The sequence below is a fragment of the Haemaphysalis longicornis genome, unplaced genomic scaffold (assembly GCF_048455015.1).
Source record: "Haemaphysalis longicornis isolate Haplotype H1 unplaced genomic scaffold, Haemaphysalis longicornis Haplotype H1 scaffold_4, whole genome shotgun sequence".
In the NCBI taxonomy this organism is placed as follows: Eukaryota; Metazoa; Arthropoda; class Arachnida; order Ixodida; family Ixodidae; genus Haemaphysalis; species Haemaphysalis longicornis.
Genome location: NW_027526361.1, coordinates 204,618,582 through 204,690,426, shown reverse-complemented (window position 1 = coordinate 204,690,426; position 71,845 = coordinate 204,618,582). Strand labels below are relative to the sequence as shown.

At 48.0% G+C, this 71,845-nt stretch overlaps 1 protein-coding gene across 2 annotated transcripts; it reads left to right on the top strand.

Annotated features, from left to right (window-relative positions):
* Positions 1-30,376: 30,376 nt before the first annotated feature.
* LOC144179612 (sulfotransferase 1C2A-like) lies at positions 30,377-54,444 on the top strand. Of its 2 annotated transcripts, XM_077708031.1 has the most exons (5): positions 30,377-30,526; positions 44,632-44,722; positions 46,808-46,872; positions 52,229-52,650; positions 53,782-54,444. In XM_077708031.1, the coding sequence occupies exons 3-5, from the start codon at positions 46,837-46,839 to the stop codon at positions 54,338-54,340; spliced, it is 1,017 nt and encodes a 338-aa protein (XP_077564157.1). In that variant the 5' UTR covers positions 30,377-30,526; positions 44,632-44,722; positions 46,808-46,836; the 3' UTR covers positions 54,341-54,444. The 2 variants fall into 2 exon arrangements, with proteins under 2 accessions (XP_077564157.1, XP_077564158.1); XM_077708032.1 differs by lacking the exon at positions 44,632-44,722 and having other exon boundaries at positions 30,401-30,526.
* Positions 54,445-71,845: the final 17,401 nt, after the last annotated feature.

The following is a 71,845-nucleotide window of genomic DNA, read 5'->3' as shown; positions in this document are numbered from 1 at the left end:
TCGGCCTGAACTCTTTTTGGCCGTCTTTCGGCCCCTGCGCACCTCGTCGTGCGACGAACTCGTCGGCTAGCTGAGCTTCCTGATCCACAGTACTTTCCCCTGGCCTATCTTGCACCCAGAGTCTAAGGTTTTCTAGTATACGGCGATAAAACTGCTCAAGACCGAAGCACTCAACTACCTTGTCGTGCTCTCCGAAAGCCTTTGCCTCTTTGAGCCACTCTTCCATGTTTGCCCTCAGCTTATAGGCAAACTCCGAGTACGACTCGCCCTTAGCTTTCTCGGCTTCACAGAATTCTTCTGGCGAAACGCCTCTGCTGACAGCCTGTACCTACGCAGGAGGCTCGACTTGACTTTCTCGTAGTCCTCCGCCTCTAAGCGGTCCATCACGTCGGATGTTTCACCTGGCAAAAGCGTAAGCAGCTTTTGCGGCCATGAGTCTCGGCTAAACTGGGCCCTCGCACGTACGCTCGAAGTTGACCAAAAAAAAGAACGATGTCTTCTCCTACTTTTTAGGGTCGCATTAGGTCACTCATTCGCAACGTAGGTCGCTCAGTCGCCGCAGACTGCACGCTTGGCGCGCTGCTGTCAATCTCACGCCTAGGTCGAGACGCCTCGACGTCTAGACGCTTCTTTTCTAGCTCACGCTGTAGCTCCCGTTCACTTTCCTGTTTCTTCTCCTCGCGTTCCTCACGTTGGCGCTCAGCCTCTGCAGCCTGACGTTTAGCGGTCTCCCTGTCATTGATCAGTTCAATGCACTCACACAGCTCGTCATCGTCAGCCCCAACAGCGGGTATGGCCTGTATCAGCTCTGGCATTCTCATCCAAGCGCAACTCTCATCCAAGCGCATTCTCATCCAAGCGCAACATCCAAGCGCAACTCTTTTGCAAGCTCCAACAACTGCGGTTTTTTTAACGTTTTCAAATTCATGGCTGGTCTAAAGTACTGCTTTCCCATTGCTCCAAAAATGTTCTGCGCGAATAACGCACGCGACAAAAACACACGTCCTACCAGCTATCCTCAGAATCCTGGTAAAAATCAGTGAAGATAAGTCCCGCACTCACCATTGACCGCCGTGAATTCTGCGACGTCCGAAGCCGCCTTGACGTCCGTGGTGTTAGATCCCGCACCGCTGGCTCCAGGTGTTACGAAGTTGCCATCCGGGCGCTGCCAACCAGTTGTTGCGACCGGGTGGGCCGAGCCGAGCCGAGCTCTTCCACCTCCGGCGTACGTGTGGTAACGTGGTTTGATGCGAGGGGGCAGCCGCTGTTGCAGCCGTGAAGAAATCCAGAAGCCGTAGGCTAACCTAACTGTTTACTTCATAGCGAGAGGTGAGCCGAAGCCAAAAAAACATACAATGCCCTGACGGGCGAGGTTACAATACAGGACTCGAGCAGAGAGACCGCATGGATTCGCTGCTCAAACAGGAATAGATTACAGCGCTTGGGCGGCTTCTATTTATACCCAACAACGGTAACCGTCAAAACGCCAACAAGCGGCCACACGCCACGAACGTCACAGACATACACAACGCTCCTTCCAGAGTTCATGAGCAGTCGATATCCTCGGCGCACGTTGAGTCCGGGAGAGGGGAGAGAGGAGGATTCCGCTGCGAACACGGGGCCTCTGTGTCCTTGAACAGCGTTGAGACGAGCCTCGCCGGCAGCCGCCGAAGTTTTGAATCGTGCCGAAGCGAAGCGTCTGGCCCGGGCTTGTCGAGGCATGAAAACATGAATCACTGACAAGAGGGTACCTGTTTCAAAGGCGCAAGCAGTGGCTTCGCCGCACAGCCGAGGAGTGATGCGGAAAAGTACGGTGGCGGGCCGATTCGTAACACCGTGCATAGAGTTTCATACCAATATACGCTAGAGGGGACACTGGCGCCAGTGTCTATGCGAGCAGCCGAATGGCGACTTCAACGGCCATGCCTGGAGTATGCGTGATTTTAAAACTTGGCTTACCCAGCCGCTATCTTGACTTGACTCAATGTACTTTTTTTTGAAATACAAAAGCTATAACTAATGTTGATTAGTATATAAATTATTAATCGTGAACAGAAATTGTTCTTCCTGTTGAGGTTCACAAGAATTCTTTTATCAGACGGGAAGATATTTTTAAAGTGTATGCACGGCTGAGCTTAGCGGATCCGACGATGAGGCCGATTAGGCGTCGTGGAGGAGGAGGAATAACATTTATTTTTTGAAGGGAAAGAGGATGAGGAAAGGAGAGTGGGTGGTGGCCTCAGTCCAGGCAGCCTTCAGGCCCCCCAGCAGACCTCGCCCGGGAGATCAGGTGCTGCTGATTCTCGAGCTGGAAGCTGGTCAGCCTGTGCTCCCACTGCTCCAATGTAGGTGATGAAATTGGGTTGGGATGTTTGACGCACTCCAATACGAGGGGATAGGTGGTGTTTGGTGAATTGTATGTTGTGCAGTTGTAGGGAAAAACAGTTGGTGAAATATGATGTAAAATTGCCATGTTGTAGTAAGTCTGTGTTTGGATTCGGCGCCAGATTCGAGAGTCTTGTGGATTGAGTGATGGGTGAGAAGGAGGGTAAAGGAGGCGCTCCCGGCGATAATGGTATAAGATGTCCGTGTATGTTTTTGGGACTGAGTGGCTAATCGAGGCAATTGGAGGTGTGTCGTCGGCCTCCCTTGGGAATGCCGGTGTAAAATGTCGCGGGCAGCGGCGTGATCCGCCTCATCCCCGGGGAGGGAGGCATGACTAGGCGTCCAAACAATGTGAATGGTCGGGAGAGTTTTGGCGTGTTTTAGAAGTGTGAGTGCATGCGGTGATATTGGTCCTGATAGGTAATGCCGGCACGCCTGTTGCGAGTCAGTGATGACTGTAATAATTTTGTTTTCGGTGGAGGTGGCCGCTAGAGCGATGGCTGTCTCTTCTGCGACATCGGTGTCGGTTGTTCGGACTGTTGCATCTGATATTGATGTCCCTTCAGAACCCACGACCACTACAATGTGGGCCTGGTGGTCGGGATTTCTTGCGACGTCTGTATAATAGACGTCCGGGTTGTCGGTGAATTTATTGCTTAAGTATCTTGTTCTTGCCTGTCTTCTCCGGGTGCATGTGTCTTGGAGTGGGTGCTACTTTGATGTTGGTTCGTATGTTTGATGGGATCCGGGTAGGCGCGGTAGATGGTGCAGGGATCGGGTAGCCCAGTTTGTCTAGAAGCACGCGGCCCGTTGGAGTTAGAGCTAGTCGATTTAGTTGGCTTGCTCGTTGCGCTTCTACAATTTCGCTCAAGGTTTTATGGAGTCCAAGCTTGAGAAAGTTGTATGTAGGCGTAAAAGCGGGAAGTCCCAGGGCCAGCTTATACGATTTTCGAATTAGGTCATCTATTTTAGAGTGTTCCTTGGGGCGTAGTTGGACGTAAGGGGTGCCATAGGCGATGCGGCTTGTCAGCAGTGCCTGAACGATGCAGCAGGTGTTCATCACATGGACCCGAGCATCACATGGAGGTGTTGAGGTCATCTTCGACGCTCCAGACTGCTCCTCCTTTGGAAGACGCCAGCGGAGACCGCCGGGCTGCGACGTCTACCGGACAACCCATGCAAACTACTCGTGAGTTTGGAGCATGTCTCCCGAAGCTAGAACTGTTGCGCTTCGATGGAGCAGTAACGCGGTGGCAGCCTTTTTGGAATATGTTTTCACATTCCGTCCATGAGAACCCTAGGCTGTCCAACACCGACCGCTTCCACTACTTAGTTTCGCTTCTCGACGGAGCTGCTGCGGAAGCCGTTGCGGGCATTCAAATTACCGAGTCCGCGTACTCAGACGCCCTAGATGTCCTAAAAAATCGTTTTGGAAACGTAAAGCTGATTGAGCAAAAGCACTTAGAAAACCTGCGGATGCTCAGGCCTGTCGATTTATCTAGTAACGTGGCCGCTCTGCGGAAGCTTTACGATGCAGTGTAGATGAACCGGAGAGGACTAGAAAGCCTGGGAATCGGCATGTCATCATACGCGGCTATGCTGAATGAAGTGCTTTTGAAGGTCATACCTGGCGACATTGTCGTGGACTACTTGAAACGACAGAGCCTTGCTGCGAGCACATCTTCTACGAGCAGTTAAGTTTCGTCGGAACAGGAGATTGAACATCTGCTATCTTTTCTGCGACTGGAAGTAGAGTGCCGAGAAAGAAGCTGTCAAATCAGCAAGCCACCGCGAAGTCATGACGCCGAACGCGGATCTAAGAAGCAGCCGTTTATTCCAGCCGCTGCGATTCTCCACAACAAGGCAAAGACCTCTGCTTGTTTCTTCTGCGCCGCTACGGATCACAGGACTGAAAAATGTTCTGGCGACGTTGACTTGGCTGATAAGCGAACTCGCCTGTCAAGTGACGGCCGATGCTTCAGATGCACCGGAAAGGGACATCTCGTACGGAGTTGCCGAGGAAAGGTCCAATGTCAATCATGTAAGCGCCGACATGCCACCACGATGTGCAGCTACCGCAGCGCTAAGAGACCTTCGTCGGAATCGGCTGGAAAAACGCGACAGGCAGCGATGCACATCGCCACACGCAAATCAGCCGCCCCGCGACTCATCAGCGACGTCCTACTACAGACGTTTAGGGCATGGATGACAACTTCGTCGCATTGCTGCTACGTCCGCGGAGTGTTTGACAATGGTAGCCAGCGGACATTCATCAGAGCAGACGTCGTCGCTAAGCTGAAGTTAAAGGCGACTGGCGAAGTCGAGCTAGCCATCAGTGCTTTCGGCCGATCTGGAGGTCCCAAGAAGAAGTTTAAAGTCGTCAGAGCGACCCTTCGCAGTCAACATGACAGCACGTCTGCTGAGGTCGACGCCATCGTCATGCCTTTTATTTGTTCATTTGTGAAGACATGGCTGAAGCACAGAAGGGCAACACGCTTCTGCAACGCCTGGTCTCCGAGGGGAAGCTTCTCACTGACACCATTGCTTTCCCAGGTATGGAGTTCAAGCAAGGAGTAAGCCTTCTAATTGGATCCGACCAGATCTGGAAGTTCGAGCCAAAAACAGGCCAAGTACAGTGGGAAAAAACGAATCCTGCTTTGGTGGCCGTCAGCACAAGCCTGGGATGGGCCTTACAAGGACCGTTATCTCAGCAAAAGAGCAATAGATGCAAAGGCAGCACCCTCGTCTGTGTTCTCCGCACACACACACACGACAATGAGCACCCACCTTGCTCTTTTCGGCGGTTTCGGAAGGTAGATACTGTTGGTCTCAAGAAAACTTCGATTCCCCATCCAGATGAAGATGCATTGCGCAGGTTTGAAGAGTGTATACGGTCGACAACCGCAAGAATGCCCTTTCCAGACCTCATAGGTTACCTCATCAACTTTCTTCAAATGAAGACGGCATAAGAGCCTACGATAATGCTGTGAGGCAAGGCAAGAGCGCTGACCACGCAGAAAAAGTTGTGAAAGGCCATATTGAAAAACGAATGAATCTCAAGTGCTCCTCACAAGAAAAGAAACGCCGGCTATTGGAACCTGGAGATGACCGTTGTAACCACTCCACTGGCAACGCTCATATGCGGCTTTTTCACTGTGGAGTCGGCAAGGCTCTCGCTGAAATACGCGAGAGTGACGGGGAGGCTACAGGCCGACAAAGCATGAAGTTTTCGGACGTTGTGAATTGTGTTCACTTTCTATGCAGCAAGCAACAGCGACCACAGCGCTGCTGAGGGACTTAGTCAGCCAATTCCAGTATTTTTTATGGAGCATGGTCAATCGACGATAGTGTTTGCCAAAGACGCTCGCACTAGGATCTGACAAGTTCAGCTAATGTGCTGTAGAGAATGTGCTTGACTAGTGCTAATGTCTGCTTTTGTATCTATGCGAGTGAGCATTTGGTGGGCGCGGAGGATGTTGCGGATTTCTAATCTGCCGCCAACATGGACAATGATGATGATTGTAGAGACGCTGACAACGAAGTGGCACGTTCACGCGCCTCGCGATGCGTGCTGGCACGTTCGCTCGTGATTGAGTTCGGAACGCTCTGGCTTGACTGTGCACGGCTTAGCGTCGCTCCCGATGGGCACGAATAAACCCTGAAGATCGGCTTTCCCGACTCGTAACAGGTGTCCTGTTCTTTAAGGCCGCTATGCTGGGTTCAGATCCCTGGGATCAAGTGCATCAACTGCATTACCTTGGTGTTTAGGTGTGGTAGTAAGTCGGTACCTGAGCCGTCTGCATGAAATGGTACTCACAAAATGCGAAGTGATGTGACTTGAGGTACTGGCTGGATACCATGCTGACGGTTGGGTCGGGCGTTAGGTTGGGTGTGCGTGCCCGAAGGACCAGTAAAGCTGATTTGGCAGGGGTGCACGCAAGGCCCCGTCTTTCCAAGTACTCCGGCACGCAGTCTATGGCCTGTTGAAGTCTGTCCTGCTGTTCTCCAGCTGATCCCGTGTTCGTCCAGATTGTAAGATCATCAGCGTAAAAGGCGTGATGTAGTTCGGTAATCTCTGAAAGCTGGGGAGGCAGTTGAAGCAGGGCAATATTCAGTAGTAAGGGAAAGAATGTGTTGAGAATGTGTCAGTTTGTATTGGTCCCAGTCGAATTTTAGCGGTACGGCCTGACAGGAACGCTCGTACAAAGTTGTACGTCGCTTCGCCGCAGTTGGTGTCTCGGAGTCCTTGGAGGATGGCTTCGTGGGTGACGTTGTCGAAGGCGCCTTGAAGGCGTCGAAGCGTTTTTTTTTTGCGTGCAAGTCGACGATGGCGTGCGGCTGAAGCAAGGCGGCTGTACTGTATTCCACAAGTTTGCTTGGTCACGGGCGGTGATAGCGATTGTGCGGACGCTTTGTTCACGACAATGATTACAGGCAGCTGATTACCGGCGGAAAAGAGCCGCCTAGCAGATTATGGTTGCATAGGCGGAATCTTCCTGTGTATGCGCCTACCCTCTCTTGTTTCGCCGCTTTATACTGTGATAAAGTGCTAACCACAATCAACTTGGTGGCGACCCATCCGCCGGACGAAGCTCCCGAGCTTTGTTTTTCGAAAAAAACAATTCGACGGCTGTATACATATACTTACTGGGGGTGAAGATTTTTTATTTGGCTTAGCCGCTACCGCGCTCGTGTTGTTCTCGCAAGCGTCGTCATGAACGGGACTATAGGATAGAACAGCGTGCTCCTACCGTCTGCCTTGTGCGGAATCTCGAGTTGGCGTTCGTTTTCATAAATGCCGTAGAACATTATTAGTTCTAGTGGGGGGAAGGGGGGGGGGGGGGGGGGCTAAACAGCGATGCCACTACTTTCCGCGTCCACTTCATTCTAGCCCAGCAGTATTCGATAATTGCAGCCTCTAGAATCGGGCGCGAACAGCAATTCTGCCCCGGAACGAGCCCTCGACGCTTTTGATGCCGAAACCGAAACTGATGGAGAAGAAAAACCCGAACCCAAGTTCGCATAACAACCATAACTCCCCAAGTTAAGCCAAGTTGGAAAATCACGAGTCTAAGTCACACAATCAGCCCCATGGTGGTTGAACGATTGCAGCGCCAGTGTCCCCTCTAGCGTATATTAACATGAAACTATGAGCTATATGAAATATGAAACTATAATATGAAACTATATTAATATGCACCCATGTAACCATTAGTGTTTGGGCTTTGATTTTGGCTACACTACTCCAGTGGGCTGCCGAAAGCCGTAGTAAGTACCACCGATATTCTCTCTTGCCGATGTTTGGTTTGTTTGAGCCCCCAAGGCTGGTTGCTGTTCCTTCGAACCTCCACTTCGAGTTTACATATAAACGGCTTTACTCTTCAAATAAAACTAGCAAGGTATAATTGTATGTGTGTCACAGATACTTCACCTTTTGTAGGGAATTACCAATAACGCTCTGAGCACAGAGCCGCATAGCTCAAGTTTTTAATTTTATAACAAAGCAAAACGCATACAAATCAGCGAAGCATTGTATCAATTTTTCGGGAGTACAAACAAAACAAATTTAAAGATAATAAAAAATAAATACTTGTCTTCTCTTTATGGACTCCTGCTAGGGGGCCACGATGAGCGTTCGCGTTCCACGGGCTAGTACCTCCCTCACGAGCTATGGGGACATTCTGCTGTGGTATAGAACTAATCGAAGACGGCGACCCCCGCCTCATCCGAAACTTTCACGCGCGGAAGCGGTGACATATCGACAGTTACAGACAGGGTCCCTTCTAACCCCGGTGCTAGGTGTACATGTGTGCCCCGAAGTATACGAGACAGATGTGTGCCGATTGTGCGCGAGTGCCAAAGCAACTACAGCCCACATCCTGTGGAACTGTGAACTGAACCCGCGGGAGGCTGCCACACAAACGCAGCTTCCCCCAAACATTACGAACGCGATGACCTCGTCGGACTACAGCACCCAACACCTGGCCGTCCAGCAAGTGCAGGCGGCTCTCGAACGCCAGCTGCCTAGGATCGCACCCACGGGTACGGGACGCCTCTCGGAACTCGGGGCGTGCGGTCTGGCAGCGGCAGAAAGAGCACGCCGGCACGACGTCGTGGCCGCGTCTTAGAGGCTCGCCCCTACGGGGCTCGCTCCTAATTGCAGGCTTTCAATAAAGGTTGTTCTCTCTCTCTCTCTCCACGGGCTAGTTTTAAGTGCAGAGTACTTTAGGCGCTCGCCTTGTCCTGGCTCGCTCGCTGAAACCAAGCATATCGCCACGGCGTTACGGTGTAGCCTGTCACGGTCCCTTCGCCGAGGCGTAACCCAGAGGCTTTGAAAGCCAAGCGGCTATGCCAGGTTATACGTAGCGGGAGCTAAGGTTCAGCTGGTTATTCTTAGTTTTCCTGGTTGTCTAGGATTAGCTGATTATCATGCTTACGGCTGCTTATCATCCAATACAAATCTATTACAAAACCAATCCAAGCCAATTCAATGCAATCCAATCCAATCCTCGCGCTTGCGCAGCAGGGCTCTCCACGAGCTACGCGAAACTGGTCAACCTCGGCCAGTGTAGCCAATCCAATCAAATCCAATCCAAGTAACGCTGTTCGCGGCGTACCCCAGAGGCTTCGAAAGCGAAGCGGTTTATATAGTCATAAGCGTTCTATACTCGTGAATCGCTGGCGCTTGTCATACATCTTCCCGTTGTTTAGCTCTATAGGCACATTTGAGGAAAAATATATATGTAATTAACCGCAGCGCCCGCTTTCCTTTAGTTAAGGACACCGTTGGGTTGGTCTTTACGATAGCAAACACAAAATGTGGCAGTGCAACGCCGGCACGTGCGGGGAGAAAAGCACAAAGAGAACGGAACTCCCGCTGGCGCAGTTTCAGGCAGGGGGCGCGCGAGCACTGAGAAGGCGAGAAATTTGAATTACATGTGGTGGTAGCAGTAAGCGGATAACGGCAGTACAGCCCATCATGGCGAATCACTGCTCTGCACTTCCGACAGCTTTCACACTGAGTGAAACGGCTTTAATTTTTCGTTTTTCACGCGAAAGTTACGCTTCTTGGCCTTCTTGTTTGGTACACCCTTTTTAGTGAGTATGCGCCGGTTCGATTAATACCAAGATTGCCCCGTTCAAGCTTCCAAGATAGTCTGAATCGGCTTCGATAGCTCCATACCAGCTCGGACGCTTTTCGAACTTGCAACCCAGGGTAACACGATCCACCAGCTCGCCGCCTGCAGGCGGCGCCGCTCTCCCCGCTGCGGCCGGCGATCGAGACGTGCCTCCCTCAGAAAACGGCGCACCGGCGACAACCCGTGGAAAGAGTCCCCCAGGCCCTTCGAAGCAGGAGCCTTTTGCAATTACAGTTACTCAAGATGCGGCGACGATCCAGCAGAATCCCTCCCAGCCACCCGCCCATCACACTGCAGCCTTATGGACATGGACGATGGAGACGCCGACGAAACTGCGGGCGCCATGCTAGATTGTGACTACTGAAATCGGCGATGCTGAAGATGGCTGGCAGCGTCCCCGGCTGCCTAAGAAGACAAAACTAACACGAAATGACAGGGTGAGTCGGTTCAGATACGAGTTGCAGTTGAGGCCGTTGGTAAAAACTCGCAGATACCGTCACACGCGATCCCTTCCATAATAGGACAAACTGCTGCAGTTGCAGACAGGGCTGGATTAACGGGGGGCTACGGGGGCTGCAGCCCCGGGCCCCTAGCTGTCAGGGGCCCCGCTCGATCATATGAAGAAAATATATATCTTGAGTGTGCTCGCTGCCTGCATTGAAAGTTGATGGTAGGAGCTTTAACCTCACCTTCACACCGAAGCTGAATAACTCGTGACAGGTGGGGAGGAGTGGGGGGCCCCTCACGTTATGGTTGACAAGCTTCGAGTCCATTTCAATTTAATTTAGTTATTCCTACTCCTCTTCCTTGTTTTCCCGAGGTTTATGAGAAGACGTCTTGGACCAAAAGACGTGGGTACACAGCTTGACCGTGCCTAAGAAGCCACATAAAAAGGTCCCAAGCTCGGCTCCGGTCTTTTCCGGCACAGGTCGTTTCGGTAGTCTTTTCGGTACACGGACATCTAAGTACGCGGACTTTCCGCGCGCGCACGTTTCGGCATAGGAAAGGGTCAGGCATGCAAATGACGAAATAATGTCCGAAGAACATCGTAAATTGTTTAAGCCTGAGGGACATTATATGTAATTATTGACAACTCAAGCACTTCCCTATGGGCTCATACACAGTTTCTGCCAGAAATTTCAATGTATAGCGCTTGACAAGGAAGTTCATTGCGGTGACGACCCGTTCAATAAAGCTAGTGGATGATTTGAATCGCATAAGCATCATTGATATCGGTTAGATATTTCTCGCTGAATGGTCAGCGTATATAGGGTTATTTAAATGTTCTAAGTTTGTGTAGGCCACTCGCGGGGTCGTTCGGCTTCAGCCCGCACCTCTGTGCTGTTGCCTCTGCAGGTTGTCTGAGCAACAAGCGTTGCAGAAGTAGGCGCCACTCCGTGTGGACGCGGACGCCGCCAGGCCAGCCCGACCCTAGCGGCTCCCTTCGAGCTGAGGAATCAGCAGGCCTAGGCGGTGTGAAGAGCTCAGGCGTGGACGCCAAACAAAGCAACAACAACGTCTGTTTCCTTTCGGGATAACGAAAGCTGTGTCCACTTAAAAACGCATCCTGCGTGCGACCCCTTCAAATGCCGTCTTGAAAACGGGCCTCCACCGCGACTAGGGGACGGTAAGCTGTTTGTCCCCGTGGGCGCTTTTCGCTTTCGAATCAGCCGGCGGACAGCGCGGACCAAAGGGCGGCCCGCACATCTGGTCCCGCTTGGGTGCGGTGGCAGGAGGAGAGGAACCCCCGAAGGAACGCGGGAAAACAGTGGATGCGGCAGACGTGTTGACTCGAAAACGAGAGGTCGAGAGGCGTAAGCGTGTTTCCACTGCCAGTTACGACCCAACAACGATCCCACCGATCGACAACGAACTACTGACTGCTGGAACTGTTGCGCGGCACCGACGGGTGCAGCAGCGCGGGAGTGAGCGGAGACATTCGATCCCTATTAAACTGTTGTCTGATGCCATCTCTCGTGCTCACCCGTCGCTCTCCAACCCAAACGGGACCCGTTAATGTGAAACGGCTTGCCGCCTAGCGAGACCATCACAGCTGTGCAACAGGAGTTCATCGCCGCTAAAAGTTCGACGGCCATGCGCAAACCCACGCACGAAGCGCACTGCTCCCCAGCCCAAAAAGCGACATTGTTCTACTTATCGTCTTTGTGCTAACTAATCGTGCTGCGATAGGAAGGTTGCGTTGCGCGAACGGTCTGAGCCCCCCCCCCCGTTTCTTCCAACCTCCATCAAAAGCGGCGTGTTCTAAGCGCCGCATGCTTTCGTCTGCACAGGTATCATACAGAATTTTGGTCCATAAGCCGTAGCGGCTAATTGTTTGGCACATGTCTGTGAGTGACAGCTGCCTGCGCGGACTTTGAGCCCTCCCGTATATGCACGTGGAGAACTTTACAATAGAACTAAGACCTTACAGGCTTAATAAAATATGCTTTTTGTAAGAAAATACTCTCCTGTACCATGCATGGCGTGTGCAGCCCGACCTGCGCTTCGATTAAATGTGAATCTGTGATGCACCAGCAATCAAACCATACTAACTTTTACGCCTTATAAAATCGGTTCTCTAATACTAGACGTAAAGCGAAGAAATTAGTTTCCGGAAACCATAAAATTATGTATAATTTACCACTGATCAGAGAGCATAACATGGGCTTCGGAAATTTTTGCTTATTAAAGCGGAATTATTTTCATCGTCATCATAATCATCATCATTAGGGCCCCAATGACTCAGTAGCCCCGGGGCCCCAAGGTTTCCTAATCCAGCACTGGTTGCAGAGCTCGCAGAAATGGCCGCTGTCACTTTTGATGACGTCGCAAGCAGTGCTCAGATTGCTGTTTATGACGAGGTGCTCGCAAACAGGTTGACCAAGGTCGATCATTTATTCCTCCGCCAGAACGGAAAGACCGAAATGATAGAAGTTGTGATTAGTATGATACCCTACAAAAAAAAAAAAAGCATGCGCGGGGTCACTCAGATCCACCTGGCTGACACTAATGAGACCATCCTGACCTGGCTGCGTTGTGAACAAGCCGAAATGCTAAAGGTGCAAAAGATAGGAAAGTCAGACCGCGCTATATTGACCTCCAGTTCCCGGAATCTTCCCAAAACAGTTAAGTACTACATGGAACTGCTCCGTGTAGCCGAATCAACTCGTGTAGCTGAATCAACAAGCCTCTTCACAAGCCGTGAAGAGGCTTGTGTGCTTCAGTTGCCACAGCCTCGGCCACATGGCCAAATTCTGGCCCTCCCCGAGCGTGTGCAGTGAATGCGGCCGCCCTCATGGCGAGGATACCGAATGCGAGTCTTCAACGTACTGTGTTGCCTGTAAGGACACCGGTAACCTCGCTGTTAGCAAGGTCATTCCAAGCCGTTCTCCAAAGAAGAAGAGGAAAATAAAAACTCCTCTAGCTTCTCCAAGCAGGGAGTTGCTACTGGAAAAGGAACATACCAAAGAACCCCGCTCCAAGACGCAAGGAGTCACGTGGGCCTCCTCTGCAGCCGGTACCCCTTCTAAATTGCCTGACAACCATCCGTTGGTCGAAAATGCTCAACGTCACCGCAGCCTTTCCGAACTCCGAACATAAATGACCACAATGCACAAAAAACTATCTAACCTTCGCGGAGCCCGTGGCACGCCGCCAGTCGGTTTCGCCAGCATCAACTCGACCTGAATCTAAACGTCGCAGCCGTTCACGTACGAGCAACAAGCTTGCAGCGGAGCACCCGTCAGCCGAATGTAGTTCTACGCCGGCCTACGCCACAGAGGAAGTGCTAGCTCAGCGCGACGCTCAGCTCAAGTTTCAAAATAACCAGAACTGCCAAAAGACCCCTAGTAAAATTGTCGCCCTTCAGGAACAGGTGACCTCTCTCAAGGGAGAACTGAGCCAGATTGTAGAGCACATGCGAAAACGTTCCGACGCTTTTCAATATCAAACACCCCTAACAAACAAAGCGAAGCGCAAGAAGCAAGAAGACTTAAAATGCCGCCTGCTACATCGCCAAACCGATGCATCATACAATGAAACTGCCGAAGTTTCCTTCAAACAGATCCTCTTTTAAAATCACAAGTGGCAGCATCAAAGCCCCTTGCCCTCAATCTGCGAGAAACGCGCACACCCTGTAAGATTCCAGGTTATACGACCTTTGTAGATCCGAACATCCCAACCTACACTCAGCACCACACTAGGAAACATTTTCCTGGCGAAGCCGCCGTCCTTGTCCACAGCTCTTTCCAAGCAGTGCAGCACAAATGGGACAAAGCAAGTGCAGAGCATAGAGAAGTCATTATTCTAAGGTTTGTCCCTCCGGGGGAAAACCAATGTTTCTCTTGTCGGTATAATACCCGCCAGAGGTGGACAATGGCATCATCCATTCGAGCCTAGTTTGCCCTATTATGCCGTCTGTAAACCAGACATGCACTTTTGCAACGGAGGCACCACTTATTTCGGTTTTGGCAGAGCTCGTCGCCATCGGTGATGGCTTGTGTGCCCTAGGCCCTCGTCTTTGTGTTGCCCCACAGTCTTGCCTGATAATCTACACAGACTCAGCACAGGCTACGCGACAGATACGGCGTGTAGACAGCACGTTGGGCATTACATGCTATGTGCACCGAATACTGATAGCGTTCCCGTACCCTATTCGCATTGTCTGCACCTGCCGTAGCACGCCTACCCATGTCGAGGCCGACTTGGCTGCTCATGCTCCGCAAGTTTTGTACCCGCTCCCTTTTCTGCAGCTGTCCCTACAGGACGCGCTTCTAATCAAAAAAGAGTATCTTCGGCCCTCCACGCGTGCCCTTCTTCCTCCGCGTGGGACTGACCTTCCTGGCGGCTTAACCCGCCGTGAGGAGGTCACGCTCTGAAGAATTCACGTGGGCGTTGCACTGACGCTGGCTCTTTGTGCAACATGGACTTCTAGCCCTGCAGTGACTTATGCAACCTGCCCCTTCTGCCCTGCTTCCGCTGAGGAAGCGACATTGAATCACCTCCAGGTGACATGTCCAGGATTCCAACCAGCCCGAATTCGGCACATGGTAGCCCCAGGATATCGACCACGATGCCCTCCCGATATTCATCGGTGGACGCATGGTCCTCTTTACAATCACCTGTTGGACTTCATGGCTGAGAGTGGTCTATACGGCATTCTGTAGTGCATGAAGCCGCCTGCATCCCGTCACTTCCTTTTTTATTTTTCCATTCATTTGATTCCCTGTGGAAAAATTGCGCACAAAAAAGAAAAAAAATCAGCGCCAGTCTCCTCTGTGGAAGTGAATGACCACCGGAGCTGTTTCTGTGTTATTGGTTCGCAAGATACTCCCGCTCAAACCGCGCCGTCGCACCAGCGGCATTGTTGCCAAGCCGACGCCTTGTTTTTGCCGCTTTGCGGTATTCAAGGCCCCGGCGGGCATCTCGCTCACACTTGGCATCTGCGACCTGTTCGTCGTTGGTAGTATACTTCCGCTGCGTTCGTGCCCATCGCCTACATCTTAGGCTCACTGCGCAACATGCAATGTCGGAAAGCCAGCTTGCAAACACCAAGCTCACACCGATCTCCATAAATTCGGCTTCAGTTCTAAACACAAACTTGTTTCTGGAAAGTCATTTTGGCAGGGTCAATATGCACCATCTTATACCAAACTATGAAGCGCCGGAGATGAACAGGTAGCCGAAGGGAGAGGGTGTGTTGAAGTGAGAATGAGGGGAGCGGTTTCCTCAGTCTACGCACGCAAAGAGAGAGAGAGGGGGGAGTTAGCATATAGCAGCTCCGCCGTAAAAACGACAAGAGGACGGATCTTAGCAAAGGGACGCTATATATGTCTTACCTGCTCAGTTTTGTCTTCGGCGTGTCTTTTTTTGTGTGTAAATGTGTGTGAAGATGTATTAACCAGACCACAAGAACATTGTTATCTAGCAACAGTTTCAGCCCAGGCGGCACATAAAGTGTGCCCCATGACCGGCCCGTCTATGGCCGCTTTCTGGCATGCCAGCCACTGATCATACGTTTAACAGCCAACATTCGGCAACCAACGTATCGGCGTTTCTGCGGCTGCCTGTGTTCAGACACACAACGGCAGGTACCCGGCTGCAGGATATTCAGTTCGCTTTCGGCTGCCGATGTTCAGAAAAAGAACGGCCGAAGTATGGCCTTAGGACATCCGTTTTTTTTCTTTGGGAAGCGGTGTTCAGCCGAAACACGGCAAGCAACCGGCCACAGAATATTCCTATTCTTATGGAAGTTTGTGTTCGAAAGCAGACCGGCCGGGGCGCGGCTGCCGCGCATCCGCTCTTTCAACGGTGAACCGCGCGCCCGGCGGCAGAATATTCGTTTTCTTTGGGCAACCGGTGTTATGATGGAGACCAGCCGAATTACGGCCCCAGAATGAACGTTTTTCATTCGGTTAGAGGTCCTCGGCCGAATTACGGCAAGCGAGCAGCCGCAGAATATTTGACAACCGGTGTTCAAGAGGAGACCATCCTAAGTAAGGTCTCAGGTTATACGCTATTCTTTCGGTAAGCGGATAACAGCCGAACAACGGCACGAGTCTGGGCGCCGAGAATTCGTGCACAGACGTGTTTGGAAGGAGACCCGCCGGTGTAGGACCAGTTTTTTCCTGGGTGAAGAGCCTTTAAGGAGCCTAATGACGCAAACGCGTCTTTTACCAGCTGGGTGTTTCTACGTTTTAAATGAACGAACTACGTTTGTCAAACAGTAATGAATGTTCTAGGTGAACGGGCAAGGTGCAAGGAATCACTGGACGTTACGAGGGAACCTTTTTGGCCATCGGATTGCCATTTATTGCCACAACAAGACTGTGCCACACCGAAGGGTGAGCTAAGCCTCGCCAGTCATAGCCGCTGGAACGCCTCGCCCGCCGGCTTCGTCGACGCATCAGCTCCAGGCTATTCGCCCCCTAAAGAAATGGAGATCATTGGAGACGTCGACCCGGCCGAGATGTCCGACCCGAGATGGCGGTTGTTCACCGAAAATAACTGGCCTTAAAGGGCGTCAAGCCAGCGGCCACCACGCAGGAGCTCAATCGGTGCCATCTCAAGGACTCCCCACCAAAGAAAGGCAAGGCCGCGCAAAAGCGCAAGTTTTCGGCTATTCTTCTTACAGTAATACTGCTAAAAACATTGTTGCACTATTTTGTTGGTGATAAACGTAGTAGAGGCTAAGCTCGTGCTCACCTTCGTGCTCTGCACTATGTTACTTCATCATATTTTATGAGTGCCTATATAAAAACAAGTGTCATTTTAAATTTGCAATAACAGACTCCTGTCAATGACGAAGCCTGGATGTTAATTTAGTTGCGGGTCTTGAAGGTGAGCTTAGCTACAATTGGAGTATGACTTATTTGGTTATACATAATCGCCGCCAGCATCGTAGCAAACACAGATTTCGTCAGATTTTTCTTGCTCAACGCAGATTGTTGAGTTCACGCACGATTTGGCTCTAGCAATAGATAAGCTTAAAGTAGTGGACTGCATTTTCTTGGACTGCAGAAAAGCATTTGATGGTGTTCTATATGACCTTCTTGTTAGTACATTGCGGTTTATAAACTGAATGAATCAGTTATTGCATGGATAGACCAGTATCTCTCTCTAAGAGAGCAGTCGGTCGCTCTCAATGGTTGTTCGTACGCATATGTTCCCTTGACTTCAGAAATTCACCAAGGCTTAGTTGATTGATTGATTGATTGTGGGGTTTAACGCGCCGACGCAACGCAGGCGATGAGGCGCGCCGTAGTGGAGGGCTCCGGATTAATTTTGACCACCTGGGGTTCTTTAACGTGCGCCGAAATCTCGTACACCCGGGCGTTTTTGCTTTTCGCCTCCATCAGAAAAGCGGCCGCCGCGGCCGGGAATCGAACCCGCGACCTCGTGCTCAGCAGCACAACGTCTTAGCCACTGAGCCACCGCGGCGGGTCCAAGGCTCAGTTGCGGGCCCTCTTTTGTTTCTGTTATACATAAATAATATTACTACTGGCCTCAAATGTTTCTTCTAAATGGTCGCGAATGTCGGTGTAGGTTACAGAACTGTAGCGAACGAACGGGATTCCGAATACCTACAGCATAATTCAAACTTAATAACATCCTGGTGTGCTGATCCAAGAAAAGTCGTTGAATGTTAAAAAGTGTGTTAACGTCACCTTTCTAAGAAAACATTCATTCGAATTGAATACGTATACAGTAAATTACGCTGCTTTAGGAACGGCCGGGAAATACAAATAACTATAGGAGTGTATTTAACGAGATGTTAGAGGTTAAAAAGGCACGTTCACAACACAAAAATTACTGCTGCACGTCTTTTTGTCTTTCTAAGACAAAATTTCAGCGAACCTCCGTTTTACTTAAAATACAACCGCATTTTGGCACTGTCAACTTAGAATGAGGGAAAGTAAAAGAACACTGAAATGGTAAGACGTGAAAGGTCAAAGACGAAACCTCAGGTTGAAATTTTTTCATTATATCTATCATTCGAAAACTGGAATCGAAGGGGAGAAGTATATCCAAGAGCCATTCTGCATATCCCAAAGTGATACCGCAATCTTAAAGCAAATGATTTACTTTCCTTGAAGGGTGACGCCTTGATTCATTTTACCTTAGATCAATACGAGAGTGCATTTATTTTCCATGGATAATTTTATCCACTGTTTATAAGGACGATTTTCACCATGCTTTGTAGAATTATTTTGTTATATGGTCTAAAATTTGATGTTTAGTGTTATGCATCTCCCTGCTGTAATGCATGCACAGGCGAAGCCGGTATCAAATAAATAAATAAATAAATAAATAAATAAATAAATAAATAAATAAATAAATAAATAAATAAATAAATAAATAAATAAATAAATAAATAAATAAATAAATAAATAAATAAATAAAATTGCGGAGCCGCAATTTCGCCCTCGATGGGTTGAGAGCCTTACGCATTCAAACTCAAATAATGAAATATTTGTTGTTTTATTCGTTGCAGTATGCAAGGTTTGCTGCATGCATACTACGATTGCTATTCTATTGGTTTGGAAGAAATTATGAAACTCTAGCCTTACGCCTTTCCTTGCGTGAACACAGAGGGATACAACTGCAGCCATCAGAACCAGGGCGTCATTCGCAACGCGTCTAGAATTTTTTTAATGTAGTACGACATTAGAGCAAACTTAAGTTCTTTTAGACTATTAAATGGTGTGCACGTAACTCATTAAAACAACATCAAAATAGTTTCAAAATGAAGGTACTTGTTCGATCTCTCCTAGGATCAGCCCTGTGGAAGATCATCAGGAAAGTTGATCGAGTAGACGATTTCTTTTCAAGAAAAATGGTCAAAACCAGACATAATTTTTGTGTGAAAGAAGTTATGTTGAATGCTTCTGAGTGTTTTGTGGAGTACCAAACCGCTTCATAAAGGTATTCGCGCCGGTTTTATATTCAACAAAACTGGTCAAGCAACTGTTCAAAAAATAGTTGATTTAGTCAGAGCATGGAAGTGTTCAGGAATATTGTCCTGAAAGAAATTGGCTAAAAGTGACACGTTCATCTTTGTGAAATTCAACCGACTAACGTATGCGCCCTTCCGCCCCCCCCACCCCCCCCCACCCCCCGTCCTTCCCAGTTTATTATAGGTAAGCCGCCCCACAGAAGATATCAGGTCCTGGACAATACAACTATTGCAGCTCTGCAAAGAAATGAGCATTTTCTGCATCCGACAGTAAAAGAGGCGCAGCAATTAAAGGAACGACCATTTGTAAGCAATGTTTAATAAATGAATTTTGCTGTCAACTGATGCTGATAATTAAGCAAGGCTGCACTGAAGGCTGGACGGCTGGTGGTGGCGTGGGGGCTCACTTCGATGTGGGCGCAGTGCACCCAAAATGGTGGGTTTGGGCTGCTGCAGCGCGACTGAGTCATCTGCTTGCGCTGCATGCACTAGTCTCCCACCGGCCTCAGTACAGTTAACGTACTCTGGCTGAACTCCAATGCCCGTAGCATGGCCGAACTTCCGGCAGCTTTAGTCCGGCTGGAGTCCGACGACCGCATCTCGGCTGTCCTCCGGTAGCCGTAATTCGGCCGCACACGGGTGGAGTTGGAATGGCCGGAGCCCTACGGCTGGAATCTAGCCGTATGAACGTAAGCCGGTCGACTGGTCAACGGACACTGGCCGTTGGATAGCCATGGGAGTACGGCCGTATACGGCCAAAAGGCCCGCCTTTGGACATTGGCCGGACACGTCGGCCAGAAAAAGGCCGGACGGAAAATCACCGGCCACAGTACACCGGCTTGAGTTAGGCCGTACAGTCCTGTGAGTGCTGCCTGGGATAATTCTCATACCAGCTGTAGCAAATTCTACAAACCGCAACGAATTTTTCTTCCGCCTTTTGGACTTCCTGATTACATGAAACTTCATTCCGTACAGGAAAATACACCTTCTTACTTCATTTATCAGCAGAGAGGTTGTCGTCGAGACATTATGATTCCCCGTACTGTTGAAAGTGTTTATCTTTGAAGTAAACGCTAGATCGTCGACACACGCATGCGCGCACTTACGCACGCACTTACGCACGCACGCACACACACACACACACACGCACACACACACACACACACACGCACGCACGCGCGCGCACACACACACAGACACACAAACTTAAACGAAGACAATGGAAGTGGAACGCAAGGACAGCCGCTGGTCTAAAAAAACTGAAGTGAAATGTCAAGAAGGGCGAATATAAACACTTAACACAAAACAATAAAAAACACTGCGCATGAGTAAAACAAGTTTACAAAAGCCACGGTGATAAAGATGGACACCGGCTACCGTCAAGACCCACGCAGATATGCAATCTCTTTGGGATGAAGACACACTTTTGCTTTGCTGACACACTTGTCTACTCTTTCTGCTATGTGAAAGCTTCCGTTATTTCGCGGGGCGTTTGTTCATGGTGCCTAAATAAACTGTCAGTAGCAGGGAAATTAGGTTTACATCCGCGGCACTTAGTACAATGTGAATAAAGATGGGATGATGGTGGGCCCTTTAATGACAATGCATGCTCTCTCAAACACACGTTGATACAACTTATGTTCCACTTCCTTTGTCTTTGTTTAATTTCGCGCCGGTTTCATCCAAGAATATGTATTTCCATTTAGCCCAGCTCGCAACCCTTCTGGCGAGAGACAGGTGAGCAGAGAACGGAGATGTGCCCGGGACCCGGGTGGCCACCTGGCGGAGCGCCCGGCACACAGCAGTGGACTGATGGCGGGGAGAAATAGGCGACAGGGGAGAGATAGGTTAGGAGGGAATGGAGACGTGGGCCGAAACCCGTGTCGCCACCTGTCAAAGGAAGGCTAGGAGGCCACGTGCGGCGCAGAGCCGTGTGCGATTGAGGGAGACGAACATACAGCCGTGGTCGCTCGTACAGCGGTGAGGCTTAAACAACACCGTGAGTCAAACATTAATGAAGAATAAGCAGTGTATTCATGGCAAACATGTCTGTATATCATTGCAAAACCACACCTCGATCATACGTCGACAATGAGCCTAGGCAGGGCAGTGAAGCCTTCACCATCAACTAGAGTTACCCAAAGCTAAACCACAGCAATTTTTATCACCTTTTGTTCTTTTGTGCCGTCCGAGTAGTACTTATGATAAGCTGCATGCATATAAATGACTTCGGTTCTAGCAGTCCTACTGCCATAGGTATACAGTTACCGGCTAGCTTTATACTGCTCCTAGGAAGTCTTATCGGTGCTACAGGGCCGTTCTCAAAGGTTTTCCGAAGGCCTCTGAATTAATCGTTTATCAATTGGCACATTCACGATCTATTAGGCGTACTCGACTACAGTAGCCGACCAATTTTTCCTACCTTGAGGGGGACGAAAAATAGTACGAATACAAAAGCAGTCCGAAAAATCCGCGAGTCTTAAACCCGAACATTATTTCATTTATATCGGACCGAAGCAGTCGCGAAAGGTTCCTTTCCCAAAATTCCTCCTTTGTGCTAGAACGTCTGCTTGCATCTCTGGAAGCGTCACGTTTTCTTCGTTAGTATTGGATTGGGCAACAACGCGAAAGCGTTGGCAATGTCTTCCGTTTCCGGTTTCCGGCGGTCGGGACTGTCATCGTCGGAGTCAGAGGCTCTTTGAAGTGATGGGGTGAACTCCGCGAACCAAAATCACTACAATGGCTACCGATAAAGTAAAAGAACAACGTGCACGATGCTTGACCTAGAACAAACCTGATCATATTCCCTATAGTCAGCGTCGCCTGGTGCCTTTAAAAAAATTGTCTGAAAAACACTGGCACGTACGACCCGTTTGCAACTTTCGAGATTGCTTCTGCCGCTCACTACCTGCTAAATAATGACCTCTAAGCAAAAACACCCGTGTGTTCGAGGTTTCGGTGCACGTTAAAGATTCCCAGGTGGTCAGAATTAATCCGGAGCCTTCCACTACACGCGCCTCATCGCCTGATTAGCGTCGGCGCCTTAAACCCCACAGTCAATCAAGCAAGATCAAAGTTTGTTACCACGGCGGGAGGCGAACCAATCCTCATCCAATCCGAAGCTATCCACGTGGCTTAGAAAAAATCCTTCCTGTTCTGCGGCTTAAGATTTCAAATGGCATCGTCGCCCTGGAGTCGCACCGCGGCTCTTTCGCTGAAAACGTTGTCCGGAAAATCAAACTTTTGGCGTTATTTTGTCTGAAATATCTGTTGTTTGTATAAATCACTCAAATGGGACAACTTGTGGTTCCTCGGGAAAGTCGGGAATACCCAGCAAGTGCGAATTTTTAGAGTCCGAAAAAAAAGGTCGGCTACTGTACCAGTAAGGATTTACTGTAATCGAAAATTGCCGTGTAGCACAAGCATTACAGACGAGACATGGATAAGGGGTAAAAAAACGTCTCGTTTAACCCAAGTTGTCGGAGCCGCGCTGCTAGCCACTTCCACGTAAGTTCGGACCCAACCTCCAAGCGTAGGAGACGCTTCCATACGCATAAATGCAACATAAGTGAGCAGCAGTGCAGTCGCCTTTGTAGTTAAACTGGTAACGCATCGGACGTGTTATGCGAATATGGTAGCCACGGCTGCCACCAGCGGCGCATGTTTCTCTCCACTTTCTTTTACCACAATTCAAAAATTTAAGTTTCCACAAAAAGATACGTCCTACGTTCTCTGTGCCCTATTTTGCGTTCTTGACTGCTGGCGTTCCTCTGCACGCGTATTCGCTGTGTATAGCATTTCCTGGCATCACATTAAGCGTTATTACTAAGGTTTTGAGGCATTTATCACGTATCATTGCAGTCATAGCTGCAAGGGCAACACTATGAAGAGGAATTTCCGTCGCTTACGAAAATACATTGTGGCTGCTCACCAGTGTTTAGAAAGACATCGAACTCTCAGTGGAAGTGATCAGGAAAACATTAGGCGGTGTCTTTCCAGAGCAACAGACTTAAATGTATAGGTGTCCCTTTTATACTGTGAGGTGGTTATTGCGGTAAAGGGATCATAGCAAGTCCTCGGCCACGGTCTTCGATATAAGGGCCAACTGTCTTCCCTATGAGTCATCTGGGAGCGCATAAGAAAGGTTAGATGGCTTCCATAAATATCAGAGGCGAAGAGCAAGTCGGAATGCTTGAACATCTTTTCCCAGACACCGGGACACGTACTTTATATTGATTCTTTTTAGTCATCCCAACGCGATGTAGGTGAACGCACTGAATGTATGGGTTAATTGTGTCACCTAAAAACACCAGCACGAAACACATATGTGACTGCAGCCACTAGAAGGGGACACCAAATTCGGCGACACCAGAGTTGCAACTTCGCGATCCGTCGACGTTTGGAAGGATTCCGCAGCTCTGTTTTGTATCTTTCGCGCGGGGTACCTATTTTATGGTGTGGTGTTTTTTTACGGCAGCGACGAAAGCGCGAGAAAGGGCGTGAATGCCCGTCGAGTTCGCCGAAGCGCAGCGGCACGGCTCTTACACACGCAACGGAGGCTTGCCTAATCACATACTTTGAATTCAAGATGGCGGATGGTTGCGCAGCTCTTCCGCCCTGACTAAACGCATGTAGGCTGCTGTTGTTGCTTTAACAACACACCGACATGCTGCAGGTGGGTTATGTGCCTCTTGTTCTAGTTGCTTCTTGTGCTGCCTCTCATGGTTGGCTGTTATCGAACATACCTAACTGCGCCTGCTAAAGTGCGCTGTATGATGAGCAAAATGCCTTTTTTGTGGACGCCTAATGCCTGTTCCATTTATGCGGGGTTCAATGTTCAGCCCACTGTTAATGTGGGATTCATCCCTACATGCTGTCAACATGACGAATGTTTATATTTATATACATATTTTCCGGAGAGGCCGAAAGAAAATATCCTTCTTTTTCCGTCTATTTATATTGACGCGGAACTAACCCCAAGAAGTGTGTCACGCCTTGACCTATTTCGATGCTGTTATGTATTCCTATTTTATGCAATTATGTGAACAGGTGAGGTAACAAAGGGTGAATATTGCATAATTTCGAGGAGGGCTATAATTCTGTTCACTACTGAGGAGTGTACACCATTGCGTTGTGAAGTCTTGAGTTGGACTAGAGCACTTCTGGTCGTGGACACCAAAAGGCTTTCGTTCTTCAAACTTTCAAAATAAGTGTCCACTTTAAGTGTTATTATGTTTGTGCCTATGCGGCGATCAAGGCTCATGAATGTAAGCCAAGACGTCTTCCCTTTTACGAAATTTTTGTGGCAGCTGTAGAGTTTAATTGTTATCAGTCTTACAGGTCCACATCTTATGCATAAAATGCGTGTAACAGAACCCAACCTACTTCGGATTTTTGCGCCACCCCCGTGCGCTAACACTTTAACATATATTAGATGCGACGCTCAGAGCATCGCTTGTCGGCGGCCCTGTCCTTCCTGCGTGCGTCCGTTGTTGTCCGCGGCGTGCGTCCGTTGTCCGCAGCCACTCTCCCGCTCTCGTCTCCGATAGCGAACACTCTCTCGCGAGGGGCATTGAATTGGCTTCGATTGGCTTGGCTTGGCTTGGCTTGGCTTGGCTTGACTTGGATTGGATTGGATTTGGATTGGATTGGATTAAAGTGGATTGTGTTGGATTGTGTTGCGTCATAGCCGTGGCAGACGCACTGGCGCCGGCGCGTGCCCAGGTGAGAGCGTGTACGGCCCAGTGCGCTCTCACTCCGCCGGTGGGCGGCGCTGCGCGCGGTGCTACGCATGTGCAGTACTGTCTCTCTCCGCGGTTTCCTCTCCTTCGGGCGCGCTGCGCATATATAGTGCCTAGAATACAACCGGTGTGCCGCTCTCCGGCGGCCTTTCGGTCGACGGTTGCTCTCCGCTTGCGCTTGAACCCCCCTCAGCGTCGCATCACACCAGGGTTCCCGCGAGGGGAGGTGGGCGTAATTTTTTGAAAAATAAGACACGCCTGTCGCTACAGGGGATCCAAGCCAGCACCACCGTGTCAAAAACTCGGCCCACACTTAATTTTTACGAGAAAGAAATTTCAGGGCTTCGTACGCAGACATCAGGTCGTCATAACTTCCAGATCGCTAAATAATATTTAATCGGGCTAGCATAACTTTATTAAATAAAATTTCAATCTAGACGTTCATGGCCAAAAGAAAACTGTCCCACTCCACACTCACGGCACACGTTCATGCGGAATAGTCTAAGAGACTGCCCGGGGCGAATCAGTTGGGAGACGCATCTGGGGGCCACCCAGTGTCAGAACATGGGTGGATCAGATTATGGCTGGACCTCGGCCACCTCATGAGCAAGCTCGTTGTCAGAGAGAGATGCATGGGCCTCCAGGGAATAAAGAAATTGTGGCCGAAAGGACGCAAAACACACTTTTTATACATCACCCAACAATCCCAAACAAATCTGGAGCATCGTTAATACAAGCATAAATATACCTGTAACTCTTCAACATTCAAATGATTCCACTGTCTCTGCTGCGGAGAGTGCCAGTGTTGTTAATGTTGTGTTTTCTTCAGCATTCTCTACTTTTACTGATGACAATTGTTACCCTGATTGCGAAAGTTTTCATGTCTCTCCCGTGGAACCGGTTGTTTCTGAAAATTATGGCGTTGGAAAACTAAAACTTTCTTTGTCACGTGGTGATGATGATATTAGGTTTTTCAAAAAGCTAATGATAAAGTGTACTGTTCCATAATATTGCCCGAACATTTCGCGCAGTCACTCGAAATGTCCGGTGTACCCGATGAATGGAAGATCGTGAGTGTGATCCGGTTGCCCGTGTCTGGGCGCAGACAATCTCCAAACGATTACCGACCGTTGTCCCCAACCAGCCTCTGTTGTAAGATAACTGAATACGGCATTTATTCTGATATACAATTCTTAAAAAATAACTATTTTTTTCACGAAGCTCCAACATGAATTCCAAAAGTCGTTCTCGTGTGATCGCAATAGTGTTTTTGATCGCGGGTATTTTCTACTTTGATAAACCGTTCGATACAGTCCCTCGCGAATCATTGCTTTCGAAACTTTCAAATCTGAACTTAGACGCTTACGTACTTTCATGGTTGCATTATCAATTTGTAACCGTTAACAGCTTTACCTGAACTTTTTCTCCAGTTAATTCAGGGGTTCCGCAAGGATTAGTATTCGGACCATTACTGTTTTTAATATATTTAAATGATTCACCGGCTGGTAGTGTCTCATCTATCAGTCTTTTCGCCGAAGATTGTGTAATATACCGGCAATCGCCAGTGATAATGGTCTTATAGTACTTCAGTCCGATGTTAATCGTTAACCGTTTTGCAGGTGTGTTAGCTCTGGAGAATGAAACTAAATACAAATAAATCTACAAGCTTGCGCATTTCCTGAAATAAGACGGGAGCATTCTGCTATTCTATATAAACATTCCCCTTGGAGATGTCTCGTCCTATAAATAGCAAGGAATTTGCATATCACCTACACTATCCTGGAAAACTCACATTAATTATGCAGTTAACAACGCAAGTCGGACGTTAGGGTACCTCGGAAAACTTTCATCAGACTTCTAGTTCCTTGAAATTGCTACTTTACAAGACATTAGTTCATCCAAAATTGGAGTATACGGCCAAAATTTGGGATCCGAACGCGGCGTCACTCTATGCTGAGTTAGAAAGCGTTCAGAATCGAGCATAATACTTTCAAATTATCGCCGCACATATAGTGTTACATCTATGAAGTCAAGCCTATCTTTGCCGCTTCTCGAACGTCACAGAAAAGTTCTTCGTTTATGTTTGTTTCATTAGATGTATTATTATAGACTCATTCTCAGAAACAACTGCTACTCTCCAAGCCAGCTCACATGACATTCCGCAACCATAATCAGTTACAGAGCTGATGTTTCATAGTGTCGTAAAAACCTGTTTCTCGATTTGTTTATCCCCAGCACGTGTTCAAGTTGTTTAGTGTCGTAAAACTTCATTGAGGTTGGGGAGGGCGGTGAAGGGAGTAACTTGGGTGGAGTCCTCCTTTCGGGGCACGCAGAAGCTTCTGTCCCGGCCCAGGCCCTGTCGGCCAGCTTGCGTAGGTCTTCCAAGCCCTCCCTGATCAGGATCCCCTTTCATGTTTCTGAATAATCAGGTGTATTGTTCTCGCTCTGCCAAACAACTTGGCAGTAGCATTTGGTGTGGAAGAGGCCGGATTTTTCATTACATTTAAAACAATCCGAACTAAATTTGTGTGGAAACATAAACGCCAACCTGGATTTGTGCGGGAATGTGTCTGTTTGTATTCCTCTCAGTGTTGGGGCTTCGTGGGTGTTTAGTCCCGTATGAGGTGTAGGTAATGCTCTCTTTCAAGAGTTTTTCTTTTAAAACGTTGTCTGTAGGGTTTGTATAATGGAAGGGCGTAGTAGTGATCTTCGTCGCTGTGGTTGGTAAGACTTCCCGCAAGCAAGTCGGCGCACTCGTTTCCTTTTAGGCCTTCGTGCGCCGCGCACCATGTGATGTTGTATACGCAGTTTAGCTCTTTTGGAGTGAAAGGTTTGGAGCCGATTGGCGTTATGGCCGAAGTCGGAATCACTTTGCTCGGTCCGAAGCTGAAATTGGCGATGAGATTGCCTTTCTTTCAGCTATAAAAAAAAAAAACGTTTTTGGGAAAAGCTGTTATCGTACTGCTTAATGGCGTGGTTTCGCCGGTTTTGTCTGTATTATTGTGTTTCCCAATCCCATGTTACGCCCTCGGGCCTTAGGGTAAAATAAATAAATAAATAAATAAATAAATAAATAAATAAATAAATAAATAAATAAATAAACGTCTTTTCTAATGGGCTGTACGTTTGTCACTTGCTCTCCGCCAACAAGCGGGGGAGGTTAAGTCCCGGAAGCGAGGAACACATCTTGGGGCAAATGAGGAAAAGCCTTCCTGCCGTAATTTGAAATTTTGCCATCCCCCGGTGTTCGTCAATAATAGCTTTTATGGTGAGGGCAAACCAGACGACTTCTCACAAGCCCAGTCGTGACTGCGTGCGGGATTGGCCAGCAGTGATTAACGGCTCTGACGATGATGATGATGATGATAATAATAATAATGATGATGATAATGATAATGATGATAACCGTTGCCCAAAACTGGGCGAAATGAAGAAAGGGAAACGGGAGTATTCCGACATTCCTCCCCTGAGACGGTTGGGCGCAGGCCTCTTCGGACAATCTGACAACCTTGAGCTCAGTTTAGGGGTCCGAGCTAAGCCAAAAAGTCTCCTATGCACACCTCCGCACCAGTGAAGGTTAAATGTGCTCGTAAGAGTTGGTGGCAGAGCATACAAAGCCCAAATGATGTGATTGAGTGTGGCTCGCTTTGTGCACAACTTGTAGTTATGTTTTTACAGTTGGGGATAAATTTGGCTAAATATTACAGGGTTGTGGAATGCCCGTGGTTGACGCCAAGCTACAGATTTACGTCTTGTAAGTGTGGGATGCGCTGGGGGTATTTCTGGCGTTTCCTGCGACAATGCCGCGTGATGTCCTTGTAGGTTACCAGCCTGCCACGAGCCCCCTGGTCCGCGCCAGCAGCGTCGTCGGGGAAATCCCGGGAGCTGAAACCAGGGACCACCTCATGAGCAAGCTCGTTGTCTGGGAAAGATGCATTCGCCTGTGTCCAGATTATATGAAAGTTGCGTATGGGAGCTCTGCGCGTCATGCTAACAATGCGTGGTTCTTTCTTGACATGTTTGCTGGCTTACTTGCTCTATTCCTCTCTCGCTGTTTTGCTCATTACGTTCTTGAGTTTTGTGCACTCGACTGCTTTCCTGTGGGAAGACTAAGTGACCGTTTTTGAAATTACGAAAATGAATGCGGAAAATTTATTGAGGCAACATCTTTTTGTCTTTGTTTCATTCAAAAGCATAGTTATTAGGGAACAAACTAAAGGAGCTGCAGTGCCTTCTTTGTTGTAACTTAGCATGTTGTGTTGCCACATAGTTATTAGAGAACAACCCAAAGGAGCTGCAGTGCCTTCTTTGTTGTAACTTAGCATGTTGTGTTGCCGAGGTCATGTTAACTATTGAATGCATGTTGCGCTCAGTTGTGTATCGTTGTTTCTGAGGCTATGTTCAGATTACCGACGCAAAAGCCATATCGCGATCTATAGACGTAAACAAACGGCGTGTCACGCAGTTCGGTTGGCTGAGACATGAAATTACGTCATTCTTTAAAGTTATTACAACAGTTGCAGCAACAGTCTGAACCCGGCCTGAGCAATTCTTTACAATCTTATTTATTATGAGATTTGTTCTGGTGGAACATCTGCTCTGAGCCTGCACGTATGCGGACGACCACCGAATGTACCATTACTGCATCTTGCGATCGTGGTACATACTGCTCGAAATCAGTCTTTTCACTTTTTAGCAGCGAAGCTGTTTGGTGCTTAGCAAATCATGATGTTTCATGTCCGCAGATTGCCGAACGCGCGCACGTGAGCGCGGAACTCGCGGCGACCGCCCTGCAGTTACCAAAACCAAGAAATGCCTAGCGCTTGCGAGAGCGTGCCTCGCGACGACCGCCCAGCGTCCAATGCGCACGTTTCGCAAGCCAAGCATACTCACTTAGGGAGACTGGCTGAGATTGCGGCGACCACCCGGCAGTGGCGAAAACCAAGAAAATGCCAAGCGCCCTTGTGTGCGTGCCTTGCTGTGACCACCCAGCGTTCCCGGCGCACGTTTGCCAAGCCAAGACTACCCGCTGAGGGAGATTAGCCAAGACTGGCCAAAGAAAAAACTCAAGCGTTCGCCGTAATCGTGACAACACTTTCTCGGAACGAGAAAGACACGTCGTTGCGTGCGCCCCGCCAAGGTGATGTAAAATGATTATCACTTTCAAAAAAATGAAAGGCGCTCACACTTACAGCAGCAGTGATGGAGTAAAGGTTAATGCGGTGGCGAAGAAGAAGCAAGTAAGCTGCCATCGTGGACCTAAACCGTCATGATGGTCATGAAGGTTGCGTGCTGCTTCGCTACCTTAAAGTTTTACGCGTTAGTATGAGCTTCCTAAATTTTTTAGGTGACATGGCAACACAAATAAGAAGTGGTATGGAGCAAGATTAATTAAAATAAGTAGAGTACGATTATTGGCCCTCTTGTACACGTCAGTGTACAGTTGTTAAAAAAAAGCCAATTTAAGCCTCAGGAGTGCACCACAGGAAAGATATGGCCGCTTTATCGACGAAAGCTTTAATCATCGGGTTGTAGAGGTTACCCTTTCTGAAGTTTGCTGTTGAGCCTGTTTTGAATTTAAAACACGCCGCGCAATCTGCTACTGCCATCTTTCAGCGGACGTAGGAATGAACTGATTAGCAGGAGGAGAGAGAGCCTACAGTGCACACACACTACAAAAGCACAGCGGTGATACCGCTTGGGGTGCACTAGTCAGCCAGGAGAGTCTTCCATCAGCAGAGCGAAGCCGATAGCAGCCACGGGCGGGACACCAGCAGCAAGCGAACAACCATTCGTCCTGCCGTGCCGTAAGATTGCTGGTTTTTGTTCCAAGTACTCATCGCAATTGCTTTTTATCAAGTGCTGTGTTTTGCTGGGGCGTTTTTCCGCTTAACTGATGTCCGTATTTTGATTTTTAACGACTGTGTTTATTGCATAGCTGGTTCACGAACTCCAATCGGTCAGACTACCAGCAGGGGTCAAAGGTTAACTGCAGTGGAATTTCCGGTGCCAGTGCTTAAGGCGGTCGCTTAGTGCGTACTTGTAAAGATAAATAGAAATAAAATCAAAGCGGGATTATATTCGATGGAAACAAAGAAAGAAGAAGGATTGAAATTATGCCATATATTCACGAAGTGTCGCACAACAGCGAGATTAATTGCTTCGCGGCGTGGTGCACGTGTGGTGTTTTGCGCTTCGTGTAAGCTGTCAGTACGGCGCACGCGCAGAGAAAAGGCGATAAAAAGAAGGAAATGTGCCTGCAGCAAAGAAAAGCGTGAGAGCAGATACGTAAACTGTCTTACACGTGCTATCTACAAAATCCCCTTGTTGTGTGGAAAGGCATACAGAGAAAGAGCGTTAATTCGAACTTCAGTAATTTTAATGTATGAATAGCTCAAACTGTATGAATTGGTCCGGCCAGGCTCCAAAAGAATTCAATGTATAAAAAAGCCGGTTGATTCGAACACAAGTAGGTCCCGCCATAGATAATTCGAAGTACGCGCTACTCCGCCCGTGGCCTAACTCGTGACAAAGGGCCATAGTACTACGCCGCTGCCTATACACGAGACTTCGTTGCTTCCGGAACGGATACAGAATGCGAAGTTGGGTAAAACCAATCTGCAAACACCGTGGTGTACGTTTTAGAAGAGGTATTATTTGCTAACTACGTCAATATCAGCTCGAGCTCAGTGGTGTGTGGTGCGCTGACGATGGACACATCATTTCTCAAGTCAGAAGCAATATTTCGCAAAAAAGAAGCAGAGAATACGTTGCTGGCAGTGACTACGAAGCTCCAGTGCGCCCATCCAATCCGTAGTTGTGGACCGCCAGTTTCTATTCTTCAGTTCTTAAAAAAAGGCTAAGAGGAGTATTTTATATTCGCTCGTTAAAGCAAAACGCCCTGGCTGTTGCCTGTGGGCATGTCGTACGTCTTCACAATCGCAGTGCACAGCGGTAGTTTTTGACTTTCATTAGCTGGAAATTTAATAAATTCGAACTGAGGTGTCTTCCCCTTGCGGTTCGAATTAGCGAGCTTTTACTGCTTACCGACCAAACGGGCCGGTACGCCAATGACCGATTACGAGAGCATATATGCGTTTAGCAACTCTCAAGGCGCTTCTCATCTTCCCTTTCGCCTTCCCACCGCTCGGAAGTGTGGCGATTCTTGGCAGGGGAAGACGCAAACCGAGAGAGCAGTACTTGAGGTGTTTCATATCGGTCAACAAGAGGAAGGCAATCTGTCTGAGATATATAAAGGTCGCTTTCCTTGGAGGCTGGATTTCAAGCACAAGACACAAAACAGAGATAGGCCGATTGGATAGGTTGTGCACATTGTTCGCAGCAGTGCAAAGGTGTTGGAGTTGTTTGTTTCAATTATGTCAATTGAAATTATATCTGTTGCTTTTCAGTTATGTCTGTTGCTGGTCTAGCGTTTAGGTTGTGTGTTCTGTCCTTTGTGTTGGCATTTCATATTTCGCTGCTTTCTTCTCAAGCTTGGGACTGAGTATTCAATGCCTCCGTAGTGGTACTGGTGCATTAGTTCTGTACGAGGAAAAAAGTCATTACGTGGCTCATTTAGTGTTTATATGCCATGGAATAATTAAAGTGGTGGCACTTGTGTTTCGCTAATAACGGGGAAATGGGCTGTGTAAATTAAGAAAAATTTTTTCATGTAATTTCAAAAGTAATCGCGTTTTTAAATAACAGTATGAAAATAGCAGTTGTCTATTTTAAATTAGAAGGTTATAAGTACATAAACCTGCTTTATTACAAATAATATCAGTTATTAGCGCACTAATATTTGACGGAAGTACCGGATTTCGGTAGGTAAAGCGCACTACTATTTTACAGGAGTACCGAGTTTCTGGCAGGTGGTTTCTGGTATGGACGGCAGCCATAAGAAAAACACTCAAAGTAGACTTACTACCGCGTGATTACAGCGTAGGGTCCTTGCCATAAACAGCTCGCAGGAATGCAGCAAACAAGACGGTTTTCATCGCGGATGTAGCATAAAAACCGGTTGACTTAAGGAACATAACAAACATTTATGATTTCTAAGGTTCAAACCTGATGGCATGGGAAATGTGATACTGCCTGCTTCTTCACCAAGGTTAATGCAAACGCAACGACACCTGCCGTTAGGTTTTGTTAAAATGCTTTGTGTTGAAGCTGAGGATCGTGGTCAAATCGAAGATAGTCAGTGGGCTTAGAAAACACAAAAAGGAGTGTCCGAAAAGTAAAATGTCAACTTCTCTTTCACACCGCATTATCTATCCGTAGTAGACCTCCTCGCCACGCCGCCTCAAATTCTGTCTGTAGGTTGATTTAAGGGGCCGAAATTACACCCAAAGTGCAGCTGTTTCTCTATATTTACTTGTAGTGTTCGTTTGATGCCATATAGCGTGAAATGTTGTCATCAAGGCGCCGCTTTGCAGTTTAATTATTGATGTTTTTTTTAACTTGCCGTATGAACAGGATTTTTCTCGTTTGCTTGCTGTTAGTTTTGCCTTATTCTGCTTCGTACGTTGTATAGAACTACTGCTTTTCCCTTCGTCTATCCATTTTTGTTGTTCACTTCTGCCTAGGGCTTCTTAACTGCAGCTGATAATTAAGTACTGCATAAACAAACAAACAAACAAACAAACAAACAAGCAAGCAAGCAAGCAAGCAAGCAAGGAAACAAACAAACAAACAAACAAACAAACAAACAAACAAACGAACGAACGAACAAATGCACGATTGAAGGAAGAAATACAAAGCAAACGAACAAAGAAGCAAATAAATAAGTAAATAAATAGTAGATCGAAGCCATGCTTGTATTTTAAATCACGGCTTCCTATAGTGTTTAAAGGCAGAGATAATCAATTACTTCCTAGCTGCAATCGTGTTTCGCTGTACAAAGTTGCTGCGCTACTAAGACTCTTATAAGTTGTAACCCAACATTATCGATGCATGCCTACGAGAACATCGTCTGAAAAGTAAAGCTCCATATGGGCGCAGATGTTGTTTGGCAGTCAGCTTTGCAGAACGCCCCTCGACCGAACCGTAGGGCGTTAGCTAATACCTGCTGCTCTTCACCAATCACCGAGCACAATTTTGTACTGGCGGGAGCTGCAGCGAACAACCACTGTGGTTGCCCCATGACCAAGGAGACACGCCGGTGAGCGGTAGTCGCAGATACAGGGTTGCCGGCCGTTTCACGATGTTTCACGGTGTAATTGAAAAACCAGAACACCACTGCGAGGGCAACTGTACAGAGCTCCATGTGAGGTAAACTAATTTCCAATTCATCGTAAGAAGCGCTTAAAACGGGACACAGAAGAGAAGACACGCACGACGGCGCTACTTCTGTGTCTGTGTCCCGTTTTAAGCGCTTCTTACGATGAATCAAAACCAACTATAGCCCAACTGTGAATTTTACTAATTTCCAATTCCTTATTAAGCCTTCACATTTTTTCAAGCACCCCTCTCCACTTCGCCCCCTAAATTATTTCGGTAGGTTCCTGTGCCCGTGAGGCAGTTAATTTCTACCTCTATCCTCGTAACTGCATGTTTCCACAGAGCCACATTATATGTTCGCTCATTTAACCGTGACTGTTTCCAAAAGTATTCTCCGGGCGTGCTATCGCCGGGAATTATATCTCACTTATTGGTCAAATGGTTACCCACATACAACATATGCATGTTCTGCGGAATGGTGAAAGCAAAATGGGAACTGCACGCTGATGCTGATCTGGAAAGGTTGGTTAGAAAACAATTTTTACTTTGTTTTGCGAAATGGAATACCTGCGAATACGAATGACGCTTCAATCTTTCTACCGGAAATTTCTGAATATAGCAGCAGGAACAGCTCGGCTTTTTTTTATCACTCATGCTCTTTTCTCAGTCTTGCTAAGCCGTGCTGCCGTAAATAGAAAAGTTAGTTTTTTTTAGCAGAGACATATGCGTTTGCAGGCAACCAGATGGCTTAACTGAAACCAGACATCTTTATTGAGAACTCCTGGCATTATTTTATACCATAGACAGTACATTACACAGCGTACCACCGTTGCTGTTTTTGTAAGGCAGGCGGAAAAGCAACACCATGTTTACGATATTTAGCGCCGTGTTAAAGATCCCCAGGTGGTCGCAATGTAATCGGTATTCCTCACTACCGCACGTGCCTTAGTACAGGACCTCTGTTCTCAACTTCATTATCTTTTTTATTCTACATTTTGTTTTACGTGAGCGATCGTTAACGTGTGCTCCGACATTTTACGCTTGCCCTTGAAGAGACAACGAAGCTATCTGATATTCCGCACACTAAAATTTGCCATTCTTTGCGAAATTTAAAAGTGCATCCAATGTTCGCTGAAAGGCGTCCAATCGATCGGCAATCCTTCGAAGACCCAAATAGCAAACGAGGAACGAACCCATGCGGTGATTTTTCGCGCACTGACTAAACATAGCTACGAACGACTAAATGTATACCGATACGTGGGTTTTTAAGGTAAAGGTATACACTATTGTACGCCCTCTTCCCATCGATGCGTGAGTTGTGGCATTTAGAACCGTTGCTTTTTTTGGGGGATTTTCACGTAGCCCTTTTGTCACAATGGAAGCCCGATTTCGCGCATGCGCTATGTGTCCAGAGATTTTATCAGAGCTCTTCGGTCGACCAACCGCTGTATGGGGAAAGGCTGAAGTTTTTCGACAGGGCGCCGCCATCGGTCCCACTAAAAAAGTTTTCGCTTTGAAAGGTGTAAGAACACGTCGCAGGTTTTTTGTACAAAAAGGAGGAAGATAACGGTAAACAAATGCGCATTGCCCGAAGTGAAAATTGGACGCCCACGTGAAGCGCAGACATACGGCTGCAATAAAAGGCAGCAGGACTTTCTCTGAAACTTCGCAGTGAAGAAACGACGGCCGACAAATCCTAATCCCTTATTATGACTTGTGAATGCGACGGCATTTACAATTGGACGCCGCAGAGTGCTTCTTCAGGAGGCTATGTTGACGTCACAGCCAAATGGGAATTGGGGAAATGCTGTGACGTCCCTTAACAGTTTTCACTGCTATTTGCTGCTCTGTTTGAGTGGGTATGTGAGAATGGTGGGTTTGTATGTGGACGTTGCATCTTGTCGCACCTGCGATCAACAGCTTCGGACGGAAGCTGCCATCTCAGAGGCCGATTTATGTGAGGAGATAAATGTTGTGCCTTCATTCAGCTTTAACGTATGTTTACGTGAATGCCCTGCCTAGTGACGTTGCGAGCAATGTCAAGGTCGTAGTTCGTCAAAACTACGTGCACCGGTTGTTGGCGTTTTCTGAGTTGAAGTCGACACAGCCTGCGCCAGGTTTATCTTCTGTAAGCTACAGTCATGGAGTTAAAGTGCTTTATTTTCTTCAGAAAATAAAGCCTACCAGGTGTTGCGGATGCTTGCTTGACTCAAATTCTGAAGGCCTGGATTCGGTTGACATCCGGAGCATGATTTGCTTTATTTTCTTTCCAACTCAGTCTTTCCACTGTCATTATCTTTGCGCTGTCAACAATTTTATAGCATATTTCGCTGCCACCAATGCCGGATGTCGGCTCTTCCGCTCGACGGGTAGTTTAATGTGTTCGCATTAAAATGTGACCTGGTCCGAGAACCCACGGTTCTGTTCCAGAGCACTAAAAAATAGAAAGCCCGATTTATTCCCGGTTCGGAATGACGGCGAAGGGTAGTTGGAGAGGAAACAATGAAAGAACGACCGTGCCGCGCAGAATGGAAACGTCGGGATACTTTTTTTCAGAGCTATAAAGTCTTCTGAATGTTTCTATACCACTCTGTTTTTTTGCACTTGTTATAAAGTGGTACGGACGCACATGCGCGACAGCTTACACAACACCGGCCAGAGTAAGTACTCTGTTCCAGAAGTGCGAGAAGTTTCAATACTATTGGCGTCTAAAGCATATTTAAAAAAAATGCGTATTTTATGAGATGTATGAACGGCAATAAAAACATGCGTCTGAGACGCGTCTGACTGAAACGTGTCAGACGCGCCTGAGCTAAAACGCGTCTCACACCCCACGGGCCGCTAAGCGAGCAAAACAGAAACTGAAACCTAACATGGACGCCATGGGTAGTTCGCGAACATGGAGGAAACGTTTCTTGGTTTTTTGACGACGATAGTTTTTCTTGGGTTACTTAAAACAGAAAATTTTGGCCTGTCTCCCTGTCTGCCTCTCCCTTGGTTCCGCCTTCCGGTCAAAAGATAAACGAATTCTTTTTTATTGCATAGTATACCCTATGGCACAAAGACTACGTTACAGGTGTAAGTTAACCCCCGATTCGCGAAAAAACTCAAGAGGGAGGTGTGGTGGGTCCCCATATACACCGATGGAGGTCAGGTGGTCTGCCAGGGTGGAGGCGTGTGCCTCGAAGGGTGTCGTGTTCTGGCCGCTTCCAATTACGGGCACGTCCACAGCAGTTCTGTGACCGCATCTTCGACAGGGGCCGTGTAGCGAACGGGGCATGGTAGCGTGGTGGCCACTCCCGGGTAACAGCGGGAGAGACGGCTATACCACGAAGTCTTCGCAGCAAGACCTCCTCCCACCGGGCAAGTTTACTACAGAGGTCCGTTCCACACGGTGGAATTAGTGCTCGTCTGGCGCGACGAACATCTTCTTTCTGTTGGAGAAATTATAGGAAGCAGAAATTTTCCAAACAACTAAATCCAATATTGTTCAGCAAATGTAAACGTTAGGCAAATTTGAGGGAAAAAATAGCTACGTAACTGGTAATTGGCAGTGCAATTTTAATTAAAAACACATGGCTGCGTGATTTTTGTTATAACAAATAAAACAATATGCGTTGATAGCAATGTTTTGACTAATAAATACAAAAATAGCTCGTGGCGGCATTCCAAAAAGTCCACCGGTGAACAAAGGTTCGAGTTGGTGATGTGGGAGTATTAGAAAGCGGGAAAACTGAATTTATTTGACCAGACATCTACGGCGTTTATCATGAGAGGAGCGGAACGAGAAGGGAAAGAGCGTGAGGGTGGTCGGGGGAGAGAAGGGAGACATTTTCGTGGCAGCGGCGGCTGAAGACTACCGTCTTCCGACATGTGCAGCGAAGGGAGCAGATACGCGGCCAATGGTTTTTTTCCCCATGAGGTTCCGTAAGCAAAGAATAACCATAAAGGGATGCAGCATGTTGGTTCCTCGAAATGGAGGGGCATTTACTGCACCCTTAGAATGCCGCTGCAATTTTATGGTACTCGTAAAAACAGGTAAAACGCTCTCTGTCAAAACAAGCCAAAATTGTCATTATGTCGCGTGTAAACATTTTTAAGTGGCACCCCGTGCCAACGTCGGCTGCGGCGTATTTCTAACAGGATATGACAAAAACAAATGGAAAGGCGTGGAGGTTTATAGAGATATTATTAGAAAAATAAAACGGACCTGGTCTGAAACAGATCTCGGACGTCTGAAATGACGATTCAAAGGACCTAAAAGCTCGGAACGTGTGACCTGTCTTTTCCCACCACAGGATTTTTTTTTGAACAGCATAAACACACAAAACACACCACAAAAACCAGTTTATGAGGCATCTAGATCCATAGTCTGCACGGCTAATATTGGATCTAATATATTGAGGGACTAGGGCCAGCAACGGCGTTTATTGAGGCGTTCGAGCATCAAGCAACCACAAACACATGATGCTGATGATCATGTCCATCCAAGATGATGAAACACTGCCGCGTGCTGATGAGTGTGTGCAGATGAAGACCAAGTGCGGGAATTGTCCTCTGCAACTCTCTGCAGCCGGAAGTTTGGTCAAGAATGCTCACAATATTTATATTTTCCAGAATACCATCCTGGACTAACATTGCAGATTGGGGCAACAAGTAATTGGCATAAAATAATTGGTATAATAATAATTGGCAGTATGTTACAGCGTTGAGTGTGTTTTCAAAATAGTTATTCCTACATTTAAATAAACGGTTCTAGTTTACAGTACCTGAATTCTCAAGTAACGTTCTTGGGACGGCAAAATGTTTGGTAATGGTTGGATAGAGTTTGGTATGTTATTTCATATTTTTGCTCCCACGAAATACAAGAGGCGCTGGCCATATACATTATGTACTACCGGCAGGGGAAGATTTTGATGTTCAGCATGCCTTGTATCTCGTCTGAGTGTAAGAGTGAGGCACGGCTTGTTGGGGGTAAGTATTTTGTGAATAATTATAGCAGTGTTATAGTCCCTGACTCCATCAAACGGCAATATGTTAAATTCGGTGGAGGAGACGCTGCTGATGGGCCATTTCTCGGCGTTGCGACCGTTATTCTAATGGCTCTTTTCTGGATAACACTGAGCGATTTGCAGTAAGACGTGTAGGTGGACCTCCATGACTCAATGCAATAAAAATAAATGGCAGTGACGCGCAGCGGTGGCTCAGTAGCTGAGGCGTTACGCTGCTGAGCCCAAGGACGCGGGTTCGATTCCGGGCCTCGGCGGCCGCTTTTCGGATGGAGGTGAAAAGTAAAAACGCCCGCGTGTACGAGATTTCGGCGCACGTTAAAGATCTCTAGGTGGTCAAAATTAATCCGGAACCTCACCGCCTGAGTAGCGTCGGTGCGTTAAATCAATCAATCAATCAATCAATCAATCAATCAATCAATCAATCAATCAATCAATCAATCAATCAATCAATCAATCAATCAATCAATCAATCAATCAATCAATCAATCAATCAATCAATCAATCAATCAATAAAATGGCAGTAAAACATGGCAAATTAAATGAGGCGTAAAACATGGGCCAGAAAATGCGTTCTTTTTCCAGTGTGAAAAAGAAAACTACTAATTTCCACGTTAGTTGTTCTACATGAGGAGCCCAGTGCAGAGACGAATCTAAAGTTATTCTTAAGTATTTAAGGGTGGTAACCTATTGTTGTTTCTCCGAGGTTGCAAGTTGCATGTGCCGGGCGGCACTTTGCGGTTCGACGCGAACACTGTAAACTTTGGTTTTTAGCGTTTAATACGAGCTAATTAAATCTGAAGCACACTAATGTGTTGCGGAGTTCGTGATTAGCAAGCAGCTCTACTTATTGAGAAGAGTGACTGAAGATCATAAGCGTTGCATCTTCCGCCTACAAAACAGCTTTGGCGTGTTTTAGCGAGTTCGCAAAATCATTAACGTAAAGAGAAGAAAGAATGGTGCTAATACGGAACCTTGAGGAACGTCCATTTTGACATCTTTGTGTGAAGATTTGGTATCTGGTATTTGGACAAGTTGATTCCTGTCGAACAGATAACTGCGAAATAAGTTAATAGCTGTACCTCGAAAACCGTATAGCATTCTAGTTATTGCAGTAGTATGTTGTGGTTCACAGAGTAGAACGCTTTTCTGATATTCTTATATATACGAACAAGTATGTTACAACTGTTAAGGGCGGGGTTTACGTTTTATGTAACTGCGTTAACAGCAGTACTAGCCGAGTAATTATTCCTGAAACCGTGTTGGTGTTCTTTTCACACGTTGAAATTTTCTGGAACGATCATTACACGCTCCGCTACGAATTTTTCACGATAAAATTGTTTCGGCACCGTAATTGGCTAGGTTACTAGGATCATGTCCTTGATCCTCTTCCAATCTTCTTAAACTGTGCTAGGTATGTTCCATAGAGAAATGCCTGATTAAGCATAGTTGCTAACGCTGAAGCCAAGGTTTCAATGTCGTCTTTTATAGTGTTGACAGGAATTGCGTCATGTCTATTGGCCTTTTTTTATTTCAACCGTTTTGCCGTTCTTCCATTATTGATATCTCGCTGAATACAAATGAGTTTGATTGCGCGGCAGGTAAGATAGGCTCGCGTTCATCGCGCCTAATGGTAAGGGGCACTTTGCTAGGTCAATAAAGAAGTCGTTGAAAATTTCGGCAACACCATCCTGACTGTACTGTAATATCTTAAAATCTGGCAGAGTGTCGTATTTCTGGGACAATTTCGTGACCGCATTGATTATACGACAGATTTCTTTGGCATTGGCATTTGCTTTAATAATACGGTTTTTTGAAGCACTCCTTTTTCCTTTTGCACAAGTGATTGGTGGCGCGCAGACCGGTATTGTACCTGATAGTAAGGGTTGTCTTTGTTTTCTCGCATCCTCTTCCTGCAGTGCTCTGCGCGCTTGATAACTCCTTTGTCATTCACGGACAAACTGGAGCGGGAAAGAATGTCGCTCTACGGGAACTCGCCCTATATTTAACACAGGACAGGCTGATAAAAGCAGTTTTTAAAAAGTTTTGTAAGCCATGTGTCTACGTCACAAACCGACGGAAGTAGAAAGCAAGAGAGAAAGAGATAGATATATAGATATATAGATAGATAGATAGATCGATATATATATATATATATATATATATATATATATATATATATATATATATATATATATATATATATATATATGTAGAGAGAGAGGGAGAGAGAGATATTTGATGCCCGAAAGGGGTTCTGTAGGGTAGACGACTTGGAGGGTGTCTCTCCCTCAGCCGTCAGCCCGAATTCGTTGTATCCTCGCGGCGGCATCGTCCATCCGGAATGCTGTAAGTTGTGACCCCGGTAGGAGCTGTGCAGAATAGTCTCCCATCTTACTCTTTCATAGATTGCCTCGTTCTTTTGTAATGCTGATGTCTCAACAATTGCGTGTGTTGATTTTTTATTTTGGGATTGTGAAACACTTTCCAACATTTGCAAACGTTTACAAACGTGGGATAGTGATCCGTTAAATCTCCCATTATTACTCATGCTTAAACAGGGTTCATATCGTAGTTAGAAATATGTGGTCAATCATGGAAGACGTGATTGTGGATACTCTCGTGGGATTGGCTATACGGTTTTGGAAGTCATGGGATGACAGCAACGCTTCGTACTCGTGATGCAGTGTTGATGCGATTAGGCTGCGTTTTGACGCGATTAGACGCGATTAGGCTGAAGTTACCGCAAATGATAACTTCATTGTTATTGTTAGCAAAGTACGGAAATACGTCTCCCACCGTAGAAACAAATGTCGCAACTTGAGAACCTGGTGGCCTCTAATCTACATCAACAGAAATTTTGTTTTATAATTCAACAAGCAACGTTTCATGTTCCGCGAATGGCGCTTCAGTCTGAGTTTGTTGTAGCTAATTTATGTTGGTAGGTACAGAGCACCTTCACCGCCTGTAGCATTAGCTTTTTGGGAAGTTATGCGAACTCCCAAAATAAAAAAAAAAACTCTCTTTCAACCAAGTTTCTGATAGAGCTATGATGTCATACTGAAGTTTTTAATGTTTTAAAAGTGAAAGTAATAAGTCATAATTTTTGTTTATGCTTGTTATGTGAATACTCGAAGAGAATTCAGCATTCGGAGCACTATATCCATCGTGGACAACTAGCATGGCAAGAATTTGCAACCTTATTCATCCTTACAGAATTTTCGCGAGATCGAGATGCTCGTTTGTTGCAATGTGGATAGGCCTGACGTTTTCTGCTTTGCTCGCACGAATTTTTGACTCGGTAGCCGAAACGAATTTCCAGTTCTTCTTCTTATTTCTCGCGATGACCATGCTCGGCAAGGTTTTGTTCTGAAGTCACAAGTGTTCGTTGATGGACAACACATTCGAGTCCGGAAAACTTATTTCGTTTGCTGTTAACCGTTTTTTTTTTCGCCGCCTGGAGAAATTCGTCACGTCTAGCTCGTGATACAAATCGAACAATCACGTTAGTTCTATCGTTTTTTTTCGTCGGTACTCTGTGTACAGTGCGCGTCAGGCTTGTCTAGGGCAAGCAAGCGCGCGGCTTCGGAGCATGCTGGCGACATCTGCTGATAGCGGCTAAGTTAGAGATAGCTTGCCATTGCGCGTGCGTGGATCTCAGACAGGCCCTGGCCGGTCGTCGTTCAGCTTGGGCCTCTCTGGGAGAGAGCACTGTCCAGCTCGGACCCTGATGACCAGCTTTGGCTGGTGAAGAGGGCTCAAGAAGCCGGACGGACTCAAGGGGTCCTGGAATGAGGACTCTTCCCCAAGGCGAACTGCTTTATAGGGACGTTTATTCCTCCTCCTCCTCCTCTGGAATTTGCCGACGCCGCCACCCGCAATGGGCACTTCTTTTCTGCGTGGCAGCCGTAAGCGTTGACACCGGAGATTAGTGCGTAATTTGACGCGGTGCATTATCACCCCAGGGACTTACGTAATCGCACAACAGGTTCGACCGAAAGCTCTGCAGTGAATTCTTGTTGCGTACTTTCCGTTTGGTACGCTTGAGCTTTCAGATTCAGAAGATTGGCGGTCGTTGCTTTAGGCGATTATGTAACTGCCTGTGATAAACGCGTCAAACGGCGCGTCTATCTGCCCTGTCACCGCTCATGGGTGGCACTGGGGAAGACCAGCGCCCTTCGTGGGTGGTGACATCTACAAATGTGTGGCCCATGCGAAATGATGACCGGCCCGACCCTGTTCGAGATACGTGCATGGGAAATGGCAAGCTATCTCTAACCCAGCAGCTATCAGCAGATGTCGCCAGCACGCTCCGGAGCTGTGCGCTCGCTTGCCCTAGACAAGCCTGACGCGCACTACCACATCAATGTCCGAAGCATCCACTACTCCGACTTACCCTCCTCTTTTGAACAACTTCCACCAGCTATTCCTTTTCTTCTTTGCGGATTCCTTTTAACTCAATGTTGTTCTTTCAAGTGCGCTGCTTTAGATATGTTATCTCATTCGTTGCACTAAGCAGTGACTACGCCAGTTCATCTTTTTCTTTCTTCAGGGCGGCATTATGTTTTTTCAGATTTTCCAGCTCTTGCTTTGTGCCACAGAGCTCCTCCAATGTTTTGTCCGGAATTCTATGCTTTTTTAACTTTGTCTAGCTCTTGCTTGTGGTTTGATTTGAAGTCCGTGAAGTATTTCAGCAGTTTCTTTATACTATTCGGAGGTTTGTCACACATAGTCGGCGAAATACGTCACTACGCTGCAGCCGATTACAGATGAGATCATGGCCTTTATCCCACAACGGTATTTTGTGGAAGAGCAGCTGAAAAGAACAGCATCCTCTTAAGTAAGTTTCGCTATAGCTTTTTAACGCAAGCGAGTAATATGATGCAATGGCAAGCAAAAAAAAAAAATGTGAGGTAGACCTTAAAACTTGCGGCGCTAAACGCTACAAAACGTCAAATTCGCGCATTCGAACAGAGGCAGTTTGTCAACTTGAAGCTAATGACAGAACTAACAGCCTACCAGAAAACTCTTCTGGTCAAGATAGCGATTGCGCAGAAAATTCACGAAATCTAGGTTAGGGAGCCTTGTGTACTTCCAGAATCACAAACCCTTCTGAATCTAAACTAAGCGGCGCATCGACAGCCTACATGGTTTCCCTACACACATTGCTTTTTTGCCTGCCAAAGCGTCGTTAAAAAAGAAGGCAGCTGCTGTGGATGCTTGCACAACTCATGGGCAAAACTTGGGGCAACGAACACACGTGGGACCACACTGTGATGCTGCTTTTCTATGCGTGAGGATCACCGGATGCGCATCCAGAGCAAAGCCACCAGTTTTTTTCCCGCCTAATGTTTTTCATAGCCTTTTCCTTTACATTTCTCTCTCTACCATGCGGCCTTGCTTTCGCACCGCCACCTGCGCGGTTGTGCCACGTCATCTGTGATCGACCTCAATGCTCATGAGCCCGAAGTTGCAATAACATTTGTACTTCCCAGTAATTTATCTAGGAGTTTTCATTTTATTTCGCAACATTACGCTGTAACGGGCCGCTGCACGCAACTCGTGTTGTTCCAGTGCGGACCGCAAGGGGCGGTAACTGGAGAAGCCTTCAAGGGGGAGGGGAATACGAAAACAGGAAAAAGTGTGCCCAGTCAATGGCCTACATTTACGCTCGTCCTTCGCAGTGACACTTGAATAGGCGGCTTCGAAACCGGTCGACGTGAGCGAAAGGACGCCCCCCGCTGTACGCCTGCCCATCTCCGCATCGTCTCCGAGGTGCGTTTGTACATTTTGATCCCCCGCCTATGCAAAATGCCGTTCAGTGAATAGGCTTGTCTATCGCCGCTTGTATTAGTACTCAGTGTTGGCGAAATTCAACCTATCGTTTTCTGGAGGGGAAGGAACCACCGCAATGAACGTCTGAATGCAAACTCTGTTAGATTGTTTCGTGTTACAGCCCAGTGCCAAACGGCAATAAGGGAATACCGGCATGCTTTATGTGCCTGTGCGAAAATGATCCTCTGATTCGCTTCCCGATATGCGAGATAAATTTTAACTTTAATTCGGTTTTCTAGGGTTATATTTCGTACCGTGCTTTTCGCCTCATTCTTTTTTGAAGAAAGAATGACAACCTGCATTTTGTCTAACTAGGGTGCAAAATGAGACCACTTTACTCCTTGGACAAATGGAGTAGCATTTATATTTTGCAACACAGCTTACATTTGACCATAGCAGGAATTCTGAGCAGCGTTGCCTCGAATATATTCTTCACTGGGCAGTGAAGCAGTGCCTAGGATCCGCTGTACAAACCGGAGTGATTTAGTCGCGTTTTCGCGGGCTGCTGACGTACTGCGGTCGTAAATCTAGTCCTGCTCTGTAAATTCACATCTGGTCATTTGGATGCAAATTTTATCGGAAGACGACATTCGCAGTGAAATGTTGCCTTTTGCGAAAATTTTCATCCAAATGAGCAGATCTAAATTTGCCGTTTCTTCCACGTAAGTGCCTCTCTTCGCTTCTTGCCCACTTTTTACGCTCTTCACGTTCCCTCTCCCTCCTCCCTACGAAAAACACGGTGGACCAGGCTTGCTCCTGCAAATTTAAACTTCCCGCCTTTCCCTGCTCGCGGGCCATACCTTCTGTTACCTTGAATTCAATCACCGCCATGCGCCCTTTTTGTGCTTTGAGGCCAAAGCATTTTTCCAATCCGTATTTTTCATTTCCTGTCGCAAAAATCAAGCAGACAACTATTCTCAATTAGAAGAACATTGCAAGTACAACATATGTGTTGATCGTTTAGATGAAATACGTCTCAAACATGAACATTGTTCACAATTACCAAATATGTTTCCAGATTTAGTGGTTTGGAAGAAAGTTTGCCTACATAGGCTTCTGTTTCGGATTTGTTTGACCTTTTGGCTGGGTGGCTGAATCGAGGGAAAGATATAGCCAGACTTGTGGACACACGTACAAAGAGTCGAAAATATTTGGGTTTGAGTTGACCAAGAAAGACTATCGTTCTTAAAAAATGCGTTATCGAGTTCTATCACTCGCGTTGTTGCTAAGGCGCAGGAAGTCACTGTTACTTTAAAATGAATATCTACAATATATAATATCATAAAGGTGCTTAACTAGGAGGGAACGAACCGTTGTTGCTCGCTGAAAACAGTGTAGTGGTACAGAGGCCACCCCGCCCCCCCCCCACCCCATAAGTGCTAAAAAAAATGAGAAACTGAGGCACCATTGCTACCGATGCAAATACGTGCGGAGTAATTTGAGTCAGATGAGATGCGGAAAAAGGGTAGTCGTTTTGCTGTAAAATTTATCCTTACTGAGCCCAGAACCAGGCGATCGGAAGACGCGTTGGCGTAGTTACCCGAGCGGCAAAATTGAGTGGACTCAATTTCTCTGCTCGAAGTTGGCAGGTCGCGACTGCTCTTTATAAGCACGGCGACATGCTTTATTTAAAAAAAACAACAACAAGAAACAAGATTTCTAATGCGTGGTTTCAGGGGAAACGATTAGGTAAGAAAATTTGAGGCGAGGATCTTTCATGGTTGCAATAAAACACCGACAAAAAACTTCATCGTTGATATCGCAACTGAAAACGACGTTACTTCCGGTTGCGGTGACCCATTCTCTACCAGGAACGTCGTTAACTATAACGCCAGTGTAGCGCAGTGAAGGGAAGGAGCCGCAGGCTTGGAATTCGCGCATCCTGCAGCCGCAGGTACATTGAGGAAGGCAAACAAAAAAACTCGCATTTGCAATCAAGACATCAGTGTTGTTTATTTGCTTTAAGAGAGTGTCATTTGTGTGGTTTAGTTCATGAGTTATTCTGTCTTTTTTTCTTTTACCAAGGTGGAAACGTGTGACGGCCTTCGTGCGGCATGCAGTCTCTTGGCGAAAACTCGTGTGGCGAAGGCGTGAGTACAATTTCCTTTGGCACCAACAAACGTTTATTCACGTAGCTGGAAATGAAAGCTATTCAGCTTTCCCGCTGTGCACACAATTATCATTTATCGTAAAAATAGAAGGAAACATAATAAGGGCTGATGGCAGGCATTCACCCGGTGGAGGAGATGCCCAGTCTACGGTACCCGGGCTGCGGATTGCGTCCAAGCCCTCTGCACCAAGTCCTGCTGGGATCTTGGTTGGCCAGACGAGTCTCCACGGCGTGTAAGAGGGGTGCTAAAGGGAAGGGGAGGCGGGGTAGGTGAGGGGTTTTCTGACTCTTCCCTACCTAATGGTACATGGTGCCGGGGGCGGGACAGAAATTGTAAAGGGAGTAAATACTAAGTAGGATAAGTAGCACGTAGGAGTGTGCATGCTGTGGGGATAGATATTCGTCTGCAGCATCTTTGGAGACAAGGGCGTAGCCAGAAGGGGGGGGGGGGGGGGGTGTTTCGTTGTCAGAACTCAAAATTTTATAAACGCAGAAATTGCACTAAAATATTGCGTGGGCGGAGCCTTCCGTTCCTTTCTTTTCGTGGTGTATATAAAATATTTCTGGCTACGCCACTGCTTGCAGAGGTGGCTTCTTTGGTAGTCGAGGATGAGGCGGTAGGTATTGTTCTTTGCACTGTCTGTAGTGTGCCGTATTAGAGAGGCGGTCCCGTTTTGGTGGTGGCAGTGAACCTTGATGCTCCCCCTCTGGTAAGTGGTTCGGTGTGTACGAGTGGGCTATAGTGTGAGCACCCTCACTACCGGCGAGGGATTCATGTCATGGGCACTCAGAAGATGTACACCTGGGGTAGTCCTTCAATGGATTTCATTATGTTCAGTGCGTATGTTGTGAAGATTCCTCGTTGATAATCTAGGCATGCCTCTTGCGTGTCGATGAACACTGTGACGACATCCTGGGTGGTTGTTGCGGCCAGGGCGATCTCAACGCCTGACGATTCCGTTAAGTTTGTTTGTACTGTCAGTGCAGTCATTTCCTGCCGTGTCGCGTTAACGTTGCCGACGACGTGTGCTATTTGGTGCGGATATAAAGCTGCATCACTGTATCTTGTTTTTTGTCCTTTCCATACTTGGCGTTCATGGCCAAACGATTGAGCGAGCCTTGTAGGCTGGGCGCCTATTTCGCGGAATCGGCAGTATTCGAATGAACAGTCGAACTTGTACTGGAACACAAATCTGTGATCTTTCATGGGTGGCTCCAAACAAAATATTATCTGCTCGTATACTTACCCGTTGCATTATCATCATTGCAATCGCTATTATTGGCGGCATTTTGCTGCACACCCCAAAGGAATTACCCCCTGAAAATAAACTTTTATGACCGCCGACATCATGTTTGCTCATTTGCTCCTAAAAATTGTGCGTGCGTATCAATTCAGGACACGAAGCCCCTCACCGCAGTTTCAGGCCGCTCGACATCCCTTGCCGCTACGGCGTATTATATAAGGCTTTCAGAAGGAATTGAAAGCTGTTAAGGAGTCATGCTTTTTTTATTGCGGAAGTTTGGCTGCATAAAAGCTCCGAATTCCCGAAGAAACCGGAGAAGTGGGCCGTGATGCGCACCTCGTGTCCATGAGGTGAAGCCCGGGGGCGCCGCACGGGGCGGGGTGCACAAGCGTAGCCTTTGTAGGGAAGAGCAGCTCCACACCGAATGCTCCAGAAGATAGTTATGAAAACGGACTATAGCTTCCTGAGGTAGGTGGCAACGCCAGTAGAGGGTTTTAAAAACAATGAGTTTTCTTGGGCAACCTAAGCGCGAAAACTTTGGTCTGTCTGTCGGTCTATCTGTCTGTCTGTCTGTCTGTCTGTCTGTCTGTCTGTCTGTCTGTCTGTCTGTCTGTCTGTCTGTCTGTCTGTCTGTCTGTCTGACTGTCTCACCGACCGACCAACCGGTGAGCTTCCTTGTCTTCTTCGCTTCATCTTTGTCTCAGCTGCGCTCTTAAAGTAAAATGGAATTCATACCAACTTGCCAAGCTTACCACCCTATTGAATCCTTACTACGATACCAGTGGGACATCTTGCCACGCGGACAATTTCGGCAACGTTCGGGCAGAAACGATAACCCATGGGTTAACAATCCGGGCACCAAACATCCCTCACCAGAGCTTCACTGATTGTTGCACTACGAACTACATAGTACAAGAACGCGAACTGCACAGGAGGAGATTACCTCCACTTCGCCCTAACACAGACAGGCCGCAATCAGTGTTACTAATACGAGGGAAGACTAACACTACATGCACACGTACCAGCCAGAAATATTTTCTCCAAAGGAGAGCAGAGGAACCACCAGTGGGCAAACACTGCGTTGGATATCCCAATCAGCCACATGTCATGTAGGAATATCCTTACAATAATCCAAATATACCTGACTTAAGAGCACGAACGCAGCTGCCATAGTTAATTGACCTGACCTGGCTGATTCTTCCCTTCTCTTTCGATAAAGAGCTAGCTTAGTGCAGTACACCAAAAAGGTTCTAGAGCATACCGTAAAGTTCCAAAAGAACTCCCACCCAAATTTCAGAGATATCAAGTGAAAAATATGGGATGGGCGATTTTTCGGGTCAGTTGCGAAAAACTACAAAAAGTTGCCGCACCGCCAACCAAAACTACTGAGTTATCAAGTAAAAACATTGGCCGCGTATCTGCTCCTTTCGTTGCAAATGTCCACAAAAGGCGATAGTCTTTATCGACATTTACCAAGTGAATGCCTCCCTTCACTTTACCGCTCACCTCTTATGTTGTTCCTCTTGCGTCGCGCTCCTCCCAAGGTAAAGATGCCAAATGTTTGCTTAAATCATTTTAAATTTCCCGTGGTCCACTGCTCCAAACCGGGTGTCTCGATGCCAACGCTGCCGTACGGCGAAGACGCGTGTTAGTCGAGGCACCCTACTTCAACATTTATAGAACCGCGTTTCCCTACTCCACGTGCGTTGCAAGCAGAACGTGGAAACTATCTAGTGGAACCTTACGTAACTGTTGCCGGTTGATTTCTTGAAATGGCGCCAGAAGCTATATTGGCGCGGGCGACAGCAGGCGACGGCGGAGTTAATTCTTTTTCTGCAGTTGATGAAGTATTTAATTTCCCAAAAATCAAGCATGTTTGAATTTTTATAAAGGAACACTGCAAATATCATTTCTGTATTGATTTGTTGTCTCATATTTGCGTGATGTCTTGTTCTTCTTCAACAATGTTGACAAGTATGAACATTACACCGGACATAGACGGGTAGATTGAGCTGTGACTATATAAGACTATTGCGTAGGCATTGTTTTGCTTTGGCCTGGTGGCTGTATCGAGTCACAGACAGACAGGCAGACATACAGGCATGCCGATCCCAATGCGCGGCCCGCTAGAGAGTATTTCATTGAGAGTATGGTCAACATACGTGAGGTATACAAAGCGCTAAGCGAACCACCTGAATGGTTACCAATGCTTGATGACCTTGTTCAACTGAAGAGATTTTAAACTTGTGTTTATCGCAAAGGTGGCGAATGTTATAAAATTACTGTAACCTAGTTTTTCGTTTGAGACAAACGGTAATAAAGAAAAAAAAAACATACAGACCGACCGAAATTTCTCGGTTTAGGTAGCCTAAGAAAGACTATCGTCTTTAAAAATAAAGATGGGCAAACTTTCGGGTCAAGTGCGGAAAGGACACATAACCCCCGTATTCACAAACCTATCTTGAGTAGAACTGTTTCTTCGGACACTTTTCGGCGCCTTAAAACGTTTCAAGACCACACTTATGCTCAAAGGGCGCCTTATTGCGAACTTATCGAACTAAAAGAGTAAGCGGTACTTAAGGCAGCTCCGACCTACTTTAAGTGCGCCTTTTCTCGACCTACATTGCAGACTACGATAGCTCGGCTGGGGTGTTCAATTTAGCGCGTCGATCGCGAGATATTGCTGAAGCCGTAAACAATTGAGCGCTTTCTGCGAGCAAAAACGATCCGTGCACACGCCTGCCGCCCGGACGCGGCCGTGCAGACACCCGCACACTGGCCCGCCGGCCCGGCCATCGCGCGATGCGGCCAGCGCCGGCACCATGGCTCATGGCGCTGCCTCCGCGCGGAGAACGACGCAGGTGCAGCTGCAGTTTGTCGCCGCTTGCCCGACTGGAACTATTCGTGCTACCAAGTTTCGCATGCGAGAAAGGGGCTGATACTGCGGTGAAAATTCACGCAATAGACAGCCATGCGGGGTAGTAGCGCAAGCGGCGATCAGTATTCTGCCGCAATTTAAAGCCCAAAGTTCCCTACGGGTACCGGATGCGGAAGGAGCTGGCTGATCCCAGCGCTTCGAAGCTGGCGCCACGGAAGCGTTCTTTCGTATTGGTGCAAAGTTCGAGTCCCGCCCGCACACCGTGTGCCGATTGGCGCATCGCGCGCTAGCCTCGCTCGGAGTAGCATAGCGTGCCTTGAAAAAGGCGCCTCTGATAAGTGCGTCGTAAGGAAGGTTTGTGAAGCGCAAGGCGACCTTTTCTCATTATGGTCATTAAGTTAAGTGTGCTTTCTGAATACGGGGGTAAGTGACCTTATCGACACTTGAATAGATGACTCGCACTCATTTTATTCACTCATTGTCACTAAAGGCATCGGACGATGCGTCGTTGTCAGAGTCGAACACGAGCTGCAGCGCTTCGTCCACATGCTCTCCCGAGCTTCGGGTCCCCTCTCCGGTTCCGTGCTTGCAGAGGCCAGGCCCTGGTTGAGCTCGCCGTTTTCAGAACCGTGTAGGCATGTCGAGATGCCGCACCGCTTAAACGACGCCAAGACGGTATCTCCCTGCTCTCCTACTCTTTCCATCTACTACCCCTTCCTCCTCATCTTGCCCGTAAAGCCGGACATGTTGTGCCTCTTGTTCAAAATGGAGATATCGGCGGTGTTCGCGGCCATGGGACGTTTTCCCATGGGGAGTTCCCGGCCTTTCTAAAGCGTCCATGCTAGCGCCATTTTAGGAGGTGGGCGATCCATGGGGTCTGTTAGTAAATTGAATATTTGACCCCTAAAGGGGGGTTGGCGATGTTTCGGGCGGGAGCGTTCTCTCGGATGTTTGCGGTAGTTTCACGAGAGACGACCTGTAATTGGGTAGTCTTAACCACTGTTGGTGCTATACAATTTTTTTCTCCTCCTCGCTCCCTGAGACGCTGTCAGAACTCACGTCATTGGTTTTGATTACGACGAGCTCCAAGGGATTGCTCCTAAATTTTGTAGTGCCTGAGCACTAGAAAGCTGACACAGATTTTGAATTATTCCCGCGGCAGAGCATTAGAAGAATTATACAAAAGAATTATGCCTATTTCCCTAAACTTGCAGGACCGGAAAGCGGGCACCCGGCCTGATGTCTACCACGTGGTCGAAGGTCTACACGTGAACAGGCTTTTCGTCGAGCCAATCATCCGGTCAGCGCTCTCCTACGCACCCCAAGACGGTGACGTCTTCGTCGTCAGCTACCCCAAATGTGGAAGCACGTGGCTGCACTACCTAGCCCAGGCAGTGCTCAAGATCGGCGCCGGCTTGGAAGCGCCCGAACTTGACGTCAACGCCGGCGCGGACCAATGGAAGGCCATGCCATTTTTAGAAATCGCGGGAGCTGAAGGTGCCCGCGCTATGCCTCGACCCGGAGCGATTAAGACGCACCTACCCTTCCAGAAGCTGCCGTACGCCCCCTGTGCCAAGTATGTTTACATAGCTCGGAACCCGTATGACTGCTGCGTCTCCTTCTATCACCACACCAAGTAGGTGCTTTGTTTCGTGTACCTATTATGAGATATACTTGTGCGCAGAAAGTGCTCCTTTTGGAACCTTTGAGGGAATACCGAAATTAGGTGCTACATCTAAAAACGCATGCATAATTACTATTGCCGCCACATATACCAGTAAAATTTCTTTAGATTTCAAACATGTACTCACTAAAAGGCCTCGAAAATTATCCTGCTGCAGACAGCCTGTGTGAAGTTTTATAACTGATGAAGTCGGCTTCAGCTGTATAGCGTGGTTGTAAATGAGACACATACTCCTTCCCAGAAATGTACGCATCCCTGCTTGAGAAACAAAATTTTCGCCTGGTTGAAGCTAGTTAAACACAAGATTTGTGCAGAAAACGAACTTTCTTTACCTTGGCTTGGAATGAGCATATCGTATTTTGAGCAGACAAAGGCCAACTTTATAAAGATGTCACTTGCGCAACTAAGTTTTAATCTCTCCGCTTTTGATACTTTGCATTATATGAATTCCTTATAAGAGCGCTCAACCTGGCATCAAGCAGTTGTGAAAAGAATTGAAAGGAACAATGCTTTACTGAAAGTCGTTTGGCATAATCTTCGACCTGCGTCTGAAGCTACCAGCGCCTCAAAGTTGCCTTAACCTGATCAGACATTGTGGTTTTACACAACCGTAAGCTGTATTTGCGTATTAGTGTCTATGCCGAGTCACGCCAATGCAGTTCGTTTATATTGTTTTTTTTTTTAATTTCTGTAGGAACGAGGGGCGGTATAGTGTGAGAAACATATCCTCTTTTAGATGTCTATGACATTGTCTCACGTTTGGGTTTTGTTTCTCAATGTAGCCATACGTTTTATTAAGAAACTGGACAATGTTTGAGACTTTTCGGCATTGTAGATGCCGAAATCCTTAACGATAATGTTTACAGGGCCAAATTTGATATGTTACGATAGGATATGTATTCTGTATGCGCACGGACTACCGTGAGTGGCAGACAGAAAATGCTTCAACGTAGATTTGTTCTGCATGAATCAGCACTTACAGCCCACGAGCGGTGCATGAAAATGGGTGCGGGTCCATGAAATGATTTTTCTTGGCAGCTAGTAATTGTCAACATGGTTCTGCCCACACGTTTATTTTCGCAGGCGGCTGCCCACATACATGTTCGAAGATGGCACATTCGACGAGTTCTTTGACATGTTCGTGCAAGGAAAAGTTGACTTTGGAGACTACTTCGACCACCTGCTCTCCTGGTACGAGCACCGCGACAAGCCTAACGTGCTGCTACTGACGTACGAAGAGCTGAAGAAGGACACTCGCGGGTGGATTCTAAAGATTGGCGACTTTTTTGGCAAGCGGGAGTACGGGGACAACTTGAGGGAGCACCCGGAACGGGTCGAGAAAGTGTTGGCGCTAACCAGTGTTGACAACATGAAGGCGCTCAACTCCAAACTGATGAACTGGACGCAGATTGTGGAAAGTATGCCGGAGGAGGCCAAGGCCGCTTTCACGAAGAAGGCCAAGGAAACATTTGGGGACGTTTGGGACAAGTCTGGACAGGGAGAGTTCGTTCGCAAAGGAGTCGTGGGCGACTGGAAGAGCTACTTCAATGCGGAGAAGATAGAGAGAATGAAGAAAGCGATCGAGCAGAAGACTAGTGGAAGTGACGCCATGGGCCTGTGGAAGGACATCGACCTCCCTTGAGACCATTGGAGGACCAGGTTGCTAAGAAAAGCTTTCTATAAATAGTGGGTCTCGTGAAATTTTGTGCAGGCTTCACATTCGAATAAAAATAGTTTGCAGTTCAATTGTGCAATCCAAGCAAAATTTGCGCTAAAATTTCAAATAAAAAAATTAATCCGTCTCAACAGATGCGAGAACTTCTGGCCGGGAGCATCCAAAGTTTCTTGTCTCCAGCCAAAACCGAGGTGTACAATGATTGTTTTATTTAAATGTATGTGTAAGACAACTAAACGGTAGGAAACGCATCGCAGTTTTAATAGTGAAAATATAGAGAAAGTATCCGTACGCAAATTGTGGGAACAAATGTTTGAGAGAGAAACTGAGGTTTTAAGAGTGGCCTACAACTTGCTGTGCGCTGCGCATGTATGAAAAATTTGTGATAGCACTCGTTCCACGTATTCTCTGTACGTCTTTCATCTTATGGCGCTGCTTTAGAAGCGTTACAGTAGACGCTAGTAGTAAACCATTCAGCCAGAGGGTAGAGCGTCGGCATGTGTACGTTGACGAGTCTGTAACGAGCTCTCCCCTCCACACCTGTCTTTTCCAATTGTGTTGCCACATGACCAGCTGCAACGTATTTGGCCAGGCTAAAGACCTACTCGGCTTCAGGGAAGCAGCGTCAAAACTGGTTGGGGTGCCGTGTGAATGCTTTCACGCTCAAAAGAACACTCGTCATCACCGTTCTCCTCATCCCTGGTACAGTTCGTCATATAAATGACGACTCCAAATCACGACATTAAAATCGAAGTCCGCTTCATTTAACAAGAAAGGTGGATGGAACGCGAAGCTTTCTCTTCGCAAGTTTAGGTAAAGGGGCGTTTGAATTGATTTGTTTTAACTCAATTTATTCACAAGTTCGAGTAGCCTAGAGTAAATTCGAACGGCTTCGACCTTGTCAGAATGACTCAGTCGGATAGACGGCGGCTTAACGCAAAGGACCCAGGTTCAATTCCGGTCACGGGAAGCACTTTTTTCTTGTTTCATCAGAGCAGTGGAAGGGCCTGCTGACCAGCTCCTGTCACGCAGACCGGATCTTTGTGGTCACCCGTGCTAGGGCTGCAGCGAAGGCCCAAGGGTACCTGGACTGAGGCGAACCCACCCCACCCAGTGACGGCTCAACCACAAGCGTTTGCTCTATCAGACGTTTATTCTCTCTCTTTTTATTCTCATCAGAATCATCATCATGTACTCTCCCATTGTGTAAAGTTGGCTTTCCTGCAGTGAGTGTCAGTTACGACACCTCAATCCACGAGACCAAGAAGCTTCGGTTACTAAGCATCGGCCTTGAAGGCAAATCATAGTTTTTTTTTCTCAAAGTATTGTAAATAGACAGTAGAGTGTAAACAAGTCCACAGTGGCTCCAATGGGCTTGATTTACTTAGCAGGTCGTTGACGCGGCAAAAGAAGGCGCTCATGATGATAACTGTAACGGGTATGTACAGATGAGATGTTTCTCCTGCCAAAGAATGATGAATGGCCACAGTATACGGACCATCTTGTCTCTCTAGCTCACAATATTTGTAACCCATGCATTACACAAGGCATGCAGGCCTACACACAGCGAGGAACCACCGTGGGTTCGAGTTAGCTGAGCAAGCTCACGAGAATGAAACGCCGTCGTGATCAACTCACACCACCTCTTTCGGGGAGGTGGAGTCGGGGGCGACAAAGGAATATGCGTCCAGGGTAAAGCCAGAAGACGCTTTTTCTACGCCAACCTCGCTGTTACATTGATTATATGTGCGTACTTCCCTTTAAGTGAAAGGGGCGATGAGGCGCCACGCGCAAGTATGCGCGTCGGCGCCGCGCACAGCCAGTGGGCTTTTCAGTCAGGGTAATATCCGTGGCGCGGCGCACCGCCGTGCGCGGGCATCTCCGTGAGCCAGATCGGCTTGCAGCAGCGAGGGAGACGCGGTCCGTTCGCTCACAGGCGCGCACCGCACGGCGTAATAGTGGAGGTGTAGCTACGGCCTTACAATATGCAAGCGTAGGGACAACCGGAGCAACCTAACGCAGGGACCGGCAGCCGGGAGGGCTGGCGGGCTTTCGCCGGCACAACAGATTTGCAGCCGGATGGTACAGAAAGCGTCACATACCCTCGGCGTCGTGTTCAGCGTCTCCTAACCGTGGTCCGTCCCTCGCGCAGAGCGCGCGTTCCGCGTCCCGGCTGACTTACACGGAAGAACGACTATGGAGGCTCGCACAGACCGAATCCCTTCCTAATAGGTCCCTCCTCCATCACATTCATCCCTCAGTTTATCCCTCTACTTTTTGTCCACTATGCGGAGACAAGACCACGGCACAACATTACACGTGGGCCTGTCTATGAGATCCCCTCCCTAAAATTAATTCCTCGGAGCTCTGGGAGGCAGTGCTGAGCTGCGTTGACCCGGAGAGACAGAAGATCATCACAGCCCTGGCTACGAAGGTCGCCGCACAGCTCCAGCTGCCGGCCACTTTCCCTCGCTAAAAGGTCTTCTTTAATAAACTTCTTCTCTCTCTCTCTCTCTCTCTCTCTCTCTCTCTCTCTCTCTCTCTCTCTCTCTCTCTCTCTCTCTCTCTCTCTCTCTCTCTCTCTCTCTCTCTCTCTCTCTCTCTCTCTCTCTCTCTCTCTCTCTCTCTCTCTCTCTCTCTCTCTCTCTCCCGGCGAACGGGGTCCGGGTCTCAGTTCAAAAGGGCTAATGAATTGAGGTTAACCACAAATCAGGGCGGAGCGGCCATACAGCTGACAGTGTTTTGTCGCGAAACGGCCGCTGGCGCCTTCACCTCGTCAGTAATTTAAATGCTTCGGCTCGGCCCAACGCTGTGGCGCAGGGGCGAGCTTGCCCTTAGGGAACAGAGAGGAAAGTCGCTGCGCGACTATACAAACCGAGCGCTCGCGCAATGGAAGCGGTCTCTAGGATTTTCACAAGCAGTATACGGCACAACAGTTTCCCAATAACGTTGACTGCGGGAACACACGTTCAGACTATCGTACCCTCATTTGGAAGCGACCACCTTTCTGCCGAGAGTTACGGTGTACGTTGGGTGTATTGTTTCGAGCGAGAAATGCGCATAATTGTAGTTCCTCAGTTTGGTAAGTGGGGTCCTCAGGAGGTCATTGGTGCAGCTGCGGGAGACACCCGATAGTTCACCAAAGATGTATCCTCAGTCACGACGTAGGGACCAATGCAGAAACTGCTCGCATAAATCGGGTGCTCGCATTGGCGTCCTAAGGAATACTTCCTACCCAGGGAAGAAATCAACGTAGCCGTGACTGGAATCATATACTGGTTTTTCGGTTATTGCTGCGTGGCTTCAGTGTGGAAGCGTGCTGGATGACGACACTGGTTGAGCTGAGAAACGAACAGGTCAGAAAAAGGAGTGAAAAGAGTGTACAGTGCGGAAAAGAAAGCGATGCCAATGACGAAGTAGAGGGACCACCCGAAAATCAGAAAAGACAAGTAGTGCGTGGTGCGACGGACAACCGTATTTTAAGCGAAGGTTACGCAAGAATTTGATCCCGGTTGTTGCGGTTAGGCTTAACATACACCGATAGAATGACTGAGAGTGCTTGATAAAACCGCTTGGGGGATACCGTTTGTTTGACTACAATTTTAGCTTTGGACAAGCAATACGAACTATTAACGCCCTAATTCAACTTAAGCACCGCAAACGGTACCAATCTGCTCCCTGCCCTGGACTCGGTCAGCCCTGCAGATACCTAAAATTGATTTAAAATAGCAAAAACCTAAAATCAGCCTACTGCCGACGGTATTTGCACACATTAACAGATTTTACTCCACAAAAACTCAAATTTTTACGTATGGATGGGCAACGCGTTACTGCAGTTCACCAGGGATTTTTATTGCATCAGCAGCCAAAGCCTTCTCCTACCGGCTTGACCGAGCCACTTTGTGCACGTTGGAGGAGCAACATGCGATTAAAGAAGCCATCCGATACATTCTTCGCCAGCCGCCGTCACACTGAACGGTTTTCTGAAATTCAAAAGCAGCTCTTCAGAGCCTGCAACAGTTGCTGCAGCTTACTCGAAAACATCCAGCACGAAGTGGAATATCTGCCTCATCTTTCACACGTCGATAGTCATCGTGTAATATTCCAGTGGCTGGCAGGCTACGGTGGCTTCACGAAAAACCTGCAAGCGCACGAGACCCCACTAGGGGACTACAGTGCGAAACAAAACGAAGTTTTTTTTCGCGAAACATTATGCCTCAACTATGCATAAGGAACCAGCTTTGCTGGTATGGAACCTCTTGTGGTTCCTTCTGCTATATCATCCCGCTTTTCTACATCGCGTAGACACTTATATCATGAAGGCGTATCGTAGATTGCACCTCAAGGCACCGTTTAACAAGTGCTACCAACATTGGATCGTTTACACTTCAAGCCCATACTATTGTGAAAATTGGGGCTAGCTGCTGAGCATGTATAACTACGGCGCCCTGCTTATGCCGAACGAAGGGGCCGTTTGGAGTAGAAATTTCAAATTTGAGTGCCCCCACCTTGGACCATTTACGCTGAGCCTAGTACTTGGACCATGGCCCTCTCCCTCCTCTCAGCGCAAAGCCCCATCCGCATTATTCGAGTACCTGGAGGTCACTGGCGTCGTTACATTCTACTTCTGCCGACGGTACGTACAGGGTACGTTTAACGCAATGCCCTGCAACATTATAACCTAACCTTAGGGGCGAGGCCCCTTAAGGCTCGGGCTATCGGCATCTCCTGTCGTCGTCGACTCATGTGGCCACTGTAACAATACACCGGGACACTAGTTTTCCAAAGCCTGCGAAGGAAAGTTTGACATCCGCCGAAATGCAGCCATACGGCTACAAAGGAAAGCTATACAGCTTTGCATAAAAACCTGCCCTTCAATTCGAGTTGTTGATCAATTCGCTCTCGCGCTACAAACGACTAGCCTCCTGGTTAGCTCAGTTGGTAGAGCGACTGTTCCGGTTAAGCGGTGGTACCGGGTTCAAATCCTGGACCAGGACGAATTTTTCTTCAACTGCGAAGTTTCTGAGGAAGCTGTATAGCTTTCCTTTGTAGCCGTATGACTGCATTTAGGTGGATGTCAAACTTTCCTTCGCAGAAACCTACTCCACCTTGGGGATTTCCCCTAAATCTATTGTATTTCCAAAACCACGTGCCAGAACGTAACGCGTACTCAAAGAACCCACCGGGACACTCACTTTCCAACGCCTCGCGCTAAAGCGCTTCGTGCTTCAAAGACACGAGACTTTTACAGCAAAGCTGTATACCTCTACCCCCCAATGGTTTCATTTCCATCGGAAAAACGCCAAAGCGCCAAGAATACACTTTTACGCTGCGCTCTTCACCCTTCCCTAGGTTTCACGTTAGGGGAGAAGGCCCGGGATTTTTTGTTTTTCTCTTAGTTTCTGTTACCCGCCTTAATTCTTATTCCATATGCTGCCATTTTTCCCTCTCCTTGTTCCCAACGAGTAGCAGGTCGGCATAGTTTTCCTGTTTTCCTATCTAATAAACAGTATCTCGCCCTCTCTCTCACTCTCTCACACACGCTTTCGGTTTTGGAAAACGTGAGGACCATGCGGCTGACGTGGGACTCCAGCATGTTTGTCCCCGGCAAGCCGTGGTTTTTCAGAGTGAGAACTACATCCTCAAGCATTTTTCAAAGGAGTACTGACAAGAGATTTTCGGGTAATATTTTTGTCGGTGCTATGGGTGCCTATGAGCTCAGTAATCATAGAATAGCACCTTAAAAGGTCGACCGCCGCGTGAATAATTATTTACAGCGTCGTTCATTCGTTTCAGTTCCAAGTTAGGCGACAAGGACACCGGCAGGTTTTTGTATCTTGTGACTGTGTGCAACGTATTAAAATCGAAACAGCTTCGCTGGGTTATCAACCATGATATGAATGGTTGAGCCACGAGAGTTTCTTTAGCTGCTCAGTGATGGCGTACTCAAACCATCGCCTTCTTAACCGTGGCTGAGCACTGCCCGTACTCTGCTGCGGGGAGATGAGGCCGATTTTACCCGCCAGCTGCCTTTGGAAAGTGGCATCCAGCCATGGCCAATCCCCATACGGGTGTGTGGCGTTGAAAAGTACCGTATTTACTCGCGTAATGATCGCTCTTTTTTGTCGAAAAAAATTGATGCAAATTTATGGGTGCGTTCATTCCGCGGGGTAAATTTTCCGCGAAAAACTTTTGAGCACAGGAATGGCAAGCAAGTTGCGGGTCAAAATGTTTACGATAGGTATCATAAACATTTTAAAAATAGTAAATATAAACATAAAAACTCCACACACCGCGCCAGCCGCTTCGCAAAGTGACGCGAAATGCAGCCCCAGCAAACCACTAACATCTCTGCGACGTCCCAGAAACATCTGAAGGTTTATGTCTCAGAAGTATCTCTATTAGACATCCGTACAACATGCAATATTTTTATGAAAAATTTTGGATGTTAAGATAATGTTGCTGGTCCCTTATATTCGGATGTTATTTCGACTATGTTAAAGACGTACACTCCATATTGCTGCTATTTCATTTGTGGACGTTATTTAGACATATTTTGCTGACGTAGTTCAGGTGTTGCTGGTATGTCAGTTTTTTACTTCGCACAAGTCTGTCGCAGTTAGATTCATTTTGCCTATATCTGCTATACTTTATTTTCAAACTACCCGCAGACATACTTTTTTAAGGTTACGTAGGGGTTTTGTATGTGAATGTGCGAGTTTTGTTATCCAATAATACTGCGTTTTTTAAAATATAAATGCGGAGGACGTAATCAATAAATTAAACTCGACATATGCCTGAAGAAAAATTCACGCTGATATCCGTTTTTCTTCAGTGAAACCAACATATTTCTTGGTCGTTCTACCTGCGCTATTAAATGAAAATACAAAGTCTGGCCTGACAAATCACTGGCGCACTGTAAAGCCACATATCTTAACACAAAATTCCCCAGCTTGTACAATGGTGCAAGGCTGGAGGAGCAGGAGAGCTCCGGGCTCTCTCCCGGTCATTTCCCTCACCGTACGGATATTTTACCCCGCAGAGGCGGCAATAGCCCTGGCCCTTCATCACCAGGCCGCAACTACACATTATAATCACTGATTCAAAGACGGTCATTCAAAACTTCATTCGCGGTAGCATTTCGGCTACGGCACTCAAGATTCTCCAAAATCCCCCTACTCAACTAGTCGACATCGTCTGGACCCCGGCCCCCACTGGGGTGGGAGCCAACGAAGCATGCCCACAAAGCGGCAGGAGAACTCAACACCCGTGCTGGGCTCACTCCTGCCCTCTACCATGGTGCTCGGCCGGCCCGCGATCGTCTTCTCTGGTACAAAGACGTCAAGGAGGATTACCTCCTCTCCCGCCGCCGCTATCCCACTGCTCACACAGCCCTCATCAACGCTCACGAGCGCCTATGGTGATTCCGTCAGGCCCACTCCATCGTTATCTCCTCCACAAGATCTATCCCTCTGAGTTCCCTTCACCACACTCTCCCCTCTGTGACTCCCTGGACGCACTAAGCCACACCATGTGGGCCTGTCCCCTTAACCCATTCCACCCCATCTCCAGCGTCGAGCAGTGGGAGGGCGTGCTGGGCTGCTCGCAACCGGGGGTGCAGCTCGTTTTAGTTGACCGAGCTGCCACCGTCGCCGCCGCCTTCGGCCGACATCCACCACACGTCCCTACGCAACTTGCTTGATGAATAAAGTGATTTCTCTCTCTCTCTCTCTCTCTCCTCTCTCTCTCTCTCTCTCTCTCTCTCTCTCTCTCTCTCTCTCTCTCTCTCTCTCTCTCTCCAGCGGAGACCCGGCTGTTGCACCTGACATGGATTTCCGAACTTGCCCCTGAAAGCTCGCCATGAGTGGCCGGTCCGGTTCGTTTCGTCCACTGGCTTCAACATATTTAACAAGGTGGACCGTGTTAGCACGCGCTCGAACCGGCGGCTACCGGGTTCGCGAACTTGGCGTCTGCAGCGCGAGCTGTTCGGTGCTGCCCACTTCCGGCGCGAGCGTACTTGAAGTGGAGTAGTGCAGCACGGGAGAGATCACGTCACAAACGGTGGGCAGATTGTTCTCGAAGGGTAAGTTGGATGATGCCGGTGCTCGTCCCGAATCGCACGCTCACGTGCATTCGGTTATTTTTTTTGCTTTTTTGTAAGTCCCTCAAGTGGCGTAAGCCCACGAGCAAGCCTGGATGGTGCCAAGCGCTACTCACGTGACGCACGCTCACACGCGCTTGTATACTTTTTGCGCTCAGTATTTTCTTTTTTGTGAGCCCCTCATGTGGCGGAAGCCCACGCAAGAATGTATGACGCCGTGCGCTGTTCACGAAATGCACGCTTACGTGCGCGCGGCATTTTCTTGGTATTTTGTCTCTTCGTGGGCGCCGCAACCAAAAGCTTATAAACAGTCCGGCAGTAAAACGTTCTGAAATTTTTGTAAAAAATATCAAAAGGCATTTTGAAGTCCGTCAGTGTTTTTCTGTAAAAAAAAACGCTATGCCATGTTTTGAAAGGAATTCTAGCAACACCCCGCCGAACGTACGGACTCGAAGGCCGGTGAAATACCCTGTTTGAAAAAGACATGGCTGAATTTAAAAATTAGCAGCCCTTTAAGGTTTGCAGTTACTTTATAGGATTTTGTAACTTGAGAGCATTTGTGATTTGTTAAAGTTAATTTCAGTCCTCAGCGGTACTATCCCGCTGCTGGAGCATGAGAATTAATCGCACAACTTCGGAAAGCTCATTTTGCTTGAATGTGTTCCATGTTAGTATTAAAGTTCTCTAACTGTGCGCCCCTATTCAGCTTGGTCCCAATATTAAAATATTTTGCGACACCACGTGTTTTCATGAATTACGGGACGCGCCGGAACGAGTTTGCTGCGAGGTGACAACGGGGCGACCAATAAGTGGCTGCTGCTGTCACAGTGCGGGACATCAAAACGGACATGGGGGCCGACGCAGCAAGCTGAGCGCATTTTTTGGCCTTGTGAGTACATTATGTGCATTTAGTGAGAGTTTCTTCCTCATCAATATAGAATGCATGCTTGCCGATATCGCTAATATCTGCAAGTCTGCGGCAATAACGTATTCATGTCCGTTTCGAAAGGGGAGGAAAGAGAGGTAAGCACGATCATCATCAGCTAGACTTCGCACATATACGACATACTTCTACGGCAAGTTCAGGGTGCTTCATTACGCGGGAAATTTAAAACAAAATCAAATTTTGACGACAAACGTCAGGGGTGCGGTCTTTACGCGAGTGCGATCATTATGCGAGTAAATACGGTAATCATCAGCAGCAGCGTGAAGGTAAGTATCATCATTGCACAACGACCGCAGCTCGTGCCTGCGCGCCACGCGATCGCTCGGCAGTTACACCTCGACAGCCTCACTTCTGCTTCTGAAAGGATGTCCCGGGAATCGCGCCCTGAGTTACGACGGCCGAGGATGTGCCATGGAGGAGACATGATATCTCGCAATCAGCTTGTCGCTTGGATCAACCAGCGCCTCGGATCGACTTACAGCGGATTTGAAGAGCTGAAGTCGGGAGAAGACTACTGCAAGCTGTTGGACATGCTGCGCCCAGGCAGCCTTGAAATAACGAAGGTGAGAAGCGGCGCGAAGCTTGATAGAGACCGAATGCGGAACTTCAAGCTGCTGCAACAGGGATTGGAGACAGCGGGGCTCCACAAGGAAGTTTCGATCGAAGGTCTGATGGAGAGTAAGTTCCGGGACCATTACGAACTGGTCAAGTGGTTTAAAAAGCTCTTCGACGAGGCGCAGGGCTACAATACCGACGGGGCAATGGCAGCAGGTGCAGCTAAGATGGCCAAGCAAGGACGGGAGACAGGTGATGAGTCAAAGGAAGAGTTCAACATGAAGGAACTCCTAGAGATTAACAAAGAGTGCGACACCAACCGGTCAATTATTCTTTCAATTGATTCCCTGTGCCGAAAGTACAAGGCCGAACACGACAACGCGGGCCTTGCTGACAAGATTCTTGAGCATCTGGATGCCCTCGACCTCGAGCGACACGCCGCCGGAGATGGTCCGGCTGAGAACTGAGTGAAAACGCCCATTCTGCTAAGCTACCAAATAGAGCCATGCTTAGCCTTTTGGTAACAGCCGTGTGGTTGATCTGCCCGAATGTGAATGTTAAGTCTCAGAACGGCGTATTTAGGGAAACGAGTGTTTTATGGGGGATGTCGAAATATACCATGCTCACGTCATGTTGGAAGTAGTATAACAAGGTATAATGATGTCTTGGACTGCCTTTTTGCAGGTCATTTTATTGAAAGTCATCGTTGTGGATAGGGTAATCTTTCATGTAGATCTCTTAGTGCTTAAATACTTGTGTTCTGATTTACAGGCTCCAATACCAATGCGACGGGATGTTTATACGTTTGAGAAACACTAATTTGGGTACGATATAAAAAAAGTCGTTTTCAGAATTTTAGGAATTCTGTAGAAAGTTAAAATAATTAGCAACCAGCCGTCGGAGTACATACCAAAACTAATTCAGGATGACGTGGCAAGGAGGATGAAAATGTTAGCTTCATGTGAAGGTGTATTAGTTTACATGATTGATACGTTGGGATTTATTGCTTACAGTTGTGTTATTGACCCTCTTACAGGACACTTGATGATCCCCAGTGGGAAGTTTGCCAGTAGGGGGTTATTGTGGTGTAGTGGCGCCCTCTAGTGGAGCGCCCGCTCACTGTGTGCGCTTGGTTGTATGAATTGTAACTAGATGTCGTTGCTGTGGACGCACGTGACGGGTCACGTGCGTATGCGTCTCGGTGCCGTCTTGTTGAACAATAAACGTTCTCTTTGGGTTCTGGTCTTGGTACGAGCCGGCCGCACTCTTTCTTCTTGGGCTTGTGCGTGGGCCCGGCGGCCGTCCCTCGCTCCCGTCGCCGCCGAGGCCGCTCGCCGTCGCCCACTACACATCTTTTTGGCGACGAGGATGGGATCATTTTCTTCTGCTGCGACGACATCGTCGACGGGTCCGGCAGAATGAAAACGTGAGTGCGTTTGACCTCGCTCGAGTGTGACTGTCCGGCGCGTCTGGCGTCGCGAGGCCTAGCGTTCTTTTGTGCTGACGCTCGTCGAACCGTCGTTTAGGCCTCGCCCTACTTCGTTCTTCTGCTTCTGCTCCTGCATCTCTCTCCTTCCTGCTTGGCAGCATGGGCCTCTTCGATAACCTGCCCGTTTTCCTCGAATTGCCGGGGCCGCCTCCGATTCCGTGGCATAACTGGAAAAAATTGTTTCAGGCCCATCTCGAGGCGGCTGGCGGCAGCGACTGGAATGACGGACGACGCGCGTCGGCGCTCGTCAGCGTTTTGGGTAGGGAGGGGCAACGAAGGTATTTTGCTGAGGCGGAGCAGGACGAAGCAAGGAGGGACGCCGCCAGTAACGTGACCGACGCTAATGTAACCAGCCCTATCGTGACCGACTCCGCGACCGACTGTAGTGTGACCGCATCCTCGGCTCCGGCCATTTCGAAATTCGACCAACTTTTGGAGCAGCTGGACCGGCTCTTCGCTGCGTCCACAAATACGCTTGTTGAACGACATGAGTTCACAAGCCGTCGTCAATTTCGGGGGGAAAGTTTTTTAGAATACGTGACCGCTCTAAAGGAGAAAGCCGTACGTTGCAAGTTCGGGCTGACGTACGCGGAGCGCGTCCGAGATCAAATCATACATGGAACGTCTAACCCCCAGGTTAGAGAAAAGCTGCTCGCCCATGGCGAAAAGTTGTCTTTGGAGAAAGCTGAAGAGATTGGTCGGAGTTTTGAATCGTTGTCGTTGGCGAACCAAGCCTTCGGTTCGCATCATCAAGTACAAGCGGTAGGCCGACGAGGAGAAGGTGGCGTCGCGGAAGATGGCGGTCGGGGAAGCCGCCGCGATCAAGATGGCGGCGTGGAGGATCAAGATGGCGTGGGCCGCCGGGGAGGCCGGCGCGCTCAAGATGGCGGCACAGGAATTCAAGATGGCCTGGCCAGCCGGGGAGGCCGTGACGTCATTCCACCGGGTTCGGGAAGGCAAGATGGTGGCCCCCAAGATGGACGTTTCCATTCGCAGTCAGCTGCAGAGTTTCGCGGTACAGTCCAGGCGAAGAAGTTTGCAGGCAAGCTTCAGTTATGCGAGCGATGCGGAAATAAATCGCATAATTCAGCATTTCCAAATTGTCCAGCCAGAAATCAGCGCTGCAACTCTTGTAATAAGTGGGGACATTTCGCATCGATGTGCCGTAAGCCGGCACCAGTGCATCGAGTTTCTTCGAAGGAAGCTACGGGCTCCGCTTCGACACCGGAACCTGTAGAGCATCCAGCATCCACGGAGATCAACGCACCCGCAAGATCTTCCGTCTTAACAGTCAGCACTTCTTCTAGAAAGGACTTAGTCGTCCAAGCGGAAGTCAGCGTCAACAATCCTCCAAGAAAGGACTTAGTCGTTCAAGCCGAAGTCAGCGGAGTGACCATGCAACTCTTAGTCGATACCGGAGCATCCGTGTCGTTGATGACTGTCGAAGATTTCAAGCGTCACTTCAGTAAACAGCATGCGCTGTCCAAGGCTTCCGTCAACTTGTAGAATTTTTCCAAACAACGTATCGGCATCCGCGGCTCATTCCAAGCTCCTGTTCAAGTCTTGCAACGGTCTTGCTCCGTCACATTCTACGTCACCGACAAAGGGACATCTCTTTTGGGGCTCGACGCCATCCAGCAACTGAGCATTCAGATCGACGGTGCGTCTCTTACGTGTCGACTAGCATCGGTGTGTGCAGTGCAGTGTCCCGTGAACGTGCCCCCGGGTTTCGAACATCTCTTCAACGGCGAGTTGGGTCTTGTCAAGGACGTCTCGCATAAGATCCAACGGCGGCCAGGTGTGACTCCAGTTGCATCTAAGCTACGAAGATTGCCTCTTGCTCTCCGTGATCCAGTGTCCAGCGAGCCGCGACGCCTCGAGGACAATGATGTCATTGAGCGTGTCGACGCCTCGGAGTGGGTTTCGCCCCTCGTCGTCGTCCGGAAAAAGAACGGGGACATTCGGCTGTGTGTGGACCTCCGGGAACCGAATAAGGCAATTATCATTGATGGGTATCCTTTACCGCATGTTGAAGAGCTGTTGCAGATGTTTCATGGTGCTGTTTGTTTTTCTAAGCTTGACTTGGCGTCGGCTTATCATCAGTTGTTGCTGGAAGAGGGCAGTAGGGACTTAACTACTTTCGTGACTCTTGAAGGTTTATTCAGGTTTAAGCGGGTGTGTTTTGGTCTGGCGTCGGCGCCTGCGGTTTTTCAAAAAATGATGTCTCAGATCTTGAAGAATTGCAAAAATGTCGTTTGCTATCTTGATGATATTCTTGTGTGGGGAAAGACTCAGTCTGAGCATGACGCGAGCTTGGTTGAAGTCTTAACATGTATAGCAAATAGTGGCATGAAGTTGAACGACAAATGTCTGTTTTCGGTCAAAGAACTTGATTTTTTGGGTCACAAGATTTCGGCTGAGGGCATCTCACCTTTGGAGAGCAAAGTAAAAGCTATAGTTCATGCTCCCGCTCCTACGGACATAAAGTCACTGCAATCATTTTTAGGTCTTGCAGGATACTATGCTAAGTTCATAAAGAACTATGCAGAGATAGTTGAACCACTTCGCCTCATGCTCAGGAAGGGTCAGACGTTTTGTTGGTCTGATGATGCTCAGCGCAGTTTCGATCAGTTGAAAGCGTGCCTCACATGTTCTCCGGTTGTGAAGGTCTTTAATCCTGACTTGCCTGTAGTAGTTACTACCGACGCATCTGATGTGGGAATTGGCGCGGTACTACAGCAGCGGTATGGTTGTAGGCTTGAAACAGTAGCCTTTGCTTCTAGAACTTTGTCCGAGACTGAGAGAAAATACTCTGTGGGAGAGCGCGAAGCGCTGGCTTGTTTGTTCGCGTGTGAAAAGTGGCACATTTTTCTTTGGGGCAGACGGTTCACACTTAGAACTGACCATCAGGCTGTAGTTGCTTTGTTAGCCGCAGGAGACTCAGGTCGGAGACCTTTAAGGATTTCTGAAGTATAGTAAGCCGTTGACAGTGCAAGCTCAGGTTGCACCTTTCACCTTTAAGCTCAGTGATGGAAAGATCTGGAACGCTTCGAAACTCACAGTCGTTCCGAAAGGAATTGAGATTGGCTCGGCACCGTATTCCTTTGAAAATGTTGAACTCTCTTCGAGGCATAAAGAGTTTTTATACTCTTCGTCTAACTTAGACATTTGTGACAGTCAGTCCCCTAGTCTACCGTTGACAGATGGGGCAAACCCCAGTGTCCAGACCGACTCTGATCTGTCAGAGCTTCCTTCCAGTGCAAGGTCTGGATCCGTTGTTCCTCAGGAAACGGTAGAATGTCAGGAAGAAAATAGTGAACAAACAGATCCAAATAGCCATGTAGACAACACAAGGGAAAATGAGGGGGCGTCTGGGTCGTCAGATAATTCAAGTTCATCGTCTACGCGTCCACGCCGTAAGACTAAGCAGCCTCAGTGGCTTCGCGACTATGTGCGGTAGGGGGTATACGTACGGTTCATGCTTTGCGTCATGTTGGACGTGTCATGTCTGTGTTGAATCGTATATCATCATTGAAAATGTTTTTCTGTACGGGTTTTTTTTTGGGACCTATAGAACTGTCGTGAGCGACTGATAGCCTGTTGTGTGAGTCAAGTGAAAGGAAGATGCAGACATTCTTCAAAGCACGGGAGAATGATGTGGAGTGTGCATTTAAGATGCTGTATGTATTTCGCAGAGTGTGCGAACTTCTTTTTGCACGGGGAGATGATGTGGTGTAGTGGCGCCCTCTAGTGGAGCGCCCGCTCACTGTGTGCGCTTGGTTGTATGAATTGTAACTAGATGTCGTTGCTGTGGACGCACGTGACGGGTCACGTGCGTATGCGTCTCGGTGCCGTCTTGTTGAACAATAAACGTTCTCTTTGGGTTCTGGTCTTGGTACGAGCAGGCCGCACTCTTTCTTCTTGGGCTTGTGCGTGGGCCCGGCGGCCGTCCCTCGCTCCCGTCGCCGCCGAGGCCGCTCGCCGTCGCCCACGACACAACAGTTATGTCCAAGAGACCATAAGGCCGGCGGCGATGATTTTAGCTTGAGCAAGTGAAATTCTATCGAAATTCAACAAGTCTCAGTACTCCAGTGATTTAAATTATTTATTTATCAATTAACATTTATTTATATTATTATTTATCATTTATTGTAGTATTTGTTTTAAATGCGGAGCATTTCTTAGGCTCGCCTGGTCCTGCGTCGTTGATGGCGGCGCCGTCCACACGCTCACCGCGCATGCGCAACTCTCCTCCTTACACCCACAGCTCCGCGATACTGCGCTATAAAAAAAAGAAATAGTTAGCGGCGCCCGGTTTCGATCCCACGATTCTCTGGCCGCAACGGGAGGTACGCGGTGCTCTTCCCACTACGCTACAAATCCGGGACAGGAGCAAGTGCTACGAACACGCCTTATGTTCGAGACTCATTCAAACTACGTCAAGAAGCTACTGATACAACGAAGGCACGCGTAGTTGAACGTCAACGGAAACGACGAACTGAAAACTATAGAGGGGATGCTGAATTTCCCGTGGGAAAGCTGCGGCGGGAAGCGCCACGCGCCTTGCAGCTCAACCAGCCCCGTCCGCAGCGCCTCTAATGCTGATTGTGGCAGGATGCCCCTAGGGATTGGCCAACCAAAGAATCCATCACGAGATAGGTTCGCGTTCAACCACCGTCGTCATCTTCCCGTAGGGGAACCGCCGAAGAAGAAGAAGAACGAGAAGACAAAGCTGCGAAGAGGAGGGCGTGTACATTGCTCTCAGCCGGTGCACAAATGTCAACAACCTTTACCTCGCCAAAGCTGACGGAGACTACCGATTCTACCACAGAGACGACAACGACAAGAACATGATGGACGAGTTTCGGCACCTCGAGAACCACCGCCTACTCACCGTAACACAACAGCACTTGCGTGCCTTTGCCACCGGTGTGGGCCCGGACGCGGAATTCCCTCTGGCGCTAGTAAAAACCATGCAGATCACTCAACATAACGGCAACACAATGGAACCACACGGAACCGCCACGATGCTTCGCATCCTCATCAGGGTTCCCCAAGGGAAGATGGTGCAATTTTTGTTTCGCCTTTACCGATTTCCGTTACGTCTGGGTGTTTACGGTGAGCAATATCTGGGCAGTACAATAAATAAACCCACCCTTAATTGGAACCTATTGATACTATGTGGATGTGTCTAAGAGACGACCGCACACACCTGGACTGCGAGGATCAGTTTCAGCAGAGAACTTTAGTATTCACTAATAAAACTGGCTACTTGACTGATAGAACGTTCGCTGTGATTTCGAATGATGAAATTTGATTTCTCGATTCGCCGTCGCCGACCACGTAACGTCCAGGAACCTGGACCGTGGGTTTGTTAAGGCTCTGTTTTCGGCCCTCCGCTATTCAATTTCCACATCACTGGACTATCCCGGAAAAGCGAAATTGACTCGGCGGCCCCCTTCACCAAAACACAGATGACATCACTGTCTGTGCGCAAGAAGCTTATTTTGATTCATTAGATGGCCAGGTTGTTGAGCTACCAGCCAATGCTAATTATCTTTTGCTCACCCTGTCCCAGCTAGTAGACTTTAATTGGCACCTGAAAAATCCGTTTTATAGGCAGTATTTGACTGTAGGCCAACCGACTCATCACAATAAATGGAACGCAACAGCGCCAACTGTAATGTATCTGCTTGAACTGAGCCCATTCCAGACCTAGGCCAACAATTCGGAACAGGGAAGTGACGTGGAATCTGGCTAAAAAAAATAAAAGCTAAATGGAATTGCATAATATACTTCATCAACAGACTCTCCAATCCTTACGGTGGAGCAAGTCAGAACCCCATATTTACTACGGGCAGGGCCGTCACTGTGAGCACCGTCACGCATGCTCCACCTGCCTATTCGAGAAGAACGACGTCTCAACAATTCAGGTGCTACATCGCACCGGTCGCCGTATAGTGTCCGTCTTACCTAAGGGTACACCTACATCCACTTTTAAATTAGAGCCGGGTGCATTTCTCCCTCCTGTAGATGCCATTATTCAAGAAGTCAAGGCCAGACAGACTTCAAAAGAACCCTCAAACAGAGAGGCTCCCGCGTTAGCCGCGTGGGAGGCTACCACGCCATCTCAATCTTGCGGCAACCCAGTCCTGGTAGCACCATGATAGCCACCCAATGAAATCGAAACAGCCAGGACTTTACAGCTCTATGCAGAGCAGATTTGTAGAGCGTAGTAATACATCACTACCACAACGAGGAATCCGACGCCTCCAAACACGTCGCCTTCAGCACAAATCGGCATTTTCGCGGACGACAACCTAAAGCACTAGGGCGCCGGGCTTGCCCGAACTATCAGTTATGCAGCTTCATTCATCCACT

What these genes read in the sequence shown, in the direction of transcription:
- LOC144179612 (XM_077708031.1), top strand. Translation starts at nt 46,837, where the DNA reads ATGCAGTCTCTTGGCGAAAACTCGTGTGGCGAAGGC. An exon ending in AAAACTCGTGTGGCGAAGGC is followed by an intron (nt 46,873 to 52,228) that starts GTGAGTACAATT and finishes CTAAACTTGCAG; the next exon opens with GACCGGAAAGCGGGCACCCG. An exon ending in TCCTTCTATCACCACACCAA is followed by an intron (nt 52,651 to 53,781) that starts GTAGGTGCTTTG and finishes TTATTTTCGCAG; the next exon opens with GCGGCTGCCCACATACATGT.